At 53.7% G+C, this 69,162-nt stretch overlaps 3 protein-coding genes across 5 annotated transcripts; 2 read left to right on the top strand and 1 right to left on the bottom strand.

Annotated features, from left to right (window-relative positions):
* Positions 1-15,605: 15,605 nt before the first annotated feature.
* Positions 15,606-25,037, bottom strand: SLC2A10 (solute carrier family 2 member 10; the record flags this gene model as incomplete). Its single annotated transcript, XM_082325680.1, has 5 exons — positions 15,606-15,932; positions 16,585-16,720; positions 17,310-17,432; positions 18,474-20,199; positions 24,909-25,037. The coding sequence occupies 5 exons, from the start codon at positions 25,035-25,037 to the stop codon at positions 15,836-15,838; spliced, it is 2,211 nt and encodes a 736-aa protein (XP_082181806.1). The 3' UTR covers positions 15,606-15,835.
* A 3,561-nt stretch (positions 25,038-28,598) lies between these two features.
* Positions 28,599-36,529, top strand: TP53RK (TP53 regulating kinase; the record flags this gene model as incomplete). Of its 3 annotated transcripts, none has more annotated exons than XM_082325576.1 (4): positions 28,599-29,046; positions 29,578-30,989; positions 31,962-32,253; positions 36,475-36,529. In XM_082325576.1, 2 exons carry the CDS (start codon positions 28,599-28,601, stop codon positions 30,054-30,056), a joined length of 927 nt encoding a protein of 308 aa, XP_082181702.1. In that variant the 3' UTR covers positions 30,057-30,989; positions 31,962-32,253; positions 36,475-36,529. The 3 variants fall into 3 exon arrangements, with proteins under 3 accessions (XP_082181702.1, XP_082181703.1, XP_082181701.1); XM_082325577.1 differs by lacking the exon at positions 36,475-36,529 and adding an exon at positions 32,312-33,654 and having other exon boundaries at positions 31,962-32,195; XM_082325575.1 differs by lacking the exon at positions 36,475-36,529 and having other exon boundaries at positions 31,962-33,654.
* Positions 36,530-36,868: 339 nt separating this feature from the next.
* Positions 36,869-64,908, top strand: SLC13A3 (solute carrier family 13 member 3; the record flags this gene model as incomplete). Its single annotated transcript, XM_082325574.1, has 13 exons — positions 36,869-36,979; positions 48,290-48,555; positions 48,918-49,081; positions 53,970-54,036; positions 54,763-54,948; positions 55,589-55,714; positions 58,073-58,168; positions 59,965-60,069; positions 61,098-61,195; positions 63,026-63,138; positions 63,483-63,644; positions 63,993-64,130; positions 64,723-64,908. 13 exons carry the CDS (start codon positions 36,869-36,871, stop codon positions 64,906-64,908), a joined length of 1,818 nt encoding a protein of 605 aa, XP_082181700.1.
* Positions 64,909-69,162: the final 4,254 nt, after the last annotated feature.

Genomic DNA, 69,162 nt, shown 5'->3' with positions numbered 1-69,162 from the left:
GAAAATAATTATGTTTGCTTGAGTTTGGGCCAGGCTGACTAAAGATTCTCCACGCTGTAATGAGCTGTTGGTGACTTGTGGTTTAGGTGTAACTGTGGGGGTTTTTTTAATTGTGATGGTATTTTTTTTGTAGTGGTCATGTATAACAAGAAAACAAAAATAAGAAGAAAATAGGGCAGCTGAAGTGGACAAGCAGTGCTAAAGGAGAAGAAAAACCTGGTACTTACCAAGTGCTTAGCTGATTTACCACTCGTTTTTCTACAGTAGCCCAAATACCAGGCTGTATTTGTTTGCCGCTGCCTGCTGAAGCCTTCGACCTCAGCCTGCCCTTCTCTCCCTCAGTGCTGACAGTAAGTGAAGAAATGCTAAATTCATTCATCTGCCCGAGATCCCTTTGAAGTCCACCACTAAAAGCTCTATTGTTTTATTAGCTGTTAATGCGGCACGGGGGAATTCGGCTGTGCACAGCGGAGCTGGGGTGCGGGGGGAGCCCTTCCTGGTAATTTGTCACTCTTTAGAAGTATGACACGCTCTGCTCTGCGAGCGCGCTGCTGCGGCGGAGCGCTGGGGGCTGAGGCTGGAGCTGCTCGCTGCGGGGAGCTCCCAGCGCCGTCGGCAGCAGTCCCGGGGCTGGAGCGGCTGGGGGACTGGGACGGGCTGAGGTCACACACCTTGATACCCTCTGCTGGACACTGTGCGGGCCAAGGTCAATGCTAAATTAAAGATGGTGGGCTTCTGCAAAGAGCCAACTATGCTGGCTACAGGCTGGATGCTGACTGGAGAGAGTATGCTCCTCAGGGCAGGCACGTTGGGGGCAGGCTCTCAGAGCTGGGCTGTGGATGCCCAGATCGGGGGTACGTTGCCTCTTCCCTTCCCTGGATTAAGATGGTTTGGTAAGGAATGCTCGAATGCAGCTAACCTAAATCCCTTCCCTCCGCTTTCTCTGATACGCAGCTTGCGGAGCTGCAAAGCTTGCGGAGCTGCGAGGTGGTCCCTGCCTCCCGGAGCCTCTTCCAGCACCGGTGGTGCTCAGTGCTGGCATCGCGGGCCGGGGAGACCGGCCAGCGGCTCTCAGAGGTGATCCAATGCCTGAACATCAGCACGGCTTCCTAACTAGATGGAGGCACGTGCTGGGAATGCTGCTAAGCTGCAAGACGAGGCTGCTTGTTTTCCGCATGCACCCTGTACAGGCGAACGGTCACCCGTCCACAGGTAATTAATAAAGCACCCATTGCTTTCTCCTTTTGGCTTTCAGCTCTTTGTATCTCACCTCCCAAGACGGAGAGCGCTGCGGGAGCTTGCTGGTGTGTAATTGCCTGGACACACTTTGCAGCTGCAAGCTGGCTCCTGTGCGTGATCTGAAAGCCGGGCACAGCGCACTTAGGTGTTAAGGAAATGAAGTGGATGCTGCCTCGGGCTGTTTATTGCTCAGCCCTGTTGGCAGGTAGAAAAGATCTCTGCAGAAGCCATCCATCACTGAAGCTGCTGCTCCCTGCGAGCATGACGCAGTTAATGCAGGAGCTCTGTCCTGGTAAACCCAAACAGGCGGGCAAGCACAGCCTCCTGGCCGCGGCTGCCTGCAGGCAGCCTTCGCGTTTGCTTTGCTATGGGCTGATGGCTCCTCGCTAACTCAGCTTGATCAGAGCCCTTCTTCCCATCCGTTCTTCCCAGCGCCTTCTGTGGCACTAAATCGAAGTCAATAGAAATGCAAAACTTCTGCCTGATTTCCTCAGTCTGATGAAGCTTGAGAACTTTGCCAGGGTAGCTTGGTGGTTGGCATAACTGCTTAACTACACTGCAAAGTGTAGCTTACGTGATGCAGCAAGCTCATTAATATGATCTTGCCCTGTGATGTAAACCTGCTGCTGTTTGTCCCTGCAAACGGGGAAATGAGCCTCCCAACCTTTTCCCATGGCAGAAAGGTGCGGGGTCACGAGGAGCTTGTTCGCTAACATCCATAGCGCGGGGGTGTGCAATCGATTTGATCTGCCCTGCCCTCACCTCTGGGCTCGGACACGGGCAGGCAGGGCGGCACGGGAGCAGAGGGGGCAAGAGCACGTTAACGGCGAGATCAGCGTTCGTTTTCGGTAGGGTTATTTAAAATTCAGTGCCTTACAAAACCACTGTGCAGTGGTAGAAAATAGCTCCCGCTTTAAGGTCCTGATTCAGCAAATCACCTGCGAGACTTCTGCACAAAACACGTCCCTCGCTGCGCTGCAGCCGTCGGGTGTGAAATGTGTATCTGTGCTGAAGCCTTTGCAGGGTTTATTGCTCCTGCTTGCAGTTCTGCTGAGAGGTAACCTTGCAAGGCAGAACTAAACTCAAGGCACAGTGCACATTAAGCTGCTCTTAAGCAGTTTAAAAACCAGTGGCCTTTACAGGCTTTCTCCTAACATTGCTGGTGGGTTTGGCATTCTTAGCAAAATCTTTGCAACCGCTTTGGTCCAATGTAAGTATTTGTAAACAGCAAAAAATACAATCATAATGAAAGAATAATTATTCAACTATTTATGATGCTAGAGAGTTTTTTGTTTAAAAAAAAAAAAAAAGGCGGTACCAATTAATCAGCACGGTATGCGTGTAATTGCATTACCAACTTCTGCATGCGGTCACAGCTACTGCGTGCGCAGACCGGGCAGCTGGCGCAGGCAGGGCGAGCGCCCGATGAGCCCGGGCAAGTGCTGTGCCCCCCTCTGCCAGTCCCAGCCCCCCGGGAGCGGGTCACCACTGTCGCTCATTTGGTAACGAACGGCTTCCGAGCCGCTGTGGGGCACCACGCACCGCTCCAGCGCACCTCTGGGCTTGGAAAGCACAGCTGGGACGCGCTGTTGTACGCCAGGAGGAAAGCGTACCCCCTCCACTGCTCCAATTCACTGTATTTCCAAACCCCAGTTCTCGGCCTGATGGTTAGATGGGAATTAGGGATGCAGCATGCTCCCGCATTCCCCAATTGCTTAATTAGGGAAGCTTTAGGACGACAGCTTTCCCCTCTGAGGCAAAAAGCGTCAGCCAGCTTCGGAAAGACATTATTCCGGGGCAAATCCCTGCGGGCAGTGCGCATACGCCTGTGGGGTGGCCGCGCTGGGTTTCAGGGCTGTTATCAGAGCAAACGTGGGTGCTCTGTTTCCCCGCTGGTGGGTGCTTTGCTCCCGGCAGCCCCAGCTCGGCCGCGGCAGAGCCCCCGAGCCGCGACCTGGAGCATCTCCGCAGCAGCGCAATAGATTGCTTCCTCACCACTCGCTTTCCAGAAGTTTGAGAGAGATTTGAACCCTATCCCAAATTTCTCTGCTATAATGCTTGGAAAACGCATTGAAAGGAGGCGTTTACTCCAAATGCTGCTCTACAGAAATGGTTCTTTCATCACGTTCCCGTTAACCTTAGAAAGCTTTTAAGCACTTTCTCTTCCGTGGGAATGAAACTGAGGAATATTTCCAGCCACTCAGAATCTTTTATTTCAACTCATGGGAACTGGTCAAACCCGAGATGTCAAGCAGGGTCCAAGCCTGCCTGGCCTTTCGTCTCCCGAAAACGCCCCCCACCCCGTTGGTACGCCTCTGCGTTCGGAGCCTATTGCTGAATATAAAGTAGGGGGTTTGTGAAGCTCGCCAGCGCTTCCAGTGCCAGCGTGGTGCACAGTGTCTCGCTGCTGCCTTAGAAAGGTAGGTTTGTGCTTACCGTGTTGCTTCAAAACACGATAAGAAAGACATTTTTAGAAAGCGGTTTGGTACTTTGTGCATCTGGCTTCCAGTGGAAAAATGGTGTCACGTCCCGGGCGACTTCTGCCCCCGGGGCCGGGTAAATGCCACCGCAGGGTCCTGGCTTTCTCTTAGAAAACCACCAGTGTGTGTGCTGGGTTTTTCTCTCACCTTTTTTCCTCTGTCTTTAATCTTCCAGCTCCAGTTTAGGGGTTGGGAAGTAAACTGCAGGTGGGGCCAAGGGGAGGGCTGGGTATCGCCTGCGTGTAGCTCAAGCTGTAATTGCTCCAGAAGGGTCCCTGTATTTTTCTTCTCCACAGACCTTGGCGTTGGCCTGCGTGTTAAAGCAGAAGGTGAAGACTGGAACCGATTCCAGCTTCCCCGATTTCTTTCAGAGAATTTGCAGCAAATCGAAGCATAATGTTAAAAGTGGCCTGCCAGGTTTTAGAGAGGTGGTGAAAGCGGGATGCCCAAGGCTGGTAGTTACACGTGCTTCTCCCAGTTCATTCTAGACTGTAGAAACGGAGGTAAGGAGCGAGGCAGTTGACGTTATCTAGCTGTTGGCCTCCAGCTAGGCTGCCTGACACAGGGTCCGTGCTCCCTCTGTTGTCACGCAGGAGAGAGCAGCTCCTTCCATGGGCGCTTGGAGAGCCAACTCGCTCGCAGGGCACGACCGGCCGCGGCCTGGGAGCAGCCGGCCCGTGACAAAGCCCAGGGCGTTGCCAGGGGTTTGTACCCACCAAATTCTGTTTCGGTGGGAGGTTTGGCACGTTCGAGCCCAGCAGAGACTTTTCCATCCTTAAGCCGTGAAGCTGTCGCAGTTGCAGCCAGCCACATTTCCAGATGGGTAAAATTCCAGAGAAACGATGATGGATTTGACGCATCTCAGATGATGGCAGCGGAGGTGCTGACTCCCCCTTTAACTCCTCGCCTTAACAGACAAGGTCCCTGAACCTGGGCCGCTTCACCGACACGTGCAGCACTTGTTTCTCTTTCGCTGCGTGTCTGGTTGGCTTCGCCTTCCTCCCCCCACTCATAATTCCCAGCTTCTTTCCTGCGGGAAAGATTAGGAAGGATAGGAAGTCGTCTGTGCAAAAAGGCCTCCCTGGCCAAAGTAAATACAGGTCACAAGATTAGGCTTCATCAGAACTTTAAGCCTGGCCCAAGCTAAACATATGAGCTGTCATGCTTTGGTAAAAGCTCCAGTATGAGTGAACTGGCACGACTGCAAAAACGGTAAAGCAGCTAATAGGTTTTGCAATATGGAAGTTTTAAGTTTTGCTTTTAATGCTGCATTCCTGACAGGCAAGACTTGCACTGAACTTCAAATGCCATTAATTTTGTGTGTTGGCCTCACTTGCTACTGCGCGAAGACGCTTCCCAGAGCACAGGGATAGCAGGAAAACAGCACCACGAGGCTGGTCTGCCCCGGCGAGCCCCTGCCGCACGGAGGAAGAACACGGGACGGTAAGAAACACCCTGTCGCAGCCTGAACCCTTGCTTTCTTGGCTGTTGATGCTCTGAGACTGAATCTTTGAATGAATTACAGATCTGCTTTGAAAAAAAACCTCTAGCCGTTCAAGCATCTAACTTTTTAATGTCCAAATATCTACATAAAATCCACCGAGGGACACCATAGCCTGGAGTCATTGGGTAGTTGTTCACAAAAAAGGTTAATTGAACCAGTAAATGGGTGCAATCTCTCAAATTCCCGTGTAAAGAGTAAGAGGGTAAGTTGTACTGAGCAAGTATTTTCTCTTGCAATGAGCAGAGCCCACGGACGTGGGACACCGGCGTTGTCCTCTGGCTCTGGCACTGCCCTGCTACGCATCTCTGGACAGGTTAATCCCCCCAAGCTCTTTGCTTCCCACGCCTGCGTGGTGGGGACGGCGGAGATGGGACGGCCACCACGCTGGGAGGAGTATCGATGCTGTAAACCACACAGAGCTGCAGAGAGCTGCAGTGCTCTGATATGTTCAATAATTACTGGTCATAACCATTATAAGAAAACAAACCCCAACCAACAAGCATTAAAAGTCTTTATGGAACAAAAGCCAGGCTTTTAATATTGTTTTAATGTACTTGACAAAGCTTTAGTTTAGAGCCAAGGCCAGCCTCTTGTAAGTGTGCAAGGGTTGAGACAATTTAAAAACCAAAATATTTCTCCCAGTAGAGACCTTGCAGCTTATCAGGTAACTGCAGGCTGCGTTTCAGCCATTTTTAACTGGGCATTAAAAGTCTTTTTGACACTTGCTTTATTCCCCTACAATAGACCCTAACAGCCCCTCCGAGGCCTTCTACAGCCCGATGTGTAAAATGTGATGGGGATTGGTTTAAAAAGTGGAATTTGACCTGAGAGAGATGTGAGTATTTGGGGACTACTTAGTCCTCAGTAGCACTTGGGGGCTCTTTAGTTTGTGGGGCACTTTATTACTCATTAGTGCTCGGGGACGCTGCGTTGTACTCATTAGCATGTGGTACGGGCTGTCCGGTGGCTTTCTCCGTTTAAACGTTGCTTTGTTGTGGCAGAGCATATAGACCCTTCCCTCCTCCTCCTCCTCCTCTTCCTCCTTCTGCTGATGGAAGGAGCAGCCGGGCCTGGGGCTGCTGGGGGAGACCAGGGTGTCCCCGCGGGTCTTTGTCAGCGGAAAAGGGCTGGGGAGTCCTGTTGGCCACAGACATGACGCCCATGGGTGCAGGGGAGCCTCTGGTGTCCATGTATTTAAGGTTGTGTGAACAAGAGACCAAAGGATGCCCACAGGGAAGCCGTTCATGCTGGTGGGACTCTTGCATAATTCCAGTTCAAAGCTACACGAGAGGTCCTTGTTTCAGCCTTGTCCTTCTGCTTCTCCTCATCCTTGCAGGAAAACCAGGAGCAAAGAGCAAGGTGGCCGCCCAAGCCAAGCCCCTGCGCGCTCTGCCACGGAGAGCGCCCAGCCCTGCCGCAGCCGCCGAAAGCAGAGGGGGATGCCGTGTTGCTGGCAGGCTCGCCGTTCCTTTCTGCTTCTGTGACACAAGCCTGGGTGACACCGCCAGAAGTCTTGCCCTGCCCTGTGCTGCTGCTTTCTTCTTTACAGTATTGGCCAGCAGTGGAGACGCGGTTGTTCGTCCTGCATGGCCACGGCCGTCCTCCCAGGCAGGGCTGCACGGCGAAGGGAACGAGATGGGCTCAGGGATGGTGGGAGTCTTTCTCACTTTTACTTTTCCCCTTAGCTTAAATTATTCCCAGACGTGTGAACTCAGCAAACAAGGATCAAGTTTTCTCCGCAAGGCAAGGTTTACTCCAGGCCTGGAATAGTGCCTGAGCTTCCCAGCGGTCAGGAAAAAGCTTGCAGGGAGCAGATGAGCGATTCCTTTTGTATTTTCCATCCATCAGGAAAAGCTGCATCTGAAAAAATAATAGCTGAACTGGAAAATAAAATTAGACAAGTCTGAACAAATATGGAAACCATCCCTGACCTGGTATTGGAAAAGCGTCTCAAATGCTAGAAAGGAGAGAAGCAGAGAGAGGGAATGGAGGAGTTTTGGCCTCTGTCGGGAATATGGAAGGAATTATTTCATTCTTTTTCCCCATCTATTTGTTCTCTGTATGGCACTCGGTGTGGTTAACCCTCTGCCTTTGTCATAAATATATGTGGCAGAGACAAGTTTTTTCAGAGGTCCCAACCAAACCATCTGTTTTGCATCTGTGGTTTTGCATATGTAAATATTATTATTAATAGTAGCAAAAGCAATCATAATGGCAGCAGGAATAGAAACACTATTAATAGCCGTAGTACTGACATTTTTATTTGTATTGCTGCAGGAGGTCACATCGTGCACCAGGACTCAGCTGTGAGTTTGAGTGAGAACAAAAGGGTGGTTGTTACCCCCGAGAGCTGGTGGCGAGCACAGGCAGCGTCGCGGGTGCGGTGCCGGGAGCGCTGCGGCGGGACCGTGGCGCACGAGCGCGGTGATTTCCCCCGGACCCTCGCAGGGGACCTTTCCGAGGGGAAATGGCTCCTGACAACTGCCAGCTCCTTGCAGCTCCTGCCATCGTGGCAAGGAGAAGATGATTCCCAGTGGGGAGAGCTCAGCTCAGCGGCTCAAAACTACCTGGAGACAACTGGAAAAACTCCCCAGTAAAGGTAATTATGTGATTACTGCTTATCCAGAGGTTGAATTTGTGCCGGTAGGCCCAGGGACAGAGCGGTGCTTTCTGCATTGCCCAGTACCGCTCCTGAGGTTTCAAGCAGCCCATCCCAAGGCATCTTGTCTCCATACGGACAAGAGGCTTTTCTGGGTGGATGACCTATCAGAGCAACTCATTCAGCGTCCTGGTCTTTGGGGGACCTTACTTTTCTGTCCCTGCTTTACTCCTGTGATTAAAAGTGACAGTAACTCTCCTTCTGCTGATTTACTAAGCAGAGGGAAGACCTCAGGGCTGGAGGAGCTGAGGCCAGGGGCAGAAGCAGTAGCAAGAAGGCCAGGCAGAGCACGAAGAACAAGGTTGCAAGCCACAGACACCAAACACGGGGAGCTTGAAGGTGCCTGTGCTGGAAGGAGCCCTTCGGAGAGGCCAGGAGAGATGCAGTGAAAGGAGAAAGCCCCCGCTGCACCCTGGGCCTGGGTCTGATCCACGCGGTGCCTGGAGACCCACAAGCTAACTAAAGCGCATCCCAACGCACCCTTGGCCTTCCAGGTTCTCCCCGGCTCGAGCCGGTAGCTTTGTTCCTATATGAGGAATGTTTTTTGTTCAGCTCTGGTTATTTTGCTGGATCTGTAGTGCATTAAACAGCCCATCTTCTGGTTCGTATTTTTTCCAGTTATCGTATTTCACGTATCCTGGCTCCTTTCATCCAGCCCTGTATCCCTCCGAGCAGCGACTAAGCGGGATCCAGTCCTTGAGCTTGCTGCCTTCGCATGCACAAGAGCGACGCAGACCCCCGTCCCCACGCTTCGCTGCTGAGCCTTGGGAGCGTTTGCAGCAGGGACTGACACTTCGCTCTGTTTTCAGTCTTCACCTAGATCACGTTACCGCGGCTGGTGCTCGAGGACTTGGAGGTGGTGCATGCACCCTCAAACTTCACATCGCCTGTGTACGAGCTGGTTTCTGAAGTCAGTCTGGACCAGCAATAACAAGCCAAGGTTTGTACTTATTTCTTACATCGTTCAGGTTTTGACTACAGCGCAGGAGCACATGTAAAGAGCGGGGGGTGGCTCGTCAGTGTTTTTAGAAAGTCCACCCTGACACCGCACCGTAACTTCACTGAAAACCTCCTGCAATTCAGTGCTGAGTGCCCCGACCCTGCCGCCTCCCAGCCCGGCCCTGTGCGGGTCTGCAGACCCTGGGACAGATAAAATGCTTCTCTCTCTCTCGGAAATCTTTGCAGACAAGCATTTAAAACACAAGAAAAAAATCATAATGAGATAAAGAAGTGATAAACATCTAGTTCGCGTCCCTCTCTGGTTCTGGCATAGTGTTGACCCCATAGCACAGACCACAGGGCAGTGGCTTTTGCAGCTGTTTCCTTTGCAGCAGGAGGGGACGGGGACCTGGGGAGCACCAGGAGGGGTGCGGGGCTGCCGGGGCATCCGACAGGCACCCGGCGGGGACAGGGCAAGAAGAGGACCCGGGCAGGTCTGCAGAGGTCCCCAAACAGGGCACCCAGCCCCCTCCGAGGGGCTCTCTGTGAGCTGGCCGATGGTCCGGGCTAGCCCTTCGCTGTCCTCCCTATCCTCTGCCCAAAAGGAGAGCTGGAAAACAGAGATACCAGGATAAGGATCACCTATGTACTTGAGTTGTGCAGTGCCCCACTTGCTATATCATAGAATCATAGAATCGTTAAGGTTGGAAAAGACCCTTAAGATCATTGAGTCCAACCGTTATCCCAGTCTTCCTGCCAACGACAAAGTCTTCCCTGGGCACAAACACAACTTTGAGGAAATTCAAGCTTTGAGCCTCTCCAGGATTAGCTTCTGGTTGTGTCCCAGATGCCTTCAGATCTGGTAGCTGCTCAAAAGTGTCGTTCTCTTTGTGTTGGCAAGGCCCGAGAGCAGGTTTCCATTTCAGCAGGTTTATTTACACAGTCCCCAGCCCCAAGCCCGGTTTCACAATTTCATGCAAGTCATCAAAAGCACGGATCTTCACACCCACCATCCGGCTCTGGCTGTGTACGCCCGAGGAAGGCGGCACAGCCCAGAACAGCTCCGTTCAACCCCGTGCAATCCCCCCCATCCTGGCCGTGCTCCTCTTACCCACAGCCACCTCCCCTGGGACGCCGAGCTTTGCAGCGTCCTCGTCCCCAGCCTGAATCCTCCCGAAGGCTCTCCCCTTCCATTTCCCAAGAGATGCTCAACTAATATTTTCCTGCCCATTTAGAGGATCGAGTGGTGGCTGTGGGTGGGCTGGGGCTGGCGGGGCTCTCCCCACCGGCAGCGATTATCCAGCAGCAACTTGGGGAGGGGGGTAGGGAAGCCACTGCCTAATCCGTCCCCGGGCTGGATGGGTGCCTGGATCATTTCAGCGCGGCTCGGCGCGTTCAGACGATGCGCACGCTCTGCAGCGCAACCCGCCTCCTCGGAAAGCTCATGGCACAGGCATCTGTCACCGAAACCTGTCTGCATGAAAGGCTGTCTGCACAACCGGGGGAAAAAAGAAAGGCATGACAGCACAATTAGTGAGAGCAAATGAAAGGCTGTTTGAAGAGGAGGAGGGAGGAAAGGGGAGAGCTGCATAAATCCCTGGTGGGGTTTTGGGCTTGACATCAAAACCCCTTAACAGTGTATTACTTCAGCCCCCAATGTGGACAGATGTTGAGCTGTGGCTCAAAGGAAGTCAGAAATCTTTCCTTAGAAAAAATTTGGCTAGGAAACTAAAGAAAATATTGTGAAAGAAAAGGAAATAAAAGCCCACTAAAGAAGATTTATCACTGCCTCAAGCATTTCTGTATCCTCTAGTCTTATGAGGTCTCAGCCTCAGGGGAGGGAAAAAGAGAAACAGCCTGTTGCTACGTTAATGGGTCACAAATTTAGAGTGGGGACACAGTCAGAGGACGATGGAGGCGGCTAGCTCACCCGGCTGAGGGCTCCTCCGATCCACACTAACCCAGACGGCTTCCAGAGGCCCCTGGCACATCCACCCCAGCTGCCCTTTTTGCCCACTCGCTCACCTTTGCAAGGTTCTTCCGGAGCCCTTTTGTCAGGGGCGAAATACTGTATTTCCCAAAAGAGCTTAGCATCATCCACAAACCTGGAGATTTTGCTGTCCATTCCCTTCCCAAGGCCACAAATGAAGATGTTGAATAAAACCAGAGCAGCAGAGTCTTGGACAACCTCATGGCTGAATCTCATTTGTCCTCAAAAACTGTCTGTTAAAGCCTGCACTTCGCTACCTGCAAGGTAGGAATATCTTTTAACTAGGTTTCAACCCATAAAAGGACTGTTGCTTCAACCCTATGGCAATGTCAGTTTTTAAAAATCGTTTTGCCAAAATCCTTTTGAAAAAGTCCATCTGTTGTGTCTGTTGGGTTCTTCCCATCCGTGTGCATACTGGTGTTTTCCTAGAGTCCCAGCACGCTGGCAAGGCAGGCTTTCCCTCTTTGGCAGCCGTGCCTGCTGGCTTCTTCCCAGCCGCCTGTCTGCCCGGGGGCTCGCTGCTGGTGCAGACCCGACCGCCCCAGCAGGGACAGAGGGGACGCTCACCCCGGCCCCAGCAGGGATGGAGGAGACGATCATCCCAGCCCCACGGCCCCAGCAGGGACGGAGGGGATGCTCACCCGGACCCCACGGCCCCAGCAGGGACAGAGGTGATGCTCACCTTGGCCCCACCGCCCCAGCAGGGACAGAGGAGACGCTCACCCGGACCCCATGGCCCCAGCAGGGAGGGAGGGGACGCTCACCCGGACCCCACGGCCCCAGCAGGGACGGAGGGGACGCTCACCCCTGCGGCTCCCAGGGTCCCCCTCCAGAGCTTGGTTTGCAGGTGGGAGCTACGCTAGCGTCCTGCCAGTCCTCCGGCACAGCAGCCATTTGGCCTAGTTCCTCTGACGGGCTGCCGGAATGAACTGGGTGTGAGCATCTCCCAATTCCTGCAGCAGTGGAGACCAACACACAGTCGTGCCTCAGCTGCCTTGGCATGCCTTGTCCTCCTCGGTGCCCTATTGCACCTTGGTGTTGGGCAATGGCTCCCTAGCCAGCGTCTGTCTTCTGATATATTTAAAGAAACTTTCTTTTTAAAGATCTTTGCAAGGAGATCTTCATGCTCTTTTTTAGCTCTTTTAATTTTCTGTCTACACTTTACTCTGTTTTATGGGTTTTCCTTTTCTCCTCATGTGGGAAAGCTTTCCACTTTTAAAACGCTGACCTTCTCCCTGTGATACCTCCTTAACCTTAGCAGTGAGTCAGGCGGGACGTTTTTTAGGACCTCTTAGTTCTTTTTGAGTTGTGGCACATGTTTTACTTGGGCTTTAATAGAGCGTTTTTTTAATCGCCTCCAGACTGCTTGCAGGCTCCTTGCTTTCCCTCTGTTCCTTTTCGTTTTGTTGTTATTGACTAATCACCTTATTTTTTCATAGTTCCCTTTCTTGAAATTGTAGAGCCACACGCTGGATTTATTTGGTGTGCTCTCTCCCACTACAGCATTAAATTGGTTGTTTTGCAGTCGCTCGCCGAGAACAGCTCTCCCACAAACACCTTGTGAAGCAGGTCCTGCGCACCGCTCCCCACCCAGCCCGCAGCAGCAGCCCTCCGCGCCGCTTCCAGCACGCCGTGCTCCAGGAGGCTCATTACCGTACCCAAACCCACTTTTTTCTTCCTGATGGATCACCGAGCTGGCTAGTTTCTCTAATCTCATTTTATATTTGCCGGTCATTACCTTTATCCTGATCAGGGGTCAGTAACACAGTCCTGGCTCTACGTTTTTCTTGCTGGAATCCCAGTTCTCCCATCCTGAGAAACCAGCACTGGGGTTGTCATTCAGGGCAATCGGAAAGCCTGGCATTATCTTACTTTTTTAAGTTTCTGGTATAGGGCCAGAAGCACCTTTATGTTTTGCCCTTGCTTGGTTGCTTAATAATGTTCCTGTGGGTCTGCCAGTACTGTACACGGTCAAACTCACCTTATTTATTGCAGCTGCATCACTTATTTCCCTGCTGCTCTTTCCCTGGACACTGGCCACATCCTCCTCACAAGGGGGGCAAGCCTGAGTTTCTACACCCACTGACTTTCCTTCAGCTTCTCATTTAAACACTCCTTTATGGCTTTTCCATTTTTCAGAGCCACCAGCCCAGCTCTGCTGCCATGGAGGTGCAGGACCCCGTGCCACCCGCTGGCAGGTCCAGAGCTGTCTCCGGAGCAGGGAGCCCTTCCCGGGTGCGTACACCCCCTCGTCGCAAGGGCTACAGGAGCGAGGTGGGACTCTGCCCTGCAGCATCCCCCAGGCTCTGCCAGCACCGTCTCTCCCCGTGCCTTGCACGCTGGGCAAGCGCAGCCACCCAAACGCGGTGTGCTCTGCCTGACGACCTGGGCAGCCCCTTGCAGATTCCTCCTGCATGGGCCGAAGCTGTTGGGTTTGGAAAGTTGTATCATGTTTTTCTGAAGCAAGCAGGAAAGACAGCCCTCAGCCTGGGCTCGTTAACCCCCCTTACCACAAGCTAACTGACAGCTTTCCGTACCGGCACCCACAGGCCTGGCAATGCCAGTAGCCCTGTTTACTGGCCCCAGAGCTCCCAATCAGCCCTGCTTGCGGCCCCAGCAGCCAGCCCCCAACCTGGGCCCACCTCACCCCCTCCGGAGGCCCCAGGGTCTCCATCCCCGTCCCCTCGCCCCCAGGGCAGCCCCAGCCGGGGTGCCCCTCAGTTCCCATGCCCATCTCCCTCCTCGCCGGGCCCCATCCAGCCCAGAGGCGCAGCATGGCGGGGCAGCGGCACCCCTGCGCTGCGGGGCGGGGGTCCCTCCGGCTCGGGCGCTGCGCCCGGGGCTGAGATTCTGGTCATGGGGGTCTGTCTGTGCGTCCGTCCGTCATCTCCGCAGGGTGCCGCACAGCGGGGACTGCCAAGGGGGGCAGCCGGGGCCGCAGCAGGGCTCCGGCCTGGCGGGCAGGGCCGTGCCGCGGAGCCGGGGTGTCCCCTGGCGGCAGGCCCGGCGCGGCGCAGGCCCGGCGCGGCGCAGGCCCGGCGCGGCGCAGGCCCGGCGCGGCGCAGGCCCGGCGCGGCGCAGGCCCGGCGCGGCGCAGGCCCGGCGCGGCGCAGGCCCGGCGCGGCGCAGGCCCGGCGCGTCCCGCTCCCGGGGGCGGCCGCGCCGGGGCTGGGTCCCCCCAGCGCTGCCGGGGCAGGCGGCAAATAGCGACAACCCGTAAGGAAAAACTGCTAGGACGGCGCTGACGCTTTTTTCCCCGGTAAATCGGAGTTACCCCGATACAGCGCAGTATTGGTGGGCTTTTCTGCAGGAAGGGAGCAGCCGTTTTCTGTGTTACGGGTGTCCTTGTGTGCCTCGAGGTGATGGCATCTGCAGCGCGGGAGCGACTGCGGAAACACCAGCTTCCCGCTGCGGCAGAGGTGCGGCGGGGAGGCCGAGGCGGGTGAGGAAGGCCATGGGTGAGGAAGGCCATGGGTGACCCCCATCACCCAGTGGGAAGAGAAAAAGCACTTCCATGGCTGGCACCTCACAGCCACGGGCTGAATTACAGCTAAGGACAGATCATCAGCGAAGGGTCTGGAGCACAAGGCTGGGGAGGAGCGGCTGGGGGAGCTGGGGGGGCTCAGCCTGGAGAAGAGGAGGCTGAGGGGAGCCCTCGTCGCTCTCTGCAACGGCCTGAAAGGAGGCTGGAGCCGGGGGGGTCGGTCTCTGCTCCCCAGGAACAAGCGATGGGACGAGAGGGAACGGCCTCAAGCTGCGCCAGGGCAGGGTTGGGTTGGGTATTAGGGAAAACTTCTTCCCCCAAAGGGCTGTCAGGGCCTGGCCCAGGCTGCCCAGGGCAGAGGCTGGGTCCCCATCCCTGGAGGGATTCAAAAGCTGGGGAGATGTCGTGCTCAAGGCCATGGTTTAGTGGTGGCCTTGGCAGTGCTGGGTTAACGGTTGGCCTTGATGATCTTAAAGGTCTTTTCCAACCTAAACAATTCTATGATTTTATGATTTTCCAGTGTTTTTGTGGCTTCTCTTTGAGACAGGGGTTTGGGTGATGTGGCCACATCCTCTGTGTTTGTCCCTGTGGTGCCAACCAGGTGGCCCAGAGTAGCAGTCACTGGTCCCCAAGGAGCTGCATTTTCAGGGGAAAACCCTAAGCTTTGGGACTTGGGTCCTTCAGGGGTTCAAAAGAGGCAAGGCTGGCTGTTCAGCAGGATACCAGCTCCTCCTCTCTCACAAGGTTTGGGGAGTGACTGTGGTGTTAGTAGGGTGGGTTTTTTTTAATGTATAGATGTTAGGAAGACGGGTGAATTAATCAAAGAACGTACAATTGTAAGAGGTGGAAAACTTGTAGAAGGTACTAGAATACCGCATGCGTTTTTGTACTTCCAAACCCTGGTAATGAATGCAAAACGGGCTCTGTGTGTAAAAGAAAGCAGCCAAACAGGCACGTGAGATGTACTACTACACTTGCTTAGCACGGGCCGTGGGTGAGCAGGCAGGTGAGCAGCAGCCCGTGAGCTGGCGCTCGTTCTGCCTCCACTGACATGGGAGGGTGAGCTGCATTAGCGCCCATCGCAGACTCCGGGCTCCTACACAGACGTTACAAAGGGTAACAATATTAACGTAGGCTGCTGAGTGCTTGACGCACTCCTCCTGCACTGCTGTCCCCGCTGTAAAGCATCAAGTATTTCAAAGAACTGGAAAATAATGCACCTTGCTCGCAAATAAACTGCCCAGATGGAAAGCAAAAGTTGTGCTTTAATTCCTGTGTACAAAAACATTAATCTCTTAAATGACAGGAGATACAAACCATGAAAAACGGAAGATACCAAAGGGAGGACATGTTCCCAGCCTGGGAGCTATGATCCTCCAAGGACCCAAAGGACAGCTATCGGCATGTCCCAAGATCTAAGGCACTGCAGCGAGAACCGTCTGTGATCGGAGGTCACCAGTTAAAGGCCATGGAAAAGACCTGTCCTGATGGCAGAGCCTGCTTCTCTCCTCAGGGCGATGCTGCGGGCACATCTGTGGTTTCACGTGCTGCCAGCACACTCCACTCTCTGGTACGGGGCGTGTGCGCAGCTCGCTCCTCTTCCACGTCTCTGCTTAAACACGTTTCCTTCCCACACCCTGCCAGGCAATGGCGAAGGTCAGCTGCAGCAGCTGCGGCTCGCGGGGAGCCCGGAGGCAGGCAGGGGGTTACAGCAGGTACCCCTCCCCGGCCACCCCCCGGGGTCTGTGCTCCTGCCCCTGGTCATCCCGCAGCTGCACAACCTCCCTCTGCTCCAGTGATCCTTCCCTGCCACCTCCCTCGTTGCACAAATACCACTCGATCTTCCCTAGCCCAGCCAGAATTATGGGCTTTGTGTGGAAATTACCTGGTGAGAGCCCGAGGCACGTGTTACCCCAGGAGATGTCTCTGCCCCAGAGGAGAAGGATCAGTCCGGGATTATTCTAAGGACCTGGCAGTCCTGACCTGCCTGTGCCATGCTCTGGTCCTGCTCTCCTGCCCTCACCCACAAGCCCTGGTTTTTAGCCCTTTTCCTGCCGAGCGTCACTAGTGCCCTCCGGCAGCACGGCCGCAAGGCTCAGTGCCGTGAACGCTGCTGAAGCGCGCTGCAGCTCACACCCCATCCCACAGGCCTGCGCAAACCTGAGGGCTTCTCAGCGGCACTGCTCAGGCTTTGCAACAGCCCTGGGCTGCCCAGCGCCGCAGACCTCCGGGGCTGCCGGTGGGAAGCCCCCAAAGCCAGCGCTCGCGCTGGTACAAGAGCACACGTACCGTTTCCTGGAGAACTGCTGATCTATCTCCTCTAAGGACTGTCCTTTCGTTTCAGGAACAAAAAAGTAAATGAATATAATAGCCATCACTCCCATCAGTCCATAGAGAAGAAACATCCAGGAGAAACCAATGGCATCTGCGGAGAGATTGAAGCACATGAAGGGTCCATCGGAGACAGGTCACATCGTGGGATACAGAGGAAGCTGGTTGCTTACTGCGAGGTGGTCGTTGGTGCCTGACAGGGGCATTTTATTTTGAGAAGCCCTCAAAAGGGCAGGGAAAGCTCCTTATCTGCAAGGTCTGGACTGGGAATCAGCAAGGGAGAGGGATGGTGCACACCAGGCTTTGCCAGCAGCACCACAGAGGGAAGGCAGCCGAGCTCCAGGGGCCAGCAGTGCCCGCTGAATGCCTCAGCCGAGAGCTCTGCTAGCAAGAAACAGCGTAAAGCTATCGGCACGAAAGCTGCAAACTCCGCAGCTTCCTGATACTGCAGTATTACGCTGCAGCCCAGGGGGCGATGGATGACTTTTACGAAACGGGTGACGGAGTGAGCCCCTCCAGTGTTGCTGGTACCTGTTTTTTCTGCTCTCAGAGGCATCAGGGTCACACCTATCCCAGCATCAAGTCCCCAGGGTTCAAAATGCCACTTAATCTCCGAACAGCTTGTGGTGGCCACCTCCCCATACCAGCTGTGGGAGATGGAGGGATGGGGGACGGCCACTTACCAATAAGGTCCAGGAAGGAGAGGCTGATCAGTAAATTGGCAGCCCAGTTAAAGCTGTTACAGAAGGCGAAGGCTCTTCCTCTTATCCCAGCAGGGTAGATCTCACTGAGGACCAGCCAGGTCACTGCATGGATTAGAGAGATCAGAAAGACAGTCGGAGGAGGTAAGCAATTTATTTGGGAAATGGGCAAGGAAGATTTCAGCAGGGGTTTTAAACTCTGGCTTCACCCGGCACCCGCTGCTGGTGGTGTCAAACATTCATCGATCTCAGAGTCAGGTCACAGCACAACACTTCAAAACTCCCACGTTCGGCACTCCACGGAGGAATGAAATAGCAACGAAGAGGTCCCGGGAGCAAAGAAGCAAGGAAGGGAGTTGGTCACTGCATTCAGGGGAGCTGGAAAAGACCCAGCATACCTGCTGCCAGGACATGCTCTTTGTAAAGAAGTGAGAAAGGGAGAGGACTGGGGAGACAACGTTTGGGCTAAAATCAGAGCTAAAGCAATAAGCAATGTGTGTCTTAAAGTAGTCTCTCCTATCCCAGGGTTACTTTGCTTGAAATAACTTACAGGGTCACCGTCAAACCCATGAGACTTGCTGTGCGCTTGCTTCTGTTTTTCCTTGAGTTAGGTGCTGTTTTCTCCCATCAAAGCATTTGAAGCAATAAATGCCAGAAAACACTAGAGCTTACACAGAAGCACGAACTGATCTCTGTTCTCATCTGATGAATAAATAATGATTTCAGAAAAAGACCAACTGATATTGCCAAACTTCTGAGGAGGTTCCACTTCCAGTTCTGCCACTGACTTTCCTCATCACAGAGGAGAAGCCCCTCGGTCCCTCTATTTTCCTCCTCATCCGGGTGCCAGGAGGATTAGGTAGTGCTTGTGGGATGCTCTGCTTTTGCAACGAGCTTGACAAAAAAAAACATTACAAGGGTAGCGATAGCATGGAAGAGAAAGTTATTCTACTGCTGTACCAGCCCGATAGCTGACAGAGCTGCAATACTAGAAAATTATTCAGTGGGCTGAAGGGGATAAATTTCCAGTTCCCAGACACTGAGCTGCTTGGTAAAGCAGATACATAATGAATGTTTCAAGCAGACTATAAAGATCAGAGTTTTATTTTCTGGGTTAGTACAAGGATATATAAACACCATACTTACTTGGTCCAAATCCAATTGAGAAGGCACTCACGAAAGCCATCATGCTCAGCAGCGTAATCCAATTTAAAACCATATGTTCTGCCCAGGGAGGGCCACCGAAAGGAGGGCCAGTGCTTCCCACTGCCTCCTCTTCGGCCTGACCTACCAAGCCCCTTTTCTGAGCGAGGGAAGAATCGGGAACACCCTCTCTGCTTTGAGTACGGGCAAAAGCTTTTGCAAGGCTCCTTGCGGCAGCAAACTCGGGGCCTGCCTGACCTTTGCCAGCACCTAATGCGGGCGGGATGAGTGACGCGGCAGGCTGGGAGGGTCCGGGCGTCAGGGGGTGCTGGGTGACGCTGTGGGATGCGTTGGGGTCTGCGGCTGCCTTGCAGTCCCTGGCCATGGCCAGCGGAGCGATGCGGCTGGTGAGGCCGATGGTGGTGACGGAGATGGCCATCACCACGCAGCCAGCCATGAGTAGTGCTCTCCTGCCAGCCTTGTCTGCAAAGGCCATCGCAACAAGCGTGGCCACCACCTTTATGGCCCCCAGCCCGACAGAGGCCAGGATGGCCGAGGAGTTGCTCTGGAACCCCACCGAGTGGAAGATTTTGGAGGCATAGCCCAGCACATTGGGCTGCCCAGTGAACTGCTGGAAGAGCACCAGCCCCAGGCCCACCAGAGTCCGCCTTCTCATGTTGTCTCTGGTCCTGAAAAGGTCAAGAAACGAGTAATGCTTCTCCTTACAGGGCTCCCGCTTTGCTGCTGCTCTGTCCTCAGTGTCCTGCAACTGAATGAGGCCCTTCTGGCAGTCCGAGTCCCACGAGCTGAATTTAACAGGGTTCACTGGGAGAAAGAGGATGCTGAGGAACTGCATGGCCGTCGGGGCAATGGCCAGTCCAAACATGTACCTCCACCCCTCGTCCACGTCCGCAAAGATGTAATTCAGCGCGTAGGACAGCAGGATGCCTACGGTGATGCCTGCTTCGTAGAGAGACACCAGCAGCCCTCGCTGATGAGCAGCCACCATTTCTGAGACATAGATGCAGCAGGCCATGGATGAGACAGAGATGGCAAAGCCCACGGTCATGCGCCCAATGACCAGCCCAATAAATGACCTCGCCAGCGTGAGAAGAAGGCTGCCAACCAACAGGACCAAGTTGCTGACCAGGATCGCTCTCCTGCGTCCATGGCGGTCGATGAGGATCCCCCCAACCAGCGAGGCGAGGAGAGCTCCGATAAGAAGGGCGCTCACGAGAACTTCTTGCTTGAAGCAGCTGAGGTGAAAGTCTATCTGCAGCTGAAGCAGCGCACCGGAGATAATCCCCAGCTCGTATCCAAATATCAGCCCACCCAGGAGCGAGACCGTTGCAGACAAGAGGAGGACCAGCAGTGCACGACCTGGAAAACAAGCAAGCAATGCCAGGTTCAGTTTTCTGGCGCTTGCAGGCAAGCTGGCAGCATGCACGAGCTGGGAAAAGCTCTCCCAGGAAACCCAAAGCTTTCCACCTACAAAGCCAGGATGCTGAATTTCCCCACAGGTCACTAGGTCGCGTGCAGAGGCTATCACTTGCCGATAGTCACACAACCTGCCAGGCCTGCACACGCTTCCACTGCAGGGGCACTCATTTGGGGTGCAGAACTGTGAAAACAGGACTTTGCTAACGAAGTTAAGACTTGTATTGAAGGAGGACTGTGATTTGTAGTGCCTGGAATTGTATGGGGGGATCCTCTGTGGTCTCCCTTGATTCTAATTACGAAACCTGTTCTGGGTAGGAAACGCAGCTTCTGCTTTCTGGCTCTGAATTGTTCTGCGTTATCATTGTCGCGTTTCAGCGCGTGTGGCATCACCGCAGGCTCCACATTCTCACTCCCTACCGCGCCATTAAAAACACTGCTCACAAAAGTTTATTTCTCCGAGTTAATCTTGCACTCTCAGCATGACTTTGGGGGGGCGGCCCCGATGTCTGCATCTCTCCTTCTACAGCACACAGCGCCCCGGATCCCCGAGCCAGGCACAACCTTCTCAGGCTGGTCCAGGACGATGGGACAAACTTCATCCTGAGCTGAAAAGCTCACTGATGCCGGCCCCAAATACAAGAAGCGATTCTTTGACCTTGCCCTCCCCATACAGCTGAGCATGCAAGTTTAGTAAGTATGGGAGTTTAGCTAAAACAAGAAAAAACAACAGCAAAAGCAAACCAAACCCAAACCAACCAAGCCACCCCAAACAACTCTAAAAAAAAGAAAGGTGCTTGCTGCACACACTTCTCACCCCGGGGAGAGGACGGGAGGGTGCCCACGTGTGACCCATCAGTCACGTCACGGCGGGGGGATCGCACGTGGCAGGAGAGCCCGTGCTGACGCAGGGACCCCGGGGGGACGGCGGTGACAGCGACCTCCCCCCCGTCACAACGCCGAGGGCGCGGGTAAAGCGCGTTAGCTTAGGGCTTTGTGCTGGTCCCCAGCATATGCTGCTATCTGTATTCTCACGTTGCCTTTGTTTAATTAGAAATACAGTTTCAGCAGACTGTATGTGGAAAGAATGTGGACACAACCACCAGACCATGGAAAACTTTCCTCACCCTGCCTAAGGGCTTTCTTCCCCTCACAAGCTGTGTTTAATAGGAAGTGTCTCTCCTCGGCCTTTAACTACAGCTAGCAATAAAGGTTATTTCTCAGTGATGGCTATATTTGTATTTATTTTGTATTTGTATTTATTCTGTGTTTCATTTGTGTTACTCATGCCATCCCAGCTACGTGCCAGTCCCTCCTACCATGCTCGGTGTGACTACCTGCTCTGCTTTTATCACTCCTTGTACATGTTACGCAGATAATTAGAAAAAATATTTGCTCACTGAGAACAAAAGGCTTTGCACAAAGCGGGCATGCCGTTAGCTTCAAGCCACAAACTCAATTAGACACAGACAGCCCCGCTCTAAATACCACAGCCGATCCCATCAGATTTTGCTGTATTTCTTGTTAGTTTAATGAGCAGTAATAGTTTCATAGAATCATGGAATCGTTTAGGTTGGAAAGGACCCGTAAGATCATCGAGTCCAACCGTTAACCCAGCGCTGCCAAGGCCACCGCTAAACCATGTCCTGAAGCAGCACGTCTACCCGGCTTTTAAATACCTCCAGGGATGGAGATTGGCTCCAGGGATGGAGAATGGCTCCAGGGATGGAGAATGGCTCCAGGGATGGAGTTTACGAACTTTGACTGAAATCCAGCTTTGTGGATAGTCTGTTCTGATGTAGCTGGGGAACTCGAGGACTCCTCAGATCTTCGCATGAGGACAGAAAGTTTGGTGGGCCTCCCAAGGAGCTCTGCCGGGCGACTCCCTGCCTACCGCAAGATCTGGTCGGAGGGCCGTGCTCCAGGACGGAGCAGCAACCGGTGCCGCTGACCGGGCTGAGCCGGGGCTGACCTGGGAGCTGCTGGAGCCCCGCTTCGCCCCCTGCCCGCAGCGAGGCCGCGGGGCCCCCCGCACCCCCGTCCCCGCTCCCGCCTCCCCCCCGGGAGGGGGCCGCGCACGGCAGGCTGCTCCCCTCCGTACCTTTGCCGCGGGGAGGGCTAAAAAGAGGGAGCAAGGGGGCTGGGGGAGGGAGAGGCGGGCTCAGCCTGTAGGAAAAGCTGCAAACTTTTTTTTTTTTTTTCTTTTTGGAAACTTTTTCCCGGGGCAGGACGCGCCCGTCCCCAGCCCGGCCGCCCCCTCCCGAGGGGGTCCCGCCGCCTCCCCCCGCGCCCCGGCCCGCACTCACCCATGGCGCGGCGGGCAGAGCCCCCGGCGCTCCGCGGCGGCGGGGCGGAGCGCAGCGGGGTCCGGCGGCCGGAGCGGGGCCGCGCAGCGCCACGTCGCTCCCGCCCTGCCCCCGGGCCGGGCAGCCTGGGGCTTGTAGTCGCCCTGCCCGCCCCTCGGGGAGCCCTGGCGAGCGGGGGGGGTCCCGGCGGGCCGCCCTGGCTGGGCTGTGCCGCCCGGGGCGCCGGGGCCGGGGCCGGGGGGAGCGGAGCGGGGCGATGGGCGAGGCGGGGCGGGGCGTGCGGCGGCGGTTTGCGGGAGCAGGGCGGCGGGGGACGCGTTCCCAGGGGGGTGTTGCTAATTGGGCTGGGGAGGAGGCTGGGGCCGGGGGCGGCGGCGGAATGACGGCCCTGTCCCCGGGCTGTCGCACTTGAGCCCGGAATAGGAATCTCCTCGCTGACTGCAGACCCTCTCTGATGCAGAGCTTCGCTCCTCTAGACTAGAACGCCTCTAGAAAGGCCACAAGGGATCCACGGTTTGTTATAATTCTGGGGTAGCTGGGTTGCAAAGCCAAAGCAAGCCCGCTGGGAAAGGAGTGACCGCTTCCAAGCTGAAAAGCAGCATGGCTGAGTTTGCACTCTTACCTTTCTGTTGGAAAGAAAGGACCAGTCTCTCGAGCGTCTCTCCTTCCCCCTGCACAGTGCTCCATTAGGCAAAGCATTTCAGGATTCAGCTTTCCTTGCAAGTAACGTTCTTTTTCTGCTCAGTGGAACAGAAACCTTCCTGCCGGCTACTGCATCAAAGACACTGGGACTTGCACTTGGATGCACGATTTTTTTCTGAATCTGAGGCTAAATTCATGTATCCCAAAGTCCGGTTTGTAAAACAAGGGTTTTGCAAAACTTGATAATGCCTAGAAGTGCTTTCAAAACTCTTCAACGCAGTGCAAACATCCTCCCTCGGCGTGGTTCGCGCCGACTGCAGTTGCCGGGTGGGTTGCACGGCGGTGAAGTACGCGGCGTGCGGTGAAGCACGCGCGGTGCTCAGGAGTTTGCTGCAACCCGGCTGGCGTGGGGACCCGCGCAGCGAAGATGCGCCGTCGCGGGCTGGGGGTGGGCTTGCACGGCCTCCCCAGGGCCACGCGCCCGGCGCTGCCGCGGAGGGGTAAGTGCAAAGGACGGTAAACCCGCATTGCCGGCTGGTACGTGACTGCAGGTGATATTTCATTTAATCCCACGGTTCTGACAACACAAGCTCCAGCCCAGCGCTCTGTGGAGCCCGTGCTGGCAAAGCTGTTTGCCGCAGTCCAGGATCAGGCTGGGGAAGGTCTGCACCGTCGTGCTGGTGGTGCAGGCACACCCCTCCGACACAGGTAAAAGTAAACAGGTTGGGTGGAGAATGAGGAACAGGCGGTATTGCTTTGAAAGAGCTTTTTCAGTCATTCCACATGTTAACTTAATGGGGCCTTTAAATATTTAAAGAATCATTATTCTTCTAAGTAGGGGGATACGTGTCATGTCTCTGCTCTGGAGACCAGTGGTGCCAGCTCTTTTTTTGCTCCAACTCATCGTTTTGGGGTGCTTGAGATGTGCAATACCAGACCGTGTGTATCCTTTCAGCCTTAGTCTGCTGGAGATCTGGCCTGCAACATAAGCAGCAGCTGATCAAAGTTTCGGTATTGTTTCTTCTCAAAGTCATAGTGAATATTAAAAGTGTTTCAAATCATCTACCTGGTTTATAGATTAAATAAATGCTTCCTATTCGTGTGCTCTAATTTCAGTGGAAATCCAGTATTTAAAAATACCTCTTCTAAAGCCGTGTATCTGATACAAACACAGCTGCAGAGGGATCACGCACTGAGGGAAGAACGGCTTCAGCCACCACCACCAGCCGACAGGAGCCCACGGTGTTCATGCCAGGAGCTTTTCAATAGGATTTGTAATTCATGTGAAAGTAGTTTAAACCGTGCTGAAATCACGACCGGCTCTCATGACGCGCGGAGGGAGAAATGACTGCAATTTTCTCTTCCCCAAGACCGGTACGAGGCCAGTTCGCGGCAGGCAGCAGGCACCAGAGCCCTGTGTCTGGGCTCATGTTCCACGGTTTGGGAGCGCAGGGGGATGCTGGGGATGCAGCGTGACCTCGCCCGCGATCCCTGGCCCCTGCAGGTCCTCCCCGGAGCTCAAGCCTATACATTTTGGGTGCGTTGTGTAATGAACCGGGAGAGACGTCACCACGCGTGGCTCCCCATCACACCCGGCGGAGAGCCGGAGGGGAGCTACAGGCCTCGGCAGCCGCTGGGAAAACCCACTCTTGGCTACGTGATCTGCAATTTGCCTGAGCCATTCCCTCCTTCTCAGATGATTTCAGTGTGAGAAGAACCGATGTTTTTCCCCATGGTCACTCAGCATTCGTATATATGCACCCCTGGCATTTTCTGGAAGCTTCCTGTTCTCTGGGAGGGCAATAAACATTATGAGCACAGACGGCAAGGAGGCGAGGTCCTGGGGAGCATGGGCAGCGCTTTATGGTATGTGTACAAAAGGCGGCCAAAAAGATGACGTCGGTATGTATAGAAACGCAGCTGCCGCCTCGACGCTGCGCGTGGCTGGGTTATCGTCCTCGGAAAAAAAAGGTGAAAACCTGCTCTGCCGTACAGCAGGGATAATTTGGGACAAAAATCTTCCTTCGTGGCTTTCAAAGTGCATCTTTCTTACCATGCCGTTTGTAGTTAATGGGTATTCTGGGCCTGTTAAAGGCAGTAGCTTTGTCCCTGAGCTCCGCATGAGAAGGTCTGGAGGGGTTGGATCCACCGGGACCGGCTCATGCTTCGTGTCTGCCGGCATGTTTCTAGCCTTGCTCCCTCCCGCGATGCTTTCCTCCTCCTCTCCAGACTGTGTGTCTTGGCAGCGCCGTCTCCCGGCTGATCCTTATCTCGCTCTTGGCTTGCGGGGCGCGAGGGCGCGTTCCTGCTTCGCAGCCGAACGCATCTCCAGGGCTGAGCCGCAGGAATGTGCTTCCTGAAGAGCAGCCTGCGTTTGGAAACACAACCCGGCTGGAGCAGCTAAAAGAGGCTTCAAAAATCACAAATGAAAATATAAATACAAGAGGAGAGAGAAGTCCATCCTGGAAAAAGGAAGACGCGGTGTTTCAGCAACGCTCATCACACACTCGAGCACATTTTCTCGAATTGCAATTGACCCTTAGGAAGGGATTCAGGGCAAAACTGACCAAGCTCAGTTCAGTTATTGATGAAAATCATCATCCAAGAGCAGGCACCAGAGTTACAGCTGGCTGGGATGGAGCCAGCTCGCCAGGCACCTGCATTTATTGCATGCTCGTTTGCAGCCCAGAGAGCTTTCTCCTTATTACGCCAGGCTGCACGCGTTTTCTTTTACGTTATCCTAACCCTGGGGGGTTCGCTGGAAACGCCGGTCAGCACCGGTGGGCGCCCCGTGGGTCCTGTTTCCCGCACGTTTTAGGGATGCCTCCGGCGTGGCAGCCTGCGGCAACCCCCCGCGTCCCCGCGCCCCTCGGCTGGGTGGCTGGTCCCCACAGCCCGCCCTGCCCAGAGCATCCTCCTGCCCGGGGGATCGCCCAGGATCTGTAATTTTGAGCTGCGATGGGAGTCGGTGCCGTGAACTCGCACGCAGGAGGGTTCATCCCTGTGCCCACACTTTGCAGGTCGAGGACACAACCTCACAGCCAACAAGCGCCTTAGCTGGGCCCGAGGGGCCACCCGAGTCCTGATGGAGCCCAAATTCAGCGGTTTTTCAGGCTGTCCGGCTCTGAGGATCGCAGCCCCCATCCTTAAATGAGCCGGGGGGCGATGGGAGAGCTGCCCGCCGCGCTGCGGCCTGCCCGATGCCGAGGGATCGGCAGGAGAGCCGGGAGGAGCCCATGGGATCTGCCTTGGTTGCCATTAGCTTGGTTTGCTGAGCTGCAATTTTTAACTCAATTACATTGTTTGTCAAAGGAGAGTTTATAAATGCTTGTCACCAAGAGAACAAAGTCACATAATTAAACAATTTACCCCAGAGTCTGTGGCTTCAGTGCAATTCTCTGGGGTGATTCAATGTTCCAATAAAAATACTGGGTGATACCATAAATATTGTAAATGGCTCTAGATGGTTTCCAAGGGCTATGTCAACTGTTGATTGCATGCAAAGAGAAAAGAATAAGTGAAATCACAGGGAAGATAAAATTTAAATAAATAAAATAATGGGGAAAATAAAGCAGAAATATTTTCTTTTGTATTTTGAAAGCTCTGGAGGATGTTTTTGGCCAGCAGGAGAGAAGACTATCATATTTCCCAGAAGGACGGACCGAGGGCGTCTGCGTGCACGTGCTCACAGGTTATATATGTGTGTCGGGGGGGGGCCGTGCATGGATGCTTAGATAAAATCTGCCCGCAACACAGAGAAAACCTCGTTGTTGATAGGATGGATTGTGGCATTTGCAAATTCCAGCCCTGGAGCCCAGGAATGCATCTGTTTCCCCGGCCGAGCTGCCGGGCTCCTGCGGCCCTGCCGCGGTGAGGGCAGCCCAAGGAGGATGCCGCACGCGGCCGAAAGGCGGGCTCGATTACCCCTGGCATTGAGACCTTGGGAAGGTTGTTTAACAGTTGTTACTGAAGCAAGATAAATATTTGCCAGGCATGATCCCACCATGCAATGACAAGTAAGCTGTATGGAATGTGTTAATAAAATATAAATGTCGTGAAAAGGAAACAAATCTTGAGAATGAGAAAACAAGGACAAAACGGACTTGTGGCACCTCCAAAGGCAACAACTGAAAATGTATTTCCACGGACTGGGCTGAAGCCTGTTGTATCTTCTGGGGAACATAAGTTCCAGTATGTGCAGATCACCCAGTAGAGCAGCGGGTTTTCAGTGTGCCACAAAAACCCAACTACTGCTCCCGAGATCATGATGTTTGTCCATCTTTTACTAACGTGGAGACGCAGGGCTTGGCTGCTTGAGGAACGGGGGACACCCGAGTCACCGTGCGAGCAGCCCGTGCCAGCATCAGGGCCAGAAGCTTTGGTGCTGCCCAGCACAGGCCCCCGGGTCGCACCATCCCCGTTGCAGGCTGGCCAACCCCTGCAGCCGACGGGCAACCCCCTCCTCCTCCCCAGCCACCAGCTGGGCAGCTGCAGTGGATCTGCACAGGCTCCAGCAAAGGCTTTTGGCACATGAAGAGCCAAGAGCCAGTGGTGGAGATGATGTCCTGGTGGTGGAGTCCCAGTGGTGAACTCCTGGTGGTGGATCATCCTGGTGGTGATGTACTGGTGGTGATGTCTTGGCGGTGGAGTCCCAGTGGTGAACTCCTGGTGGTGGATCATTCTGGTGGTGATGTTCTGGTAGTGGATCAACCTGGTGGTGATGCCCTGGTGGTGATGCCCTGGTGGTGGATCAGCCTGGTGGTGGATCAGCCTGGTGGTGATGCCCCGGTGGTGATGTCCTGGTGGTGGATCAGCCTGGTGGTGATGTCCTGGTGGTGGATCAACCTGGTGGTGATGCCCTGGTGGTGGATCAGCCTGGTGGTGGATCAGCCTGGTGGTGATGCCCCGGTGGTCATGTCCTGGTGGTGGATCAGCCTGGTGGTGGATCAGCCTGGTGGTGATGCCCCAGTGGTGATGTCCTGGTGGTGGATCAGCCTGGTGGTGATGTCCTGGTGGTGGATCAACCTGGTGGTGATGCCCTGGTGGTGGATCAGCCTGGTGGTGGATCAGCCTGGTGGTGATGCCCCGGTGGTGATGTCCTGGTGGTGGATCAGCCTGGTGGTGATGTCCTGGTGGTGGATCAACCTGGTGGTGATGCCCTGGTGCTTGATGCCCTGGTGGTGGATCAGCCTGGTGGTGGACCATCCTGGTGGTGATGCCCCGGTGGCGATGTCCTGGTGGTGGAGTCCCAGTGGTGAACTCCTGGTGGTGGACCATCCTGGTGGCAATGCCCCGGTTGTGGTGTCCCAGGGGTGATACCCTGGCAGACGGCTCTGAGGCGGTGCTGGGAGCACCGCGGGCAGACCCTGCTTGCCGCCTTGGGAGGGTGCCCATCCAGCAGTCGCGGGTCTCGCTCTTGCACTGGCGGAAGCACAGGACAACGCCCCGGCTCAGGCACGAGTCCTACCGTCCTGCAGCTACTCAGTGCCCCCAGCACGGCAGGGGTAGGCAGAGCGCAGCAGGACTTATGGGGAGCAGCACAAGGAGGGGTTTGGGGAGAAGAAGAGGGCGGTGGCGCACAGCGCGCTATAGCGAGGGCGCCGGGGAGCGGTAAAGCGGGGGGGGGGGGGGGGGGGGCGGAGCTTGCCGCGTTCGTCGGTTTCCGGCCGGGGCCGCCGGAGATTCCCGAAGGGGGGGGGGAGGGGGGGCACGCGCGTGCGCTGTGCGGCGGCGGGGCCCTGGGATGGCGGCGGCCGAGGCTGAGGCGGGCGGCCTGCGCTGCGGCGTGGCCGCGGCCGGGCCCGCGGGCCCTGCGGCGGGGGGGCCGGGGCCCCTGGGCCCTGCGGCGGGGGGGCCGGGGCCCCTGGGCCCTGCGGCGGGGGGGCCGGGGCCCGCGGGCCCTGCGGCGGGGGGGCCGGGGCCCCCGGGCCCTGCGACGGGCGAGCCCGAGGCCGAGGCGGGCGCCGCGGGCCCTGTGGTGGCCGAGGCGCCGCCGCCGCCGCCGCTGCCGGGGCTGCGGCTGGTGCAGCAGGGCGCCGAGGCCCACGTTTACCGGGGGCTCTTCCTCGGGCGGGCGGCGGTGGCCAAGCTGCGCATCCCGAAGCGGTACCGGCACCCGGCGCTGGAGGAGCGGCTGAGCCGGCGGCGGACGGCGCAGGAGGCGCGGTCGCTGCTGCGGTGCCGGCGGGCAGGTGGGGCCCGGGGGCGGCGGGGCCGGGCCGGGCGGCCGAGGCCGGGCTGCCCCGACGGGACGGGGACCCCTGGGCGCCGGCTGCCTCCGTGGTCACCGGCACCCCGCGTCCCGCAGGGCGAATTACAGGCACTCGGCGGCCTCCCAGCCTCATCCCCAGGGGTGCAGGCGGTTTCTTCTCATCCTGGGGCGGCCCACGCTGCTTTTCCAGAGTGCCCCTCTAAAACGCAGGCTGTCCTCAGCCAGAAAGCCCCTGCGCGCCCCTTTTTCCCGGGGGTCTCGCCCCAGGAGGGGCCGAGCCTGTTCCCAGGCTCGGGCTGCCAGCTGGATTTTGGGCTGGAGGCTCGCGCAGCGTGGGCCGGAACCCGGGGGCTGGCGGGGGGAATTGCTAGATGTGGGTTATCAGTGGTGGGGGCTGATCTCAGCGAGCATTTCTGCTGCAGGCTTGTATCGGTCGTGTTTTGTTGTTAAAGTTGGAAAATCCTGTGAATTAACCGCTAGCATTTCATTTGTTCTTTTTTTTTTTAAACAGGGATTTCAGCTCCGGTGGTCTACTTCGTGGATTATGTCACCAACTCCATCTATCTTGAAGATATCGTAGACTCGATTACTGTTCAAGACCATATTAATTCTGTACAACAGAGTGGAAGCGATACCGGTAGCCTCCTTACCTTAGCGGAGAAGATGGGTGAGCTGTTAGCAAGAATGCACGATGAAGATCTTATACACGGGGATCTTACAACTGCCAACATCCTTCTGCGACCTCCCACAGAGAAGCTGGACTTGGTGCTGATAGACTTTGGACTCAGTTTTATTTCAGGGCTTCCGGAGGATAAAGGAGTGGATTTGTATGTTCTGGAAAAAGCCTTCCTCAGTACTCATCCGGATACTGAAACGATGTTTAAAGCTCTGCTGCAGGCCTATGCAGCCACATCTAAAAAATCCGGCCCTGTGATCAAAAGGCTGGATGAAGTGCGACTGAGGGGAAGGAAGAGATCCATGATTGGGTAGGAGGGAGCGGGCTTAGGGATGGAGAAACCTTGCGACTTAGGTTCTGCAGACATGGCTATTTATACTTCCAGTTGGTTTTATTTCGCAGATTGCTATTTTGATAACTGTCTTCAAATAAATACGTTTGAATGAGTTTAAGTGTCATAAAGTAACCAAAGTAATTGTGAGATGGGAGCGCAGATGAGAGAGAAACAGCTAAAGGTCACTTTTTTCCTAAATTTTAAATATTTCATCTAAAAAGTACCTTACAGCGTCACTCCACTCGCCTTCTTGGCGTGGTTAGAATCGTACCGCGTACTCTTTCTCGGCCCGTGGATTCGTGGGTGGTAGGAGGGGCCTGGGGATACCAAAGCACCTACAAAAGGTAATTAAGAGAAACAAATGTGCTGTTTTTCCCAGAAAACTACAACAAAGCGTTTAAATCCATTATGAATGGCTCTAAACATCCTGAAAAATCTTTAGGCGGACTGAATTCCAGGTCACGGGCAGTGCTGAAACGGAGCGCTACACACCAGACAGGTTCATTTTCTTCCAGTAGCAATTTTGGCTTTTTTAACTTTCAGCCGATAGCGTTACCTTAAGCAAATCTAAAAATTGGTCATCAAGAACAGTTTTCTGCTGAGAAACTTCCGCTTTGAGCGAGAAGTCTGCTGTAAATTTCTGGTTTTTGGAGCTTTTGAAGAGGGACTGCTGGTATGGTGATGGCTCAGCTGGCAGAGGCAGGCAGTAGCACTTGTTTTTGGTAACGTCGTCTCTGTTTTCCTTGATTTGCTGGATGACTCTGTCCGTGGCGTCCAGGGAAGGTGGCCCAGAGGAAGGGCTCACGAGCCCCGCAGTAGGTGGGTTAGAAGATGATCGGCTCGCTGCGTTGTGAACAGGACGGGACGCGAGCTGCGCGCTGCGTGAGCGCGTCGGCTTTGTCGTTTACTTCAGGTAATGGTTTAAAAGGAACGGCGGGCTCCTGCCGGAGCGATGGCGGTGCCGGGCGGCCTCCGGCCGTGCCCTCCTCACAATGCTGGGGCGAAGGAGGGAGCCGAGCCGGGGAGCCCCTTCCGCACCTTCCTCGCCTCTCGGCAGCCCGGGCCTGCGCCCCTTCCAGGCGGCTCCTTCCGTCCCGAGGGGAAAAAGCGGCTGTGAGGAGCGGGGCCGGGGCCCGGGGCCGCTGCGGGAGCCGGGGCCGCTGCGGGAGCCGGGGCCGCGGTGGGCGCGGGCGGGCGGCGCCGACAACCACAAAGCGCTGCCCGCTGGAGCCTCAATTCCGCGCGGTGGCGCCGCGGCAGCGCTGCCGCCCCGCAGCAGCGAGGTTACGAGTTCGAGGCCGCGCAAGTGTCCTAGCGCTGCGGGCTGGCCGTGCCCGGCGCGCATTCACCTCTTGCCAGAGGAGCCGCCTGGGCGAGTGCCCGGCCCCGGCGTGGGGCCCCGGGTTCCACCGCCCAGCCACAGCACCCCCAGCATCCTGGGGTGCGCTTTATTTTCTGTTTTTAACTGCTGGGGCGCCCCAGCCGTGCTCACCGTGCCTGGAGCACGCCGCAGCCCGGGCCGGGGGCAAGAAGAAGGAGCCGTGTTTCCACGCAGGGAGCAGTGGGGCTTTAGGAGCTGCCGCACGCTCTCCTGCCTGCTTGAAGAGCGAATGCAACAGCCCCAGCGGCACACCGTCACTTAAAACGGTGCTGGCGGGGTGGGAGCAGGTGGATGGGAGCTGACGAGTCCCCTCACGAGGCCTGATCGGAGCCCCAAATCCCGGACCCGCTGGGGGAGGCCGCGCGCCTAACCTCCCCGCCTGCCATCCCCCATCTGTACAAACACCGCTCTTACCGTCTCCTGGTGATGCCAGGACCGAGTTCTGTTTGTAAAGCCCTTTGAAGAAGTCTGTTTCTAACTATCGTTATGTTTATTAAAATGCAGCTCTCCCCGTGGGACCGCCGGGTACAAACAAAGCTGATCGACTGCAAGTTTTTACGGCCGGCGCGGTGCTGTGAGATGAAGGCCCGCAGCGGAGCTGGGGTCGGCAGCCTGCGGCGAGGCCGGCCCTCCCGCGGCGCCGGTGCGTGGGACTGGCCTTCTGGCAGGGGCTCCTGCCTCGGCCTCCGCCGAAATCCGCGCTGTGGTGCTGCGCCAGAACAAAGCAGAGCGTTGCTGGTAACGAAAAGCAAAATGTTTTGCTTGTTCCCGGCGTGATAAACCTCCTCCTCGTTATGTAAGTGTTACTTTTTGCACATCTGCGTTACGGCTTGTTGATCTTTCCTCCCCATCAGCCTGGTGTGTCTCCGTGGATTGCCGTAGTGAAGGCTGAGCTGTCGCTGTTTGAGGGTGGAAAAATCACAGGGGGTGCGTGCCCAGCCGCGAGGACGCTCTGGACCTGCGAAGTTTCCACCCCGCGGCTCGCAGCCTCGGCTCTGTCCCCGGTCGTGCCCGTGGCAGCAGCGCCTTGGATGGGCACCACCGATTCCCCGGATGGCTCGCAAGGCGGGTGGCGTTCCCAGGCTTGGTCCGGCTGAGGAGGCTGTGGCTGTGGCAGCCTTCAGTGCATCTGCCTGGTCATGAGCAACACCGAATTCTTATTATTCTTCATAAAATTTGCATTATTAGTACTCAGGCTTTACGTCCAGCCTGCATGCATTCACGTCAGCCAAATAAGACTCCTGTTTGCTTTCTTTTTTTACATCGATCATTTATCTGCTGCAAACACAGTTTCAAGCCACCAATGTTCTGTCAGAGTTTGGTCTGACTTTGTAAAAATTCCTCGCAACCCCGTTTGGCTCGTTCGAGTTGAAAAGGAAAAACCAATAAAATAAAAACTGCTCTTTTAAGTGAAATTGAAACAATAATCTTTGGAAAGAGGACAATGATCTTTTAGGCTGGAAACCCAAACTTCTTTTTAACTCAGAACGACTGTCTGTCTGGTTTTGTATGTCCACCGCTGGCCAAAGCAGCACGGGCCCGGGCACCGAGGACGGTCACAGCTCCGTGTGACAGCGGGAGGAGCGCGCTGTCCTGCCCGGGCCGTCATTACCCAGAGGGGCTGTTCCCACCGCCCCAAGGGCTGCGTTGGCCTTCACCCCCCCAAAACCCTCCCGCTGCCTCCCGGGGGGCACCCGCAGGCGGTGGGGATGCGAAGGGTGATGGCTTATCTTGCACCCAGCCGCTGGGGGTCTCTCTGCCACCACCGCCAGCACGGGAAAAATCGCTATATTTAGGAAAAACGTTCTTTCAACAGCAAATATTTCTAACTGTGTGCTGTCGATCACTCTGGGTCTTTCGACTGCTCGAATCTTCCCGCTTTTCAGACCGAATCCTTGTCTCGGGGGAGCAGCTCCAGGGCTGCCAGGAGCAGCTTCATTTCCAGGCTTCCCGGCACCTCGCTCCGCAGCCGGTATCACCCGCCGTGCCACCAACACGAGCTGCGGCAAGAGGAATAAAAGGAAACGGAGGAGTTTCATCAGCAGAATTTGCAGCCTCAGGATTTCAGAGGGAATCGCTGGTTATTGGTGGGGTTGCCTTTTTTATTTTAGCGGCTGACCAGCATCAGTGATTTCTCTCGTGGGAGTGGGGAGCCAGCTGCGAGCTCGGGGTTGCCAGCCTGACTTTAGTTTGCGGTAATAAGGACAAGTTCTGGTTTGCCCACTGATGCCGTAAGCGCGGAACTAAAATAAGGGGATTTTTGGAGATAGATGTGAGTTGCAGACCTGAAGGAGCACTAAGAGGAAAAACAGACGTGAAAGAAAACGCGTACAAGTGTGGCAAGAAACAGGACTGAAAACGCAGTTGCATACCCTGGGTACGCCGATACCGTGACTTTTGGACAGTGGCTGCTCCGTGCTGGCAGTTGCTGTGTGTGTGTGTAAAAACTGTGCGTACAAGCTACACGGTGTGGATTTTTCAAGTGAACTTTTTTTAGTCTAGGCCTTGATGTCTGCAGGAAATGGATATTTTCCAGTTTTGCAAGATGCAAAACACCGATAACCTTTTGCAACCCTCCTCTCCCGTCAGTGCTGATAGGAAACCAAGGTAGTGCCATAAAAGCATAAAAGCTCGTTTGTAACCCAGAGTTCACGATGTGAGGGTCACTACAGATAAATAAAGCCTCTCCCTGGCCCAAGAGCAAGCTCTGTCCCACAGCGGTCCCTTTGGGCGCTACGCAGCACCTCTTTCTTTTGCAATAAGCTAAACTGTAAGTAACGGAGAGTAATGGCCCGGGAGCGGAGCGAGGTCCGGTCCCAGCGACGGCCAGGGAGCACAGGGAGGGCCCGGCGAGGGCAGCTGCGGCTGCTGCCGGCGCTGGAAATGGGGTTGGTAGAGACAGAGTTTGCAGGGAAACCAATTAATTGCACGTTAATTCCCAGCTGAAGTCCTGGAAGGCCGAGTGAGCCAGCATGTCGTCCCCGCACAAGGCGCTGGGCTGGGAAGCGCGGGCGGCTGAGCCCAGCGTCGGGGCCGGGTGGGCGCGGAGAAGGGGCCGCCCAGGCAGGGACATGGCTCACGGCTCGGAGGGGAACGCGCTCCCGGTCCCCTCGCCCTCCGCGCTGGCAGAGGTCTGTCTTCCCAAGAGAAAGAACAGACTGTGGCACTGACGGCTTATTACTCTTTTGAAGCTTTTTTTAATTTGCAAGGTCCATTTTGAGAGAGAAAACTTTGTGGAGCTCCTTTGGTCCAGCGCGTGGCACACACTCGTACACCTGCACCCAGTCTGGCTGATGGGTATACTGGGTAAGCTGAACCTGTTTTAAGCAGTTGCCTTGTTTTGGTGGCCTGAATTTTGCTTTCGGGTCCTCAGCCATCCATCTGCCCGTCCTCTCCATCACGCACCGCTACCCGAGCGACACAGCCGCTTGTGCCGCCGTAGCCCGCCGTGGCGGCGTTAAAGCAGCACAGGAATCTCCTACTCGTATTTTTTAGCATGATAACTTTTTATTCAAGTTGTTGAGCAGTTAAAGAAAAGCAAGCTAAAAATCCCCGTAGCTTTCTCTCGGCCAGCGCTGTGCTTTCTGTTGGGCCCCAAGAGAAGGCGCGTTGGCCGGCGGGGCCGGGCAGCCGCGGGGCCGGGCGCCAGGCGGATGCCGGATCCTCGCTTTGCCAGCGGCCCCCGGCAGTGCCCGCCAAAAGCTTTTGTGTCCGTTCCCCTATTTGAAAAGAGCCGCGGTGGCGATGCCGTCACCCTTTAGCCCCTGCCCGGGCTGGCTCCGGGGATGAACTGATTTGTTACTATTTGTGCAAAATTATATATATGCCGTTAAGGACAGGGAGGGGAACGGAGGAGGTGGATCCACAGCCGGAGCAGAGCCCGTTCAGACGGGGCGATGCTCCTGTCTCCAACGCTGACGGTGTCCCCGTGCTCTTCCTCTCTAATTTCTCGTTCCCTCTGTGCCAGTGATTCATGGGTTTTATACGCTGGAGAGAGCTTTCCTCAGCGGGGGCTGCTTTTTCAGCCGACGCATTTGACTCCAACTTCTTTGATGTGACCTGCCTGGAGGCAGTAATTCTCCAGAGAGCTGATTAATTGTGAAAAGGGAAAGGTTTCTCCGCTGAACATGATTTTTATACATCTTTCATGCATATGAGGTCAACTCACCCAGGTTTTGAACGTGTTTTAAAGCACTCCGAGGATGCTGGTGAAGTACCAAGTCAGGGTTATTTTGCTTTCCCTTTTTTCTCCTCGCTACTCAGCTTCATTTAGCTTCCAGTCGCGAGAATCCAGGCGATGCAAAAAGCAGAGAGAAAATCCGGCTCCCTTGACTTTGATCTCTTGCTCAAGTCGATAGCGCATCAGCTCTGCCTCCCGGGACGCGCGCCGCTCGCCCCGGCCCCCGCCGCCGGCCGGGACCGCGGCCCCCGCAGCGCACGCTGCCGTTTCCCTTCTCCGGGGAAGGGGAGCCCGTCCGGCCCCACGTACTCTCCCGTTTTCTTTCTGACGCCCCCGATGCAGGGCAGAGCTGGCTGGAAAATCTGAGTTAGAACTGGGCAGCGTTTGTGCTTTGCCGCATGATGGAAGCATCCTTACCCGCGCGGGTCCGGCGCGGTGACGGCAAGGCCAGCCAGGGCATAGTCAGACGCTGCTCGCTCCCTTGCTGGAGCTCACGCTTGCGCGAGCCAAGACTTTACCTCCTGCTTTTCCAGTGTTTCCCATGGCTCTATCCCGCTCCGCACCGCTGGCCTTTTGTGTGGTTGCGTTCACTTATTTTTAACGAAAAACGAAGTGTTTCACACGGCATTGCAAACAAGTTGTCAGGCCTCAGAGTCACGGGTTAAGCTGAGCTGTCAAAAGCAGTCGCAGCTCCCTGTTTCTCGTGCTTTTGGGTTGTTCGTGGTGTGCATTTGGGTACCGTCTCTGTCCGCGGAGGGGAAATGTTTGAGAACTAAACCAGGTATTTCACCTCCTGTTTTTTCCTAGCGGTCACTCGTACTATTTCTTTACGTTCAGGCGTACGGGGCCCGCGCTATTCGCACCACCAGACGCTATTTTACGGCCTGCGGCGTGCAGGCGGTCAAACCCCAGCGGCTCGCCTGCTGCCCGCCGTTCCGGCCCCGCCGTTCGAAGCCTCGCCGCCGCCGAAGCCCCTTCGACTGCTGAGGGTGCGCGGCCAAAGCTGCGGGAAAACGGTGAGATGCGGGGCGGGGGGCGGTATGGGGGCGGTACGGGCGGTATAGGGGGGCAAAGGGCCGTCGGGCGGGGCGGTATAGCGGGGCGGGGCGGTATAGCGGGGCGGGGCGGTAGAGCGGGGCGGGGCCCGGCCCCTCCCGGCGGGCGGGGCGGCCGCGCCGGGCTCCCGCGGGATAAAGCGGGGGGGCGGCGGCCGCGGTATAGCGGGGGCGGGATGGCGGCGGCGGGGGCGCTGGTGAAGAAGGTGTGGAGCGTCCGGCGGTTCGTGGTGCTGCTGGGCGCCCCGCTGGCCCTGGTGCCGGTGCTGCTCAGCCTGCCCGCCAAGGTACCGCGCCGGGGCGACCGGCGGCTGCGGGGCGGCGGCGTGGGGACACCGGGGGGGGGGGGCAGGGGGCACCGGTGCGGAGCAGGGACAGGGATGGGGGGCAGGGGACACCGGTGCGGAGCAGGGACAGGGATGGGGGGCAGGGGACACCGGGGGTGCAGGGAGCAGGGGCAGGGATGGGGGGCAGGGGACACCGGGGGTGCAGGGAGCAGGGACAGGGATGGGGGGGCAGGGGACACCGGTGCGGAGCAGGGACAGGGATGGGGGGGCAGGGGACACCGGTGCGGAGCAGGGACAGGGATGGGGGGGCAGGGGACACCGGGGGTGCAGGGAGCAGGGGCAGGGATGGGGGGCAGGGGACACCGGGGGTGCAGGGAGCAGGGACAGGGATGGGGGGGCAGGGGACACCGGTGCGGAGCAGGGACAGGGATGGGGGGGCAGGGGACACCGGTGCGGAGCAGGGACAGGGATGGGGGGGCAGGGGACACCGGTGCGGAGCAGGGACAGGGATGGGGGGACACCGGTGGGCAGCAGGGACAGGGATGGGGTGGGGGGGCACCAGCCGGGGCCGTGGAGCCGCAGCGCAGACTGGGTCCCTCGCCCAGCGGGTGTAGGGCGTGAGCGCGAACTGGGGACGCTGGCCCAGGGCATGGCCCCAGCGTGTGGGCCAGCGTTACAGGCTGGGGGCACGGCCCGGTGCCCTCTCCCACCCTGCTCCTCCTCTCCTGCCTCAGCCCCAGCAGCATTTGGCCCTCACGGGGGTCACCCCGCGGAGGGAGGGGGCTGCCACCGCTCATCGCCCATCTGCAGCCACCTGAGAGTATGAATGGAGCGGGCAGCCTGGCGCTATTTTCAGTCCACGCTGTCTATCCCTTCTTCCCCCTAAAAAGTTGAAATAACCCCAGCCAGCAGGAGCAGGGCAGGGATGGTGCCCCTGTGCTGGGCACTGGTGAGGCCGCCCCTCGAGTGCTGTGCTCAGCGCGGGGCCCCGCACCCCAAGGCGGCCATGGAGGGGCTGGAGCGTGGCCAGAGCAGGGCAGCGAGGCTGGGGCAGGGGCTGGAGCACAAGGCTGGGGAGGAGCGGCTGGGGGAGCTGGGGGGGCTCAGCCTGGAGAAGAGGAGGCTGAGGGGAGCCCTCATCGCTCTCCGCAACGGCCTGAAAGGAGGCTGGAGCCGGGGGGGTCGGTCTCTGCTCCCCAGGAACAAGCGCTGGGACGAGAGGGAACGGCCTCAAGCTGCGCCAGGGCAGGGTTGGGTTGGGTATTAGGAAAACTTCTTCCCCCAAAGGGCTGTCAGGGCCTGGCCCAGGCTGCCCAGGGCAGGGGCTGAGTCCCCATCCCTGGGGGGATTCAAAAAATGTGTGGACATGGTGCTCAAGGGCATGGTTTAGAGGGGGACCAGGCAGTGAGGTTAACAGGTTGGACTCGATGATCTCAGAGGTCCTTTCCAAGCTTAACGATTCTATGAACTGTATTGATGTTGTCACTGGGAGGTGTGAGGAACCTGGGCTTCAGAATCAGCTCAAACTAAGCGGCGCGAACTTCTCGCTGATACCTAGCTGCCTTATTGTAGTTTTCATCAGTAGCTGGGGAAACTGAGGCAAAGCGGGTCCACAGCCGGCATCACCCAGCGAGGTGCTGGCAGAGCTGGGGTGGAGGAAGGCACCCGAGGCTCTGAGGCTGCCCGGCGTTGCCGTCCCATCCCCTTCGCCGTGGGAGTCGCACCAGGCGCCGTGTCGGCAGGGAGAGAGGGATGCTGCGGGGCGGCAGGTGGCCCTGCGGCGGGGCTCGCGCTGCGGGGCGGCAGGTGGCCCTGCGGCGGGGCTCGCGCTGCGGGGCGGCAGGTGGCCCTGCGGCGGGGCTCGCGCTGCGGGGCGGCAGGTGGCCCTGCGGCGGGGCTCGCGCTGCGGGGCGGCAGGTGGCCCTGCGGCGGGGCTGGGAAATGCGGGGCAGCCGCCTGCGCTGCTGCGGGCGGTTCCCGGGGGGGACCTTTGGTGCTGAATCCGACGAGGCTTTGCGAGTAAGATCTTTGTGTTATTATAGTGGTGGAAAAACTGTTCTGCTGGTAAGGTTTGGGCTTGGGCATGTGTGTTAGGCTGCACGTTAAGCAATCCGTGGCAAAATTTTGGAGAGTGGAGGATTTTTGCAGCTGGCCGACGTGCGCAGCTCTGGCGGACCAGGAGGTCCGAGCCCTGGGTGGAAATCCACGGGGCAGTGAAGTCACGGGGGAATTTTGTGCCATTGACTTGGGGATGGGCAGTATTTCACTCTTACATTCTGACTCAGATCCATTTGAGAATGACTTTGTTTACGTCTGAAAATAAGCGATGTTTATATTTAGTGATTATAGAATGATTCAGATGCCGTAAGGAGATGAAGGTGGCGTTTACTTCTGCCTGTATCATGCTTGTCAGGTGAAACCTTTACGCTCAAGGTAGCAAAACAAATCTCCCAAATAATAATAATAAAAAAAAAAAATAGAATGACCATTGCTTTATTTAATGACACCATATGTTAAATGAGAAAATTCTTTGGATTTAATCTCCCTTTTTTCTATTTTGCATTATTGGGTTCTTAGGGGGAATATGCTAAGTGTTCGCCTCAAAGAGGGGAAAGCACACTGCACAACAGGTACTTAATTCCTTTGCAGATTCGTAAGTAGATAATTATATTTGTACATCCATTTACGGTAGCTGGACAAGTGACTTCAATGATAGTTAATAGTATCGTGTTTAACTTTGGCACCTGTGAAATCCTGAGGTATGGCTGGAGGGAGGAGACGCCCCGTGCGCTCAGGACGAGCTTGTGCCTCAACTGCGCGGTGCTTAACTGTGAGAATAAATCAGAGATGAACCCGGCGCTGCGCTGCAGGAAAGCCTTCGGTCCAGATGCTCTAGGTACTGGTAGAAGCGTACAGTGTTCCACAGGCTGTGTGAAGATTTGGGTGTTCAGGAAAGGGTTTCTCCACATGTACAGAAGGAAAAAAAAAAAGCCTCTGCTGGTGTAATGGTGCTGTTCACGCCGGTTCCCTTGCAGCGTGCTGGTAGCGTGCTGCTGGGTGCGACCCTCGGAGGACCTCATGCATGGTCCAGTTTGGTCAATGCTGTTTTATTGAAGAAAAACTGGTGCTGGGAAAGTGGAAGCGTTTGCAGCCGAGCGTGTGAAGAAGCAGCGGGGCAGCTGTGCGCGGGGAAGGAGAGGCCCTGCAGAGCTGCCGGGCCCGCTCGCCGTAGCGATCTGCTCTTCATTTTCCGTGGGTGCTAAATGCATTACGGTCGGTAGCAGCGAGGCTGGCCGGTACCTGCGCTGGTCGCTGGCAAACCCCTGATGCTGGCGTGGCTGTTAACCATGCAACGTTTCAAGCAAGCCCGACTGCAGCTTTGCCGTGCTCTCCCCGAGTCTGGCATAGGGGCGACCCTGCAGCTGTGAGCTACCGTACCAAATCGTATCTGCTCGTGTTCAGGGGTCAAGTGATTCATCTACGGTTTCAACACAGAATTGTCCCTCACTTGTTCAGCAAGAAAGGAAGCTTGCTGTTGCATCAACAGGGGATTAAGTTCTGACGTCTGGAGCTTGCTTGAACCGCCTTCCGCAGCCCGAGCCGCAGGGGGCTGCAGGAGAGGAAGGGAACAGGTTACGCTTTTAACCACGGTGTAAAAACACCGAGGGGGGAACCGGCGAAGGCTCAGCAGGCGGCGGAGTTCGGAAGCCATCCTGGCGCGTGATGGAAAACGCGTGCCCTCAGCTGCACTGCCGGCGTCGGATGGCTTATCCTGACACGGGACTCGAGTCAGCCTCGCACTCTCCTGGGCAGCCAGGTCGCGAGAGCTGCTGCAGTGTTCAGCAAGCTCCGTCGCAGAAGGAATTCAACTGACTGGGCTGCTGCTGGTGTTACTGGGAGGCTGTCGCATGGAAAGCAGGCTGGGGCAGGAGGAGCTCCTGGGTGCGGTGCAGGCATTGCAGCAGCCTTGATGCTACTAAGTACTTGCACATCTGGAGCGTGGGAGGGTTGGATGGGCTGGAGAGCCCCGCGTCCCTGCTGGGATGCTCGGCGTGCTGCCCTGCAGGGTGTCAGGGAAGCTGGTAGGAGATGAGAAGCAGTGAGGCTCAGCCCTTGCTGGTCCCAGGATGAGGTTTCCCTTGTGTCTGACAGGCACCTCGGCAGTACTGTCCTGCTCTGGGGATGCTAAAATCTCTTCCCACATCACGTCAGCGTTTACCTTCTCTCCACTGGGATGCTCAGCCATTTTAATCTCCCAAGGAGCCATAAGGAGCCACCTGAGCTTTGGCTTCATGGGCAGTGTTTCACTTGGATCTGGAGATGAAGAAATCACAACCTAAAGTTGATAGAACAGAGAACCACAAATGGGATGTGGCTGCTTGGATTAGTGGGTGCTTCTGAGTGACACCCTGTGGTCTGGGTGCGATGGGTTTTCCAGCGAAACCTGTGCCTAGGTGACACCTCCCTGGAGACAAAATCCTTTGAGAAAAATCATCCGTCAAGTCTGGTCTTGCTTGTTGCTGGTGAACTCCAGCATCCCTATCTGCAAGCGCCTGTTAAGGCTCTCGTCAGCTGTCACCCTGCGGCGGTTCTTCTCCAGATCGCCGTGCGAGTCCCTTCGCAGAGGGACGGTGTCGGGGCTGGTGCTGACATTACATTGCTAGCCCTTGGTTTTTATTTGATGCCCTTTGTAGGTTGCAGTCGTGGAGAGGGAGGCTTGCATAAGTGGTTTTGTCTGCAATCTCCTTTCTCTTAAATAGAGAAATGAAATTTCTGCTTTGTGGGTCAGTTTGCTGAGACCTCGGGGTGTGCTCCCAAACCATGGCTGGAGCAGCGGCTTGGGTCCGTCACATAGCAGCAGAAGGCGATGCTCGGCGTGGAGCTGCTTCCCGGGACCCAGTTCTCCGCACAAGGGTCTGCGTTACCACCTGCAGCTCTGGTTGCTGCTGAAACGGCTGAATATCTGTCCCGTGAGTGGAGGTGCCTGCGACCCCGCTGCTCGGAGGGCTGTGAATGATTGCAGAGAGCTGGGGCAGGGCGGGAGGGGCTGGAGGAACCGTCCTGCTGGAAGGGGCACGGGGGCACTTTTAATGAGCTGTGCAAAGAGCTTGTTCCAACAGCTTCTAATGAACTCAATGTCTACAGCCTCTTGGCTTGGTAACAGCTGAGGCAGCCAAATCTGCTAAAAGGAGCTCTGAGCAGGCAAATGGGGCCCAATGCCCTCAGAAAACAGACTTGACTTCCTCAGTGGCCATAGAGCAATTGAAAATGAACTTGGACGCAGTGAGTCCTCCTGATTAGAACAAGGAGACTTTAAGAACTTCCAGAAGAAAAATGACATTGCTTGCGCTTGAAAGCAAAGAACGCGAAGCGTCTCCGAAGGCAGGCGTTGCGGGGAAGGGCGGTGGGGCAGACGGAGGCGAGCGGGGTGCTGGGAGCGGGGTGTCCCGGAGGCGGCGGGGAGCCCGATCCGGGGCTGGAGAGCGCGGCAGGAGCGCGGGCGGGCGAAGAGGTGGCAGTCAGGAGGGCAGCCTGGCAGGTGAGATAAGAGATTGGAGCCGGATTATACGTTTCATGCACAAAGTCCATCTGTTATGTACGTGCTTGGTGATTTTAGAAAAGGTGATGTAGACGTTCCAGCTTCACAAAACTGGAAGCGATGATCAGTTAAAATAGATGAGAGGAAGGACTTCGATGAGGAAAGAGGGGTGATAACTGGAAGCAGGGTGACACCATTTTACCACGTGCACTGTGAGCTTCAGTCTGGAGAGAGGTCGAGCCTGGCGAAGAGCGAGCTGGCCCAGAGAGGAAGCAAAAGCAGCAATACTTGGGGGAAAAGGGAAGTTGACAGGAGTCAATATTCATTGGAAGCTAAGAACCATAGAAAACATGAAAAGGGATGTGAAAGAATTGAGGCCGAAATCCCTGGGCAGGGCGCTGAGGGTGGCGAGCGCTGTTTCGAGCGTGTATCTGACCCAGGGTGTTCTGTTGCCAGATGGACAACGCAGAAAAAGCCATATTCAGTAAAGTGTTTTTGTTCTGTGCTCAGGAAAGTGCTCGTAGTACAGTCCTATATCATAAGATGTCTGGTAATGAAATATTTTTATTGTGACAGTAACTAAAGGGAAATTTAAAATACTTGCATCCAACCCTGGCTGCTTTAAAAACTACAGGTTTAGGCAACTTCCATACAAGAATTTTGTAAGAGCTGCCTGAGGAGTTTGTGAAGCAATAAACCAGGTGCATTTCTGCAAGCCCCGGAGTAGATGGGGATCGCTGGGGCCGCTGGCTGCGGGTCAGGCTGCTCTGGAGTCCCTCCTGGGAAGCAGATCCCAAAAAAGGGCTCGATGGCAATATGTAATTCGTTGAACATGGCTGCCAGACTGGCTGCCCACAGCCAAGAGGGTTAGCGTGATATTTGTGTCTATGGGCACGTGAAAGCTGAGCAAGAGCAGTGGGGATCTACCAGGCTGCTGTTTGCTGAGGTTGTGGCTTTCACCAGAACGTCCTTCCAGTCTGGCTTCCACAGCTCAGAAATGGCTTTGACAAATTGGAGAAGTTGCAGAACGAGAAAAGGACTGGAAAACAGGCCATGCGATGCAAGGCCGTGGGGGCTCAACCTAGTTCTGTCGAAGAATAAAAAGGCAAGGAGTTAACTTGATCGCTGCCTTGAAGGCGCATCCATCACAAGCAGAGTTTGGGTAAGGGTGGCCCAGGAGGAGCATGTAAGAAGATGCAGAGGATTGAAGCTGGCAGATTCAGAGTATCACAACATAATTTTAACAGTGAGGTTAATTAATCATAGGAACGGCTTACTAAACTTGTGGTGGGTTCACCATCACTGAAAACATTTCCTTTTTTTTCTAATCAAATATGGTGGATCTATCTTAAAACCAAAACCCAGCCCTGATGCTGAAATGGCGATTCAAAAGGAGAGCCCTGTTAACCTCCCACAGGGCGTCAGATCATCGCACTGTGCTGTTTTAGCTTCGCAGTCCGCAAACGATTGAAGATGTAGGATCCACTGCTGCCTCCAAGGGAAGGAGCGAGCCTCAGACCTCTGAGCCAGGGAGGGTTTTCTCCGAGATGCCCGTTTCATTTTTGTCATTCGTTTTCTGCGTGAGCTTGGTCAATTCGCCCACTCGCTCTGAGCTTCAGCCATCCCGTTTGTAAAACGGAGAAAATGATTCTGGGTTTCTGCCAACTACAAAATACTTCAAGAAGTTTAAATAGATGTGTTTAATAAGCTTTATGTCGTTTTAGCATAACTCCAGAGCAAAATATCTCCCTTGCAGCCCTTACAGCTTGTGCCCCTGTGTTACTGGCTGCTTTCTACCCACTCTGCAAATACCCCGTGGGAGCAAAACAACTCTGCTGGCAGGGAGGCTGGTAAACAGGGCTTGCTTTCTGTCCGGATTACAAAATGTTTGCAGGAGCTGGGTTAGTAGGAGTTGGATTCACATATCCGTCGCGTTGGAGAACAGGCGGTGGGACCGAGATGGCCAGCAGCACAGTCACAGCTGCAACGCGAGAACAGCTCGCGAGCGAGATGCTAAAAGCCACCGGTACCTTTTTGTGCTGAGTGGTTCTGAGTATCGCAGGTAGGCTGTTCCTTTGTGATGGTGGTGGGATAAAAGGGCTTGGAAAGCTTCAGTTCCAGCCAAAATGTCTCTCGGTATTGGGATCGAGGTCCTGGAGGAGCCCCGTCGCCTGTCTGCCACTCGTTTGCCTGGTCATAGGGGGGAAGGGGGACGGGGGGACCCTGTGTGGGGGTGGTGAGGCTGTGATGACCGTGTAACGTGGAAAGGTTGATGGAGAAAAACCAAAGCTTGGCAGAGCCTTTGGGAAAGGCTTCTTTGAGCACTGGGTCAGTCTGGTGGGGAGGCTGCGGGCACTGGGCTGCCCAGGAGCTGCCGGGGGCTGGTGGAGAACAAGGTCCAGCTGAAGCTCCCCATGTCCCCTTGCAGGTTGGCAGTGGGGACCGGTGGCTCGTGCATGCCCGCGTCTCGGTGCTACGCCTGGGCGAGCCGGTTCGCCTTATCTGACCCACGTTCCCTGCCAGCGCCTCCTTTCCCTGGGGCACCTCATCTGCCCTTCCAGGAGACCTCCTGCTCCCTCCAGCTCTCCTGCCCGCGGGAGGCTACCCCGTGGCTTGGCTTCTCTGCCGGCGCTCAGCCGGTCCCCCGGCGTGGAAAATCCCTGGTGCTTTCAGTGCAGTGAAGGCAGGGTCTGTGTCTGGAGGGGCACAGGTCGTTCCCAAGGCTCTTGAGCAACAGGAAGGAGAGCCGCTGTAGTCCAGAGCCACCGAGCACTTTCCTGGAAATCATTAAATGGTTATAAAATTAACCCAATCACAAGACCCATTTTAAAGTTCGTATGCGCTTCCATTTTTCCCCCTGAACTTTGATAGACATTTTTTTTTTGAAAAAAATAAAACCGAAGCTGCAGGGAGGCGAGAGAAGGAGGCGCCTGAGGGTGACACGGCGGAGGGACCGAAGGATAAAGCTCGCGTGGGGGTGATGGCGCCGCACGCAGCGGCGCGGGCCGCCGCGGCCGTCTCCCTCAAAGACCCTTCTTCTGACATTTGTTAGCATTTATTGTTTGCATACTAATCAAACTGGCTGGGCACCGGGAGCATTAATTAATTAACATTTGCAAGGTACCTTGAAACCAAAAGCCTTTTGATTTTCTTTAGAGTTTGGTTCAATTTTATTAATGGTTTTAATATTTTTTAGTCTGGGGAGTGCTTGCTTTGGATCTAAGTTACTCTGAAGTGGGCTTGTTCCTTTTTTGTTCCATGATTGTCCTATCTTAAGTGGAAAAATTGTCAAATATAGGTGCAATTTGTCCTCTTTTGGGGTAAAATAAGTTGGATAAACAACACTACAGCTTTCTTTTTAAAGTGGCGTGCTGTTGATCCACATAGGTTTCAAAACTTCAGGAAAACCCTCCATACGGTAGTTTTCTGCCCTGTTTCAGTTTTACGTCTTGGCTTTTGATCTTGCCATGAAGAGTAGTTATTAGATTCATGCTGTGTTTCAGTGCAATGTTTTCCAGAACATTTTCCATACACCAGAGAATAAATATCCCTTACTTTAATTAGTTTTCTAAGTCGTACTTCATCTGTTTCATCAAGTCAACTAAAGCCTTCGCTGATACGCTCCTACATCAAGGCATTGTTAAATATTTCCAGTTGCTCTACCCCTGCAAGAGGCAAAGTGTGTTTATTTTGAAGTTCGCTTTGGTGCAGCTTTCCTTGCAGAAAACTGAAGAATATTTTGTGACTGGGAGAAAAAAATTATTTATACGGCCTTGAGAGATCAAATGGAAAAGGGCTTAATGAGCGCAAGCTATTTCTTTGCTGTAGAAAAAGAGCCAGAGTAAAGAGAAATTATCAGTTGCCACGGGAATGAACTCGCTAATCTAGTGTGCGAACATTTTAAAACATGATTCTTTATTTTTGCAAAATTTAGCGCTGGTCCTGTTGCTTCGGAGGAAGCGAAGCCGTGGGGAGCTCCGGGGGGCTGCCGGGTGCCAGGGCTGAGCCCTGGGAGCGTGAAGGGTTTATCACAGCATCTCGTACGTCGTTTTACTGGGATCCGAAATCAGGACTGCAGATCGTCTTGAAATCCAGATCCTGGGGACCTCACACAAAGTGGTGGCTTCTCTGTAATTAATGTATTAAAAAAAACCAAAGCAGATCGCTGCCCGTTCTGCAATGCTCCTGTCTCCACGTGCACGGAAGCACTGGAGCTTTACGAGCAGAACTGCGAAGCTTCAGCGCTGAAAGCAAATTCAGAAATTCTGTCACTCTTGCTGCTTTTCAAACACTCGCTACAGATGTATTGAACGATAAATCCATATTGGTTTCACTTCGCTCGGCTTTATGAGCCCAGCAGGGCGCCAGGGTAGACTCTGCCCTTTGGCTTTCTCAGTAACCGTGGTCATTTTTTACCCTCGGTTTGTGGGTGTGTTGCTGGGCTGGCGTCTGCTCTGGGAGCTCGGGGACGACCGCATCCGGCTGAGGCCTGGGGGGGATTTTTTGCCGGTGGCCAGGCGAGTTGTGGCTCCGCCGTTCCCGCTCTGGTGCCTTGCCGCACGCTCCAGCGCCGCGGCTGGGACCGCGTTACCCCCAAACCGCAGCTCCCAGCCCGCGCTGTCCCCGGCCCAGCCGTGGCAGGGAGCAGAGCCCTCATCTCCCTCGCAAAAGCCCCAGCAAGCCCAGCCCTGGGTGCAGGGGAGGAAGGTCCAAGCGGAGGGACAGAGGTGCCTTTGAGTAACAATTCAACCTGTTCAACAAGCTGGAAAAGAGTGGTAAAATAAATAGCTCTGTGGCTTCCAAATGACTCTCGGCTGTTATTTATAGCGCTGTGGGCACTCTGCCCTGCAGTCGCTGACAATATCCCCGTTCAGCCCCGCCGTGACCGAGCCCAGCTCCGCACTGGGCTCCCCCCTGCCCCCCCGGGGCTCTCCCCTCCTGGGCTTGGAGCCGTTCTCCTGACTTCTTTCCGTCTCTCGTTATTTCGGCCGTGGCTGTCATGACAAATGGCTTTGGTCTAGTTTGTGCCTGCTGGGCGGATGAATGAATTCGCGCTGCGGCGTGGGGGCGCTGGGTTTCTGCCAGCCGCGGGCAGGCTGGGGCGACGCCGGGCATGGGCGAGCTCCCTGCCCTCAGGAAGCGGCGCGACCCCGGGGCGCGCGATTTACTGATTTCCGTAGGGACTGGGATGGGGTGCCATGGAATGGTTTCTCACAGATCTCTTAGGAGACTCTGATCCAAGAAAAGAAACCTCTCTGTGTGCCTCCTATTGCAAATGTGGGGACTCGATACATCCATCTCAAAGCTGTTTTTCCATAGCCATGCAAAGCACGGTCTGTGGAAGCTGGAGAGAAAGCACAAACATTAAGTGTAGCAGGGTCAGGTATTGGGACACCTAAGGGTGTTAGCAGCAGTGCCTGCTGAGGATTAGCACCCTAATTCAGCGTGCTGGGACAGTTCCTACTCTCCAGAGCTTCCCTGGTTGATGCTCCAGTGCATTGCCACCCCGCAGCACATAGGAGGCTCCGGCAATCGAGGAGGATTGGGGTTTTGCTGCGGTCTCAGAGGATCGGTGTAAGTCCTGACCCCCTACACCATGTAGGGGGGAAGATGTTGCACTTGATGGAAATGATTTGGGAGAAATGCTGTATCCTTGAAGGAGTAATTGGTGCGTTTTGCTTGTCTAAGCGTCTCCAAGTGCAAAGATGTCTCTCTAATGCCAGTCTCCCTAAAGCCACATGTCTTAATTTTCCTCTCTCCTCCTTTTGCAGGAAGGAAGATGTCTCTATGTGATCCTGCTGATGGCCCTGTATTGGTGCACGGAGGCGCTGCCCTTGGCCGTGACGGCTCTGCTGCCCATTGTCCTCTTTCCCTTCCTGGGGATCCTCCCGTCTAACAAAGTTTGCCCGCAGTATTTTTTAGACACCAATTTCCTCTTCCTCAGTGGTTTAATCATGGCCTCGGCCATTGAGGAGTGGAATTTACACCGCAGGATCGCGCTCCGGGTCCTCATGTTGGTGGGAGTCCAGCCGGCCAGGTGACTATGGGAGCAGGGGATCTCCCCGGGGGACGCGAGCTCCCGGCGCTCGGGACGCGGCTCTGCTGCGGTGGGCCGTGATGCGAGGGTCTCCCGTACCAGGGGGCTGTCCTCCCCCCTTTTCTCCAGCTTATTGAGTTTATTCAGCTGTTTGCCTTTGCTCAGAGGCCAGCGGAGCACAAGGAGAATCGTTTGGGTCAGCCCCATATTTGTGCTCCGTCCAGTTACAGGAGAGTGACGGAAGTCCTTTTTGCTGTTAGTTCTGTTATCCCTGCCCATGAGCTTTTCTTCCTGTAGCTATAATGTATGGGAGAACTTGCCAAACTGAAGAAATTCAGCTTTTCCTTTTTTCTCTCTTCCAGACTAATTTTAGGGATGATGTTGACAACGTCTTTCCTGTCCATGTGGTTAAGTAATACTGCCTCCACTGCTATGATGCTTCCAATTGCAAATGCAATTTTAAAAAGCCTCTTTGGGGAGAAAGACACATCTAAGGATATGAAAAGGGAAAATGAAGAAAACCAAGGTAATTGAGACAGGGCAGTAGTATAAGCCAGCTGAGGTCTGCCCTGCTGCCGTCAAATATGCCCCATTTTATTGACTTCCCTGGCACAAGTACCAGGTTTCTTAGTTGCAGCTTGATCTCAGTGCTGGTCCCATTTTAATACACACTTTATTACCGCGGTGGAAGAGTATTGGCATAAAATTCCCTTTTATCCTGCCCCTTCCTCGTGTCGCGCAGGAGGCAATGCTTATGAGTTGGCTGGAAAAACCACGATGCCCAGCCAACCTGCTCCGTAAACCTGCTGCTGGCACACGTTGAACTCCAGCTCCGCGGGCACGGCGGCGATGGGATTCGTAGGGATGCCTCGCTGCGGGGACAGCCAGAGCCAGGGAGGGCTGTGGATAGTAAACCTGGGCGGATGAGCGCTACGTAATGGTGCGTTGCTGCAGGGACAGGCCAGGGACTGGGCAGGCAGCGAGAGCAGGGCAAGGATGAGGACACTGGCCCCTCCGTGGCAGCCCGCGGGGCTGCCGTGTGCTCGCGGACGGGTGGGTTCTCCTCTCGTTTTCCTGTTTGTTCCCCCACAAAACCGGAGCCGGAGCTGGAGGAGAAAGGGAGGACGCAAGGGAAGGCTGGCAGGTGAAATACCGATTTATAAAGTGCTTTGTGATTTCCCAGCTTGTTGCTACTGCTTGGCGGTGTTCCTGAGCAGGTCCCGGACAGGCTGGGGCAGGGGTCTGCAGCCAGATAAGGTCTTCCCCCAGCCCTCTCTTCACAAGTCGTGCACCAGGCGTTTGGGCTTCTGGCAGACAGTGTTGAGAAACAGCAAAACAGAAATGAAGTCATGAAGTCCCCTTTGCAGCTATTCCTGATAGCTGGGGCAGTAGTCACGGCTTCTCTTTCTTGCACTAATTAGTAATTCTTCTGCCCCTGCAATTTAAAAGCAATGGCTTTTTGGTTCCCACTGAGTCCTAAGGCAGAAAAACGAGTCCCCAGAAGAAGACTCAAACATGTGCATACTCTAATAAAGATATAATTAATCATTCATCATTAATGTCTAGCAATCATGAGATACTTGCACTCCAGGTTGCTTTATCACGTTTGCTTTATGAATTTTTGACCATTCACATCGACTAAAACCAACCCCGCTGACCTTCTTGCTATAATTTCTTATTCTATAGAAGCATTGTGTTTTGTCAGTCTGCTTTTAACCTTCCTGACCCCATCTTCTGAAGTGATTTGACTGTGTAGCTGTGACTGTAAATACAGTAGAGTTTGGGAACACATAAAATCAAGACCCCCGTTGTCCTAGACATTGGCAAGCACAAAATTAACGTCCTTGGCTCACGACGCTTGCAGTGCTGAGAGAAGCCAGACAAGGCAAAGGGCGAGGCGTGCAAGTAGAAGAATGAATAAAGTGATGCTTTGCAAATATCATGTGATGGCGTGATGATGTATTTTTCTTTTGAGGTAGAGACTCATAAAAGTAATAAATACAAGTGAGGGAGGAGTCATCTGTAAAATGTACAACGTCAAAATGCAGGTTTTCTTGTGGACTTTTTATTTGAACTTCAGTGTCCCAAGGTAGACTCATCCTTCTCTGTAATCTTTCTCAATGGATGAGAAAAGCTGAGTTCCTTGAAGGAAGCCCTAAACCTGAAGTCAGTCCAAAGCGCCGAATCCGACGTTACCCGTAGGAGCGGAGACGCGCAGGTGAGCTTGCCGCAGGGGGTTCCTGCCTGGGGTGTCGTCCGCGGCCGGGGCTGGCTGCGCGTCGCCAGCGGGCTGCTGCGGGTAGCTTTTTCGCAGACCTGATGAAACCTGACTGAATGCAAGGAACGTGCATTTGAGAAAAAGGTATACTCATTTCATGGTTTACTTAATTTTTATAATCTAACTGAATTGTAATCTGTGTTCCAAAAAAGACAGGCAGGTTTGTTTGCGAAGGGGACTGGATGTGGCAGCTAACTTTTACCATGGCGTATGATAAGGTCAGTTTGCAAATCTGCTTTGATATGCTTTAATAACGCTGTAGTGGCGTCCAGGAGGCGAAAAAATACTTGGATGGCTAAAAACAAATTAAAAATGTATTAAAGAATATGTAGCATGTAAAAGCATTTGATTTGCTGAAGAAATCTCGACAAGCGTATGAAAGCAGCTTTGTAAAGGGCTTTGCTTACGCCCACGGGGCCAGAATTCACGTGGTGTCCGATCAGTTGGTCACTCTTTTGCTGACGAGAGAACCTCGAGGTTGCGGTCACTGATGGCCACGCTCAGCCACGTGGCAGCACGGTACAGATGAGTAAATATTTGGACGCTTGTGTCGTCGGTCGCTAGAATTCGGTGTAGCGTTTTGTTCATTTTGACGCCATTGGCTACTGATGCAAGAACGCAGTGAGATGAGTTTTGACGGCTGAAGTCCCGGCTCGTTCTGGTTGCTCGAAGCAGGGTTATAAACTGAACACCAACAGGCTTTTTTCGACTTCCAGAATTTTCCTTTTGGAGGTGGGTTCTAGATTCCCTGCAATTCTGTCGGACATCTCCAGCAATAGGTGCGTGATGAGCTGGAAACCACCGTGCTAGTGAGCCTGACCATCCCCTGCTCTCTGCCCACTAACCCATCACTGGCAATATTTCATTTCTCTGAGCAGCTTCAGTGTCTCCAGGTAAAAACCACGAGAAAGTATTTCCATCCTTTTTTTTTCCTGCATAGAGAATATCTTCCGCAAATTCAAGACGAACTGGTCAGTGCTTGAGGTATTTGGTTGGGTCGCAGGCCTGGAAATGATGTCTCTAAAGGGGAAGGTGGGAAATGGGCATTTTTGGACACCGCTGCCTGGTTTGGCTGCCCCACTGGCTGCCACCCCACCTCGGTGGGTGGAAACATTCCTTCTCAGGCCTTTTCAACTTTTTAGAAACAATAAAAATGTCATTAAAGCCAAACTTTTCTAGGACAAGCCTTTCTGCCTCTAAGGTATACGAGGTATTTGGATGAAATGGCCACTGAATCCTTCTCGTACTGCTCCGTGAGAGGTGTGTCCAGCCAGGTCCTACCTCAGTGGTCTTTGGCGTCTTCTGGCTTACGGACATGTAACAATTTTCAACTCCTTTTTGCAAGTTTTATAGGAAAAGTTTGCCCTGCAGCAACTCCGGCTTTCCTTTGCACAGTTGCCTTTTGCAGACCTTCCTTGAGAGGTAACTCACAGATGGTCCTGGCAAGATGGGATGGGAGTTTGGGCTTAGCAGGGAAAAAATGTGAAAAATGTTAAGAGGTGGAATGAAATATGTCTCTTTGCAGAGCCAGCACTAGGCTTGAGTGGGACGGCAGTGGTAAGAGGCCTTGGGCTGAATGTGTTGGGGGATAACAGTCAGCCGTGGGTTAATGTTCGTCCTTCTAATTACATCCCTCCGTCGCGTCATCGCTGGGATGAAAGCTCAGCATGTGTGCGTCCAAGCCAATTAACTCCAATTCGGTAAATTAGAGATGTATAAAACATGACTTTGCAAAACTCCGTGGTTCACTGAGCTGGAACGAGCTCCGTGTCTTTGGCGCACACGTGAGTGAGTCCAGAGACTTTGACCACTGGCCCCTCTCCGTGCACTGCTTTCGGTCTCCAGCGCGCGTACAGGTAGAAGAGGATCGTGGTTCGGACAGAGGAGGGGTGCGAGGAAATCTGGGGACTGATGGGGTGGCAGTGGCAGGGAACGGGCTCTGCGCGCCGTGGTCTGCAGAGCCTGGGGAGGTGCAGGGACGCAAGCCTCTGGACCCAAAAACATACAAAGAGCCCTAGGAAGGGCAGCGGAGCCAGCGGTGACGGGGAAGGGCCACCTGGGCTGATGGTGGGTAAAACGCGCAAGTGCTCCAGTCCTGAGGAGGGCTATGGGAAATGGGGTTTAATGGGACACCTCTACGCCCAGCCTCAGGAGGTCAAGCCGTGAGCCAGAACTACAAATGCCACAAGCCTTAGGGTGAGATCTGGTAAAAAAGAGTGATTGTACTGCATTTGTCTTTTGATTTCTGAATTCTCCCGTATGTATGTGTGTGGTAGAGTGGCGTGCACCTCCCAGTTTACTGCCAACGACAAGGCTGGTCATTCTGGTCAACATATCCCCTTTCCCCAAGTGCTCCTGAGTCCTGCTTGTGTTCCCTGTGTGGTGCTAAGGACGGTGAGGCAGAGCCCACGTGAAATATGCAGGAGGGTCCCTGGGAACTGGGTGTGCACCAGAGTCCCCCCTGGGGTGGCCCTAAACTTGTGTTGGGGACTGGTCTCCCAGCCTGCGGGGTCTGTCAGCTGGGGAGGGGGTGATGGGCTTGGGAATGGTCCTTGCTGTCGGGGTGGCTTTCAGAGGACCCGGTACGAAGCCTAATCCCCAAACGTGCCCCACTCTCATCTTTAAAGAGCGAATTACAGCTTTGCGGTGACTTTGCGCTAGGTGCCTCCGGGGGGTAACATTCTCATCCCTTGGGATCGGAGCTCTGCAGCAGGCAGTGCTCCTGCTGTCCCTTGGGGAACGTGCCTTACAGATACATCAGGCCCAACGGTTTTTCTTCCTAAGAATGAGCTGTGGTTACCCCCCCAAAAAAAACCCACCCCAAACCCATGATTTGGTAAGGGACAACTTGAAACTCCCGGTCCTGTTAGAGGATCCCAGAGTCCAACCGGTGGCAGCAGTAAAAGGACCAAGCGCCTCTGGGTGCTGCGGTGGGACCGGAGCGGTGGCAGGAGGAGTCGGGCTCCTTCATCGCCGCGGGGCGCTCCCGACCCCGTCCCCGTGGCGTGAGCTCGCCCTTCGTTTGCACAGGCCCTCCTCTGTAAATGGCAGTTGTCTCCTCCGTTCCTCTGTTTGGTTCAAGGAGAATTTTCTAGATGCTTTGAACTGTTTTAAAGTCCTAATCTTTCTTTTTCAGCATCTTTACATCAGAATAAACTTTACACTGTACCAACTGAGATGCAGTTTCTGGCAAGTACTGAGGAGTAAGTTAACTATAAAGTTTGTATTAGAGAGTTGAGAGAGAGAATTGTCCCCTGAGCTAGACCAAGTTTTAGGAATTTGAAAATCAATCATTGAAATGTTTTTGATTATACCAAATGTCCCAATCGCTAGCAGCCTGATGAGAGAAACCCTCCTCTGTGTGTCCAGCATCCCTCTGCATGTCCAAATCATTGCAGAGGTTTTCCAGCCGCTCCGAACTGGTAGCCAGAGGTGTCTCCTGCTGGGGAGCTGTGCCTTGGTTTTCTCAGGAACATCAAACGTGTGAAGCCGGTGATGTAAAACCCACCAGGATTTACACACTGGTGATGATCCCGCTTTGATAACAACGGTGGGAAGGAAGCGTCTTTTCAGGAACAGATGTTTCTCTCCTCTCGGTGCTATCAAATTTTATTTTTTTTTTCCTTTTAGCAGTCCTGTGGACTTTATGCTAAGTGTTACAAGTTGCTGAGGGGCTGGGCAAGGCACGTGCACCCTCAGCTCCTACGGACGGGTGCTGAGGGTGCTCTGCCCTCTGCAAGGCTGCTGGGCCCACGTGGCCGTTCACCGAGCAGACCCCGCTGCTGCCCCGAGCTGCTTAGGTGTCCGTGAGGACAGCGTTAGCTTGGATATCTAAAAACTGGGAATTTTCCTTCTGTCAAGGCTCTGAAGTGGTTGCGCTGTATTTAAACCAGGGCTTTCACCGGATTCTCTTTTGGACTATTTTAAAGCAAAGATCTGACGGAGGAGAAGGAGGTTGCCAGCGATGCTCTCTCAGACTTAAAGAAGGAGGAGGAATACAAAACAAATATATGGAAAGGTTTCCTCATCTCAATCCCGTACGCGGCCAGCATCGGAGGTACAGCAACGCTGACGGGAACCGCACCGAACCTCATCCTTCTGGGACAGCTGAAGAGGTATGGGAGGCCGTCCTGGAGAGCCCTGTAAATCCTGGAAAAGAGAGGCGCGTTCTCCATCCCTGTAGGAAATTCTCTTCTGTGCCGAGAACTAGTTTGGAAAATTTATGCCCTCCCAGAACATTTTGGGAAACTTTGTGAGCAGAGGAAAGCAGGGAGTGGTTGCAGCAGCCTTGGCTGTAATCAGCAGGTTTCCAGCGCAGCCAGCCAGGCCGTCAGCCAAGCCGCTGCTCGTGCGCTTCACCTTGCTGCTGCTCTTAATCCCATTGAATTTAATGGGACTTGACCACACGCTTACAATTAATCTGGCGACTGTTTTGATGAAACAGGCCGCGTAGTGTTTTCTGAGCAATTATATCTGCCGCCGTAGGGTAGAAAGAAAAATAAGGAACGCACTACTTCTTTCTTAGTCATAGAAGATGCCCCCTGTATGCGTAGGAACAGAGATTTGTGCCATCCTAAGTGGCCGCAGGTATTTCTTAACTTTGCTGGCCACTACAAGTAGCACGAGGGGTAGTTTTTAAACGCACCCTTGCAAGTTTGTGGGATATTTTGCTGCTGGTTTCAGATGTTTGTTTACCCTTAAATTGAAGGGTTGTTTTCCCTTCTTGCATTAACTTGATTTTTCCCGTTTGCTTAGTTATTTTCCAGAATGTGATGTGGTGAACTTTGGTTCTTGGTTTATGTTTGCATTTCCTTTAATGCTGATTTTTCTTCTCCTGGGATGGCTATGGATCTCCATCCTGTACGGAGGAATTAACCTGAGGTACGTGTAGATTCACTGTACGTATACACAGTCTGGTTATGTTTCACAGCGTTGTGAAATACGTGTTCATCACGATTTTCATACTAAATCTATGATATCACCCAGGATCATCTCTGGGACGATGCAGGGTTTCCTAACTAACTTCAGGATGCTCACGCTATAACAAGTCATCTATTTTTAAGACGCTGATATGCAACAGGAAGGTTTTAAAGATATCTCGTAGTTACAGATACTTCATCTAACTGAAATACATACGTGTACAGAGTATGTATTATATATTCATTCAGTCAAACATACAATTTTTAAAGGTTGTTTTGCTGCCTGAGCTGGGCCTGTGGAGGTCAGTGGCAGATTTTCGTTGGCAGAAGGGAAAGCAGGATCAAACTTTGAAGCCCAGTGTGAAATCCTGGTTCCCTTGGAATTAGTAGCAAAAATCTCCTAGAACATAAATGAGCCAGGATTTGTTCCTGGGGCAGAAACCTGGGTTTGGAACAGATTACTTCACAACAGGGCTTAATTTTACAACAACATGTTAATCTATAACTGGGAATAACATGTTTTCCTGGTAAATCTTTGCTGGATACATGCAACCCCCAGTGTACACTACTTAAAATGGTTGCAGCGTTGCCACGCTGGTTCCTTCGGAGCCCTTTTCCCCCTGCACACTCTCATATGTGATGGTAACAAACTCACAGTCGTGCATCCTCCAGGGACCATACAGAATTTCTAATATTTAGAAAAGTCTTTAATTGTTATTTTGAGTTAAAAATGCAAATAAAGGGGGGGGGGGGGGGAAGAGAACAGGTGTCCAAATATTTACATTGTCTCAGAGACAGGAAAAAATCAATGGGAAAGTTTCAGTCCAGAAAACGCCGAACGCCGGGCCTTGCATTGCTCGTGGGGCTTCGCGGGAGGCTCTGCGTGCTGCCGGGGGACGCTCTGCCGGCCCGCAGCCGCTTCGACCTGCGCCGCTCTGCATCGCGTGCCTGGGGCTCGCGTGACGCGGAGCCTGGATTCCCGCGTCCCACGGTGAGGGCTGGGGCACGGCCCCGGGCGATCAGGTGAGGGAAGAGGTAGCTATGCTGGCCAAAGCCCCGGGCTAAATGCAAAATTGCTCTTGTGCTCGGAGAACGTGATGCTTTTTGTTTTGTTTGGCTCGTCTCTGTCAGCACAAAGCCCGGCTTTATTGGGATAGCTGGGCCAGCGCAGATACCAGTATTCCCCAGTGGCGAGGTGCCTCGGAAGAGACATTGCAGAGCTGGACAAGTACAGCCGAGTGTCTGCAGGAGTTTGTTGGGCTGCTTTGACTGTACCGACTCGGGGATAGTGGCTGGACTTTCTGTGTGGGCAAGTCCTTGGTGGCTGCAGGCAGATGGACATCGCTGCAGCAGCAGGTCGGCTTTGCTTGAATCCAAAAGACATTAAAAGGCTTAGGTAGAGGCTGGCTGAGCTGAGCTGAAGCTGCTGTTAGTAACCCCCCAAAAAATCTGAAATTGAAGGGCCAGGTGTGTCTATTCGAGGTTCAGGAACTTCTGAATGATCAACCATTCATCCACATAGAGGACCCAGCCACGATATCCCTGTGGAACAGTGAATGAGTTAAGGGAGCGCAGGCACCGCGGGGTGGCCGGGTGCAACTGGTACAGAAAGCTGGGGGCTGGAGGTTTAATCAAGGCCACAGTCAGGGTTAGAAACCAGGTTCAGCGGCGTGGGATGTGATGGGAGATGAAGTGCGGGATATGAATATATCATTTGTATGCACATACTACAAAGGAGCAAACTGTGCGCGGTCAGCGCGGCCGGGCTAAGAGGCTTAGCCAGGAGCACATTAACATTCCCAGCCAGTTAGAAATTCCTCACGTTGTTGCTGATCCTCAGCAGCATCCTGGGATCACCAAGGAAATCACGGGTGACGGGAGACACGGACAGATTCGTTTTCCATGTCACCCTCCTCCTAGTCGTTCTGCCCGAGCAGGTATCTGCTCGAGATGAGGAAATCCTGCAACGTTGGGACTTGCTTCTGGCAATCACAGCCCGTGCCGGAGGAAACAGTTCCGAGCATAAACGAGAGGAAACTTCCTGACCTCTGCAGGGCCTCCTTTGCATGAATGCAGAGAGAAGGGATATATAAAATAGGGCCTTATCGCCTGTGTCTGGACCGGAGACCTTCATCATCAGTCGTCGTGATTTGAAGATAATGCAAACCGAGCCACCGGAGATGTGCAGCTCTTTGAAGCTTGCAGAGCAGGCGCTGGCCAAGTGCACCGAGTCATGCACATGCTGCAGTAGAAAATGCAGCATTTACTCTTGTGTCAGTTATGTTAGAGGCATTAAAGATATAACTGTGTTTCTTGGCAGGGGCTGGAGAGCAAAAAAGTCAAATATAAGAGTGGATGCAGAAGCCCGAGCCAGAGAAGTGATAAAGGAGGACTATCAGAAACTGGGTCCAACAAAGTGAGTCATAAAGGCGGGACTGAAATGAAAAAGAAATCAAGTGGGTTGGAAATGTCCTGTCTTAAGAGTGGAGAACTGGGGGAAATGGAGTTTTTTAGAAGAAAATGAAATAGATGTTTCCACTCAGAGTGTTTGTACCCTGCTGAAGTTCGCTTTTTGCATGCTCCAGCCTCTCCACCTTTACTAACAAGAATAATCGCAAATAGCAGCTTGTACTCAAATCTTCTCAAGAACAAAGTTCGTATTACAGAGTGAATTCATGCTGGGTTGTTTAATTAGTTTGTAATTTTTCTACTCCGGGGACAAAAACAATCCTATGTGTGTTCTGTACTACCCAACACAGGCTGCATTTTGAAGGTTCGTGCCTACCTGTTGGGCGAAGCAGGAAGCATTTGCTGAGAAGGCTGATGAATCATATGATAGATATGAATCACATGGATTGGGGATATACTTTAAGACAGCTTAAGAGCTGCTCAAAGAAAGTATATGGAAAGAAGTCAGATCCATGGCATGGAATACATTATTTTTTCTGAATAACTCCTTCAACCGTGTTAGGTGAAGAAAGAACGAGACACTTGTGGCTTCTCATTGTAGTTTCTCAAAGGTCTTGTCTTCTGGAAAAAGCTTGGTGCAAATTGCAATGATGGGGATCGTATTTTGGAGAAAGGAACCAGCAGAAAGAAACCTGAGTTTTAGACTTAAGAGAAATGCCAAAAAAGGGGGAAGTAGGAAAAGTTGGGTGTCTCCAAGAATCAAACTGTAGGTATGTCCAACCAGCCACTGATGTTCTGGGCAACCAGGGCTAGTGAAGGTTTTTGAAACCGTAGGTCTTAACCTTAAATGGTCTGTGTTTCTCCATCTGTAAAACAAGATTTTCTTACTCACAGGGATGCTGTGAAGATTCAGCGATGTTTGTGTCATGCTATCGACATTGTAATTATTGCTGTTGTGTGGAAAATGGAGTGGTTCTTCAAAGACAATTGTCTGTGCTGCAAATGAAAGAAATTGGTTTACTTGTTCCATTCAGTACATTATCGAGCAGCCTGCAAAATGTCTCTGAAAGAATCAAAGTCCCACTTTGAGGTCTAGGAGTGAGAAAGTCCATTAAGCTGTGCTCTACCAATTTGATTAGCAACCCCATAACTTAAAATCAATGCAAGTGGCCTCTTCCCAGAGGTTTAAATGCCCTTCCCTGTGCTCGTAGAGATTTTAAACAGTGTTTTGAGGCGTTGTCTTGGTTAAATCTTGACTCCGCTCGAGTCAAGCCTGATACTTAGCGAATTATTTTGCCGTTTCCCCTGCTGTTTGTCATGTGCCTCAGGGATACCGTTTAGGTTTTGACGTTGAAGTTTGTTCCTGCTGTCTCGTATATGATTTGAATCCCAGCTGTCCTTTTACACTGCTTGACCTGGAGTGAAACCACCGCTGGCTGACCGTGCCTTAGGGACATCCCGGAGGGCAGCAGTAAGAGGAATGACCACGAGGAGCTGCTTGGCCCTTCCTCTCCGCCATGCCCTGAGGGTCCGCCTTGCGTACGCCTGGTGGGACATCTGGTCTGGGTGTTCCTGATGCCCACCTTGCCTCTTCTTAATGTCTTCCAATAAGAGATAATTGCTGGGAAGTATCAATATTTGCAAATAGATTTACAATCTCTTCCAGTGTTTCACTGTAGTTACTTTAAGAAAACCAGCCTAACTTCTCACCCAAGCTGCTGCAGCCTGAGCTCAATACTTGGCCTAGCTGGGATCCACCCCTTTAGCACGTCGGTGTTTTAGCTGCATTTCTTTTCATTTCAGGTTTGCAGAACAGGCCATTTTCTTCTTCTTCTGCATGTTTGCAATCATGCTTTTCTCCAGGGATCCCAAATTCATTCCAGGTTGGGCAAGCTTCTTTGCACCAGGGTGAGTTTTTATTTTCATTCCACTGTCGCATTTTTCAATAGCATTTCCAAGTCGCTGAGATTCCTGGGTTTCTGATTGCATTGCTTAACACTATTACTCAGGTTTCCTGGAATAAATTAAACTGAGCTTCAAGTAGCAGAGCCAGCGTTATTGTTTCTGTCTCCCGGAGGAGGCACATGAAGCCCGGTGGGAAGTTGGCAGGTGTCTATCTCAGGCCATCCCTAGGGTTTTGATATTGGGAACGCTGTTTAGAGGTACATTTACAGTGAAATACTGAATTCCTTATGCAATCCACTGGTTTCACTGGAGGTCTGGAGACTGAAGAGAGACGGCAGGAGCTGCCCCCTTGTGCTATCCTGTCTGTTTGGCAGGTTAGTCTCCCCTGTGACATCCATACCTTGGGAAGATGAACGGATGTAGCAGTTGGGGAATGCTGAAGCTCAGAGAGGGTGTTGTTATTTCTTAACAGAAGAGACCTTCATAGCTGGTTTTTTGGTTTTGTTGTTTTTTTTTTTTTTAATAAAGCCCTAGCTTAATAAATGATTCCTTAATACAATAAAGTAGTTATGGACTTTTCCCTCATGACTTAATAGCTCGCTACAATCAAAACCATGCTTTATTGGATGGAGCCTGCCTTTCACCTTAGAACCTGAGCATTTTGCAAAAAGCCCATGTAAATCAGATGGTCTGGGCTCTGCCTCTCTTCCTCCCTGCAAGGAGCTGGGGAAACTTGTCCTCGCAGCCCCTCCTGGACTGACCGCGGCTCCGCAGGCAGAACAGCCAGAGCATCGGCGTGGTGGGGATTAAATCTTGATTTTTACATTTGCAGGGCAGTTTTTCTAGGGGATTCAAAGCCCATCTTAGAAATGTGGCTCAACAGGGTATTAAAAAGAAAAGAACCGTGAACAATGAACCTTGTTCAAACCTGATGGAAACTTGTAATCTTCTTTGGTAAATCCCTGTTCTCACAAACTTTGTAATTCTACAGGCTTTTTCTTCTTACCAGTGTTTCTGCTGCTTTTGGACAGGTTTATCTCGGATGCGGTTACAGGAATCACCATTGTGATTATACTGTTCTTCTTCCCTTCGCAAAAACCTTCCTTCAAGTGGTGGTTTGACTTGAAAGGTGAGTAGGAGACCCCTCCGGGCAGGGCGGGCACGGAGCAAGAGCCAAGACTGTCCCAGACTAGCCAGGACTGGGACGGCGGCTGCGCTGGCGGTCCGGAGCAGCGTGGTTTGAGGGTGCAATTTGATCACAGAGAGGCTTTTTTCCTGAAGTGCCAGAAGAGGTTTAGCGGTCACTGCCCTGCTGCCGATTGCAGGACTGACTCGGTTGCTCACGTAGCTGTCGGAGATGATGCCACGGTGGGTTGAAGCTGTCGTGGTTTGACCCCAGCCAGCAACTATGCACCACAGAGCCGCTCGCTCGCTCCCCCCCGGTGGGGTGGGGGAGAGAATTGGAAGGGTGAAAGTCAGAAAAACTCGTGGGTTGAGATAAGAACAGTTTAATAATTGAAGTAAAATGAAATAGAATGGTAGTAGTAGTAATAATAATAATAATATAATACAATAATTATATACAAAGCAAGTGATGCACGACACAATTGCTCACCACCCACCGACGATGCCCAGCCCGTTCCCGAGCAGCGATCGCTTGCCCCCTGGCCAGCTCGGCCCAGTTTCTATACTGGGCATGACGTCATATGGTATGGAATAGCCCTTGGGCCAGTCTGGGTATGGTATGGAATAGCCCTGGGGCCAGTCTGGGCCAGCTGTCCTGGCTGTGCCCCCTCCCAGCTCCTTGTGCACCAGGCAGAGCAGGGGAAGCTGAAAAGTCCTTGACTGGTGTGAGCACAACTTAGCAACAACTAAACCATCAGTGTGGTATCAACATTATTCTCATCCTAAATCCAAAGCACAGCACTATACCAGCTACTAAGAAGAAAATTAACTCTATCCCAGCTGAAACCAGGACAGAAGCGAACTGAAACCGGTGCTGATTTACCGTAGCAGACCTGGTTGTGAAACAGAGGTTTGGTTGCTGGCTCCCGAACAGCTCCTGTCCCTCAGGGGGGAGCAAGAACCTCTGAGAGGGCAGAGCTGGGCGAGTTCTCCATACTGAAAAATAGGGGCCTTTCCTCACTTCCCAGAATGATTTAGAATTTAAACTCCTAAAGCCCAAACTCTTCAGCAGGTTTTGGTACCAGAAGTCTTTTGAGACCTTGGGTCTGTCCTCTGGAGTAGCAATGAGATACAAATTTTAATTCATAAGCCGCTTGGAATAAGAGATGATCGTAATGTGGAGATGCAGCCGATGAAGGCGCTTTGTGGATGGTGCAGCCTGGGGTCTATGGGAACAAAATACCGGCTGCTCCGAGTCATGCACGTTTCTTGTGTTGTCCATATGCAGGAAGATGTTTAATCAGGCCTCCTCTGGATAAAATATGTGTGCCCTTGTTCAACAGAAAATTACGGTCCCGTTAGTGCATCCTTCCATATGACAGAGCTCACTTCATCCTGTGTTAAGAGATGGCCTCTTAGGGGAGATGAGCTCTTCGCTCTAAAACTCATTGGCTGTTGAACAGCAACTGGAAAATTAATAACATGTTCATAATTCAAATGGTAGAAAATTTCCTCCTTCCACAGACTCCCATCTGTTGAGGACAGTGTTTAAGTCTGTTACAGAGAGAAAATTAACCTGATATTAAATGTTCCCTCAAGGAAAACTTTAAGTGCTAGGATTTCTTTTCCTTTTTTTTTTGAGATCTGATATTAAGTTAAACGATCTTTTAATTGTTTAGCTTAAGAGACTCCATATGTATATTTTAACCGTCAGCAACTCATGGTTAGTGAGCTTCAGCACTGCTGTCAGGCTCATGATCTCATTCTGTCAGATGACGACTGACGTGCTCCCCTTTGGGTGGGCGTTTGCCACGGGGGTTTTCTCTTCCTCTAGCACCAAACACTGAGACGCAGCCCTTGCTGACTTGGAGGAAGGCCCAAGAGACGGTGCCCTGGAACATCATCTTGCTGCTTGGAGGAGGCTTTGCCATGGCGAAGGGCTGCGAGGTGAGGCCCGCCGCAGATGCCACGTTGCTGTCATCCTGCCCAACGGAGCTGGATTTTATCAGGGTGTCACTTGGGGTTCTCATTTGGCTCTGGGAAATTTGCATCTACGGGGTCACAACACTTGAAGGACGTGTTCCCCAACTCCTAGAGAGCAATGCACAACAGATAACTAAGGAGACTGAGAGATCTTGCAACTCCTTTCAACCCGCTTGCTGTTAAATGCCCCGAGGACACTGCACATAGGTGTTGTGCGGGTCGGTGAAGGTTGTTCTAGAAAAGGATCAGTTCACGTGCAGGGATGTAGGAGCTCTGCTCTCCAGCTTGTTTGCTCTCCCCTTCTACAGGAGTCTGGTTTGTCTGTCTGGATAGGAGGCCGTCTGCATCCCTTGGAGGGCGTACCACCGCCCGTGGCTGTCATCCTCATCACGATTGTCATCGCCTTATTCACGGAGTTTGCCAGCAACACAGCCACTATTATCATCTTTCTGCCTGTCTTGGCGGAGCTGGTAAGGTAGTCCCATGGCAAGACCAGCTGCACCCCTGCCCTTGGATGGGCAGCTTTGTGTTGCATCTGGGACAGGCGCCGTACGGTTCTCCTGCTCCTGGGCTTCAGGCACTTTGACATCCTTGGGAGCAACAAAGCAAGTGCCTGTAGCGTAACGTGGACTCTGCAGGATAATAATCCTTCAGAAGGATAATAATCCTTCGGATGCCGTTGGCGAGATACGTGATTATTTATCGCAGAGTGTGGGTTAGGGCTCCGCACAGTGCGCTAGCTCTTTGCATTCTTTGATATATCTGCCTATAACTCCGAATCCCCAAGGTGCAATTTCTGTTCCTTTCTGTTTTCCAAGGCCATTCGTCTGAAAGTAAATCCCCTCTATTTAATGATACCAGGAACTATAGGATGCTCCTACGCATTCATGCTGCCAGTCTCAACACCTCCTAACTCAATTGCATTTTCTTCTGGACACTTGATGGTCAAGGATATGGTAAGTTCTTTTAGATACAGAAAATGCTGAAAACAATCAGTCTGGGTGGAGTGTTTAAAAAAGGAATTTTCTGGAGTGTTACCAGTTCAACACGTGCTAAAGTGAAAAGACAGAAGTCTAATGCTGTTCTCAGCAGTGTTTGAAGGCGCAGGTGCGCAGAAGGAGCTCGTATAAAGTCTGGCCCTGTGAAAGTTGGAGCCACTGTGGCTCCAAATGGTGACAAAGCTGGTCCTGAATGTGCTCGGCGTCTCCCCGGTCCTGCTCCTGTTCCTGCCAGCGTCAGCAGCTCAACTTTCATAGGTTTCTGGGTGCAGGAAAAGTTCCCCAGCGCAGAGAAATAAAGCTTATGAGTAAAATTAGGCTCATTCCCAGTTCCTGCTCACATTCCTGAGGCTAAACAGATGTTAATGTTTTTGATGGATCAAAGCTTGGTAAGCATCTGCAGAATGGCCTTTGTGGCTTAAGATGTTGCTAATATTACCGGCAATTAAGCCTTCCATTTTTATAATGTTTATATTCAAATAGCTTCATGCTTCACACGCTGTAGATGTCCAGTCTAAACTCAACAGTTGTCTTTGTATTTCTTTTGTAGGCAAGAACGGGGTTGCTCATGAATCTTATGGGAGTTCTGCTTCTTAGCTTGGCTATGAACACATGGGCCAAGAGCATCTTCCAGCTGGGGACCTTCCCTGCATGGGCCAACATCCATGCAGAAAATGCCACCTCACTCTTGACAGCTGTAGAAAATGTCACTTTAAGTGCACTAAATAAAATATGAAGAAAGCCACCCCTGGGGAAGGACTCACTCACTTAGGACTTGGGCACTGGAATCGGGAGAGCATGCACAGGAGGAAAGCCGCGTGGCTGCTCACGCTGTGGGGGACCCGGTTTAATTTTCATTTTAGAAATACTGGTCAGTGTCACAACATCCATTCGTTATTTTCTCCAAAGATCTTTCCCCACCTTCCGCAGGTACCAGCCAGACTCTCCCAGAGTCCCTCTGTCGTAGGTGGTTGTTAACTGGACAACCCCGTAAGCGCCGAGCATCTCTGGGTAGATGCTTCTCCCCCCGTGAAAGCTAGCGAGCTTTGCTGCTCCAGCTTCTGATACCCTACCTCGTTTTGGAGAGTAGCCCTGGGAACAGGGTGGAGGCAACTGGATCAGTTATGTGCAACCCAATGTGAGCGAGCGTATCAGAATCTGAGCGGGGGAAGGCGGCGTGGCCGGGTGCTTCTAGCAGGGTGCGAGGGACGGGGTCTCCTTACCATCTCGTGAGTAATTCTCTCACGGAGGATGAAGGCTATTTCTTCAGCTTTGGACGGGAAGGGGTGATTCAGGAGATGTGTCGGGAGGGCTCGGTGCATTACTCCAAGCTTTGGAAACAGGAAGGCAACAGTTTGTTTCCAAACATTTTCAGTGTTTTGAAAACCCGGGACCGTAATTGCTGCCTGGTTCCTTGCGCTGAGTACGCAGGTGGGGGGTTGGGACCACATTAATTTCTGACCTAACTTTGGACATCGGTGGTGTTTCACCGTCGGTGAACGCGGCCAGGCTTAGGTTTGTGAGACTGACTCACACGCGAGCGACCCACTGAGTCACAGGTCAGTGGAGAAGTTGCATTGGAATATTATTGACATTTTGGAAAAATAGGCTTTGATTCTTAACATCTTTTTAAATCAGATTGCTCGGGTGCTTTCAATGAAAGTATTGCAAATTGACTGATTTTAATCGCCATTTTATCTGATTTTTTAAATTTTCTGTAAGAATCTAAAATACTTAATTTAACAGATCAGTCATTGAAATAGATGGATTGAAAGATGAAGGATATGGTTCTTGGTTTAGGGAAGGTGAGTGACTGGATCCCTGTGCTGGGAAGGATTTCTCTGACGATGTAAACTGGTGGAGCTGGCAAGGCGGACTGGCCCCGGGGAGGGACCCAGCGCATCGCCCCCGCTCCTGCGCTGCTGATAAACCCCGGGGCCGTTGGAGAGCTCCAGGGCGACGTGCACCAGCCGCTGCTGCGGGGATTACCCTAGGGTGGGATGGTAGGTGGGGACTCGGGGGGCTGAACCGAAACCGCCAAGACCAATTGAACGTGGAACTTTGATCAGTCAAGTTCAACAAAATCCTTAATGGTCAACTAAATCCTTAGGTTCAACAAAATCCTTAATGATTGTGGAAAATGTACAATAAAGCACATTTGTTAGCACGTCGCATCGTCCTGTTTGCTCTGTAGATTGAAAGGAGAAAAGCAAAGCCTGAGCCTCCCCTAGCTTCATCCCTGGTTTGGGCAGGGGGTCCCCAGGTCTCCCTCCAGTCTGAGCCAAAACGGAGCCCTGGTAAGCAGAGGAGCAATGAGACTGGGAAGGCTCCTGGCCCAGTGTCTCAGGGCTGCTGTGCTAAAGAGGTGCGGCCCCAGCAGCCGGCTTTGCTGGGGATGCCCCATATCACTGTCCCGCTTCCCCAGGGCAGCTCCGTGCCGGCTGCACCCTGGGTTTGAGCACTGGTGTTCTGCATGGATGCTCCTCGTCATGCCTTAGCGAAGATGGGCTGAACGGCGCAAGGCAAATTGCTCCCTGCCGTTCCCTTTCCCAGCCGGCTGTCCCGTGAACGGTGCGGCATGGCTGTCCCGGGGCCAGGAACGGGCTGTGCCCTGCGTGGCCGGGTGCGCTGTCCCACTGCCCTGCCGCGGCTGGAGCTGCCGCTGCAGGGGGTTGGAGGCGGTGACGGGAACAGAGCTGCCTCTGTCCCGGCAGGACAGGCAGCGAGGGCGTCTGGATCATCCCGTTTCGAGGCTCGAAGGGTGACATCCAGCCCAGCTCCATTGCAGACGTAGGGGTCACAGGTTTCCTTATGGTCTCAGCTCTGGCTTGGTGCATCCTAGTTGAATCCAGGATGGTTTTACTTGGGCATGAAAGCAGAACTGAGATCACAAAGTTTGTGTAGAAGTCCCCAAAAATCACTCCCAGCGTCCTGGCACGTCTGTGGCACTGTCTGTCCAGAGAGCAGAAGGTATTTCACAAATATAGGGAAGGTTTATCATCTCTGTGCCGACATGGGAAACCGAGGCAGAGAGGGGACCAGTGACTTACCCACAGTCACACAACGGGGGCTTGGCAAACCTGGGAAAGGTCTGAGGAGCACCTGGAACCTAAACCTCTGCTTTAGTCAAAGACCTGGCTTCTGACAGCTCTATCATCGGCAGCCTCCGCGCTTCCCAGGGCTCCCCAGAGGATCCGCTTTAAGGCGTGTGGGCGACAGCATTGCCTAATTCTGCTTTTTCATATCCAGGCACCTGTGAGAGCAGGACTAGTTTGACATGCTTGATTTTTGAATTTTTTTTTAAGCAGAGATTTTAAGGTTTAGTATTTCTGGGGTTCAGGGGTGAACAGGTCTGCGTGAATAATTTCTGATTCCATTTGCTGCTGCTGGTACTAAAATTTGCCAAAAGCAACTTTTAATGGTAACTGAACCCCGTTATTCTTGAAGGGTGTCTAATGCGAGTAGGGATATAAAATTCCGGGGAAAGGGCATTGCAAGTGCTGTACTAACCTTCTGTAACTTCCACTGTGTTATTTTGAAGGAACTTTGCCCGCCTGTGCAGCGTTTCTCTAGGAATGTAAAAATCCACCGACCTTCACAAAAGCCTTTCGCGTTAGCAGCCTGCTTGTGAATTTTAACGAGCAGGAAACGCAGCTCACCCATTGAAATTCAACATCCCGAATATCTCTGCTTTGCTCCTTTGATGTTCCCCGTCCAGTCCCGGACCAACAGCCACACGTTCTCCTGAGACACTTGGAGGAAAATCATTCTGGTTTATTTACAGTAGGAAAGCATTTTGTTGTATCTTTTATCCCAGGAGCATTCGAGTTGCTTTACAAACTGTTCGCACAGAGGAGCTGCTGTACCGGTCTTTGCAGGGACGAGTGATTCTGGGGCTGGGCTCCGCTGATGCCGGGTCCTGCCCTGGGGGCACAACAACCCCAGGCACCGCTGCAGGCGTGGGGAGGAGCGGCTGGGAGCTGCCCGGGGGAAAGGGCCTGGGGGTGCTGGTCGACAGCCGCTGGACACGAGCCAGCAGGGTGCCCAGGTGGCCAAGAGGGCCAATGGCATCCTGGCTTGTGTCAGGACTGGTGTGGCCAGCAGGAGCAGGGAGGTGATGGTGCCCCTGTACTGGGCACTGGTGAGGCCGCCCCTCGAATGCTGTGCTCAGCGCTGGGCCCCGCACCCCAAGGCGGCCATGGAGGGGCTGGAGCGTGGCCAGAGCAGGGCAGCGAGGCTGGGGCAGGGGCTGGAGCACAAGGCTGGGGAGGAGCGGCTGGGGGAGCTGGGGGGGCTCAGCCTGGAGAAGAGGAGGCTGAGGGGAGCCCTCATCGCTCTCTGCAACGGCCTGAAAGGAGGCTGGAGCCGGGGGGGTCGGTCTCTGCTCCCCAGGAACAAGCGATGGGACGAGAGGGAACGGCCTCAAGCTGCGCCAGGGCAGGGTTGGGTTGGGTATTAGGGAAAACTTCTTCACGGAAAGGGCTGTCAGGGCCTGGCCCAGGCTGCCCAGGGCAGGGGCTGAGTCCCCATCCCTGGAGGGAGTTAAAAGATGGGTAGATGTGGTGCTCGAGGACATGGTTTACTGGTGGACTTGGTAGTGACAGGTTAATGGTTGGACTCCATGATCTTAAGGGTCTTTTCCAACCTTAATGATTCTATGATTCTATTCTAAGATTTGCACTTGGCAGCGATGCTGGAAGTTCAGGAGAGGAAGAGAAAGACTCCTGAGAGGAATGAAAGCCTGGCACGATGGGGGAAATTCAGCTATTGCAGGTTAGACAGCCTTGGTTCCCTCATCACATTTATCCCCCATCAGTCAGTGAAAGGATATTGCTGGGATTTTTCTATATTTCTATAGTAGAAACCTAAGACATGACCTGGCTCTGTATCACCCTAAGTTGTTCATTTGCATGTGATTTTAACAAGCAAAGAATCACCACTAATGGGCTAATCTTTCCCACACCCTCAGTTTCTTGAATTGGCAGAATAA

This window comes from Platalea leucorodia (assembly GCF_965183815.1).
Source record: "Platalea leucorodia genome assembly, chromosome: 13".
Taxonomy (NCBI): Eukaryota; Metazoa; Chordata; class Aves; order Pelecaniformes; family Threskiornithidae; genus Platalea; species Platalea leucorodia.
This window is presented reverse-complemented; position numbering and strand designations above follow the sequence as displayed.